Genomic DNA, 54,460 nt, shown 5'->3' on the forward strand with positions numbered 1-54,460 from the left:
ATTTAATCTACATATTTTTATTATATTCATCAAAGAGATCATTTTAGTATGCTGTATTCATTATCCAGCATTTAATTTCTTAGCTTGAATACAGCAGTTATCTTCTAATTCCGAGGTTTAGACAACTTAAAAATCGCATTGAGGTTTCAATATACTAATAATTTATATTATTAATGTGAATTGAAATTGCTCTTTCTATGGTAGCTTGTGCTCCACAATAATATTGATTAGAGTTCTAATGTTAATTATTTGTGTACTCTTGTAGCAGCTGAACATGGATTCTAGTTCCAGCGGGCAAAATGATCCAACAAATACAACTGATTCCACTCAAAGTGAACAAGAAACTGCAACAAGTTCAAAATCAAAAGTGAAAAGAAAGCCAGTCATGCCAAGGTCTACAGTTTGGGATCACTTCACCAAGTTTAAAACTGATAATGGTGACACCAAAGGCAAGTGTAATTATTGTAATAAAGAATTTTGTTGTGATCCTAAGAGAAATGGAACCACTGCACTTAGGAATCATATGAATACTTGCAAAAAGCATCCACATGCCATTGAGACTAGGCAAGCACTATTGGATTTGCAACCAAATTCAAACAATGTAGAGGGTGAAGTAGGCACACTTACTACTTGGAAATATGATGAAAATGCAATTAGGGAGGCTCTTGTTTCCATGATTATCATTGATGAGTTGACATTTAAATTTGTAGAAGGTGAGGGATTTCGAAAATTTATGAGAGCTATATGTCCCAACTTTAAGATTCCCTCTCGTTGGACTATTTCACGATATTGTTATTTAGTGTATGTTGAGGAGAGGTCAAAATTGAAGTCTTATTTGAAGAGAAATTGTCAAAGGGTGAGTCTTACTACGGATACATGGACATCATTACAACGAATTAATTATATGTGTATCACTGCTCATTTCATTGATAATGATTGGAAGTTACATAAGAAAATCATTAATTTTTGTCCTATTACAAGTCATAAAGGTGATGCAATTGGTAGAGCTATTGAAACTTGTTTGCTAGAGTGGGGGCTAGATAAGATATTCACCATTACAGTTGACAATGCTAGTTCAAATGATATAGCCATGTCTTAGTTGAAAAAAAAGCTTGCAAATTGGGGTGTCACTGTTTCTAATTCTGATTACCTTCATATGAGGTGTATGGCACACATAGTTAATTTGGTTGTCATGGATGGCTTAAAAGATGTTGGTGAGTCAGTGCTGAAAGTAAGGAATGCAGTGAGATACATTAGGAGTTCTCCAGCTAGGTTGAAAAAGTTTAAGGAGTGTGTTGAATATGAAAAAATTGATGGCAAGTCTTCTTTGTGTTTAGATGTGCCAACTAGGTGGAATTCAACTTACTTGATGTTGAATATAGCTCAAAAATATGAAAGGGCGTTCGAGAGGTATGAGTCACAAGAACCTATGTTTAGGCTTGAATTGGGAGAGAATGGAGTGCCTGATTTTCATGATTGGTCTGAATGTAGGAAAATGGCTGAAATGTTATCTCATTTTTATGAGCTTACTTTGCGTATTTCTGGTTCTCGATATATCACATCTAACATGTTTTTTGGTGAGATAAGTGACTTGGCTTTTATTTTAAATCAATGGGTGGATAGTACTAATGTTGAGGTGAAAAATATGGGGGACAGAATGAAGAAAAAATTTGACAAGTACTGGGGGGATATAGATAAAATGAATAAATTGATTTATTTTGCTACTGTTCTTGACCCTCGTGATAAGTTTGAATATATGGAGTTTCAATTTTGCCAAATGCATGGTGAAGAAAAGGGTGAGCAGTTGTTCCAGAAGGTGAAGTCATCTTTGATTGACTTATTTAATGAGTATAAGAAAAATATCAAAAGCGATTGTGAGCAAATAAGTGATAACACTAGCTCACAGCTCTCAAGTGGTAGTGGTAGTATAATAAGTCTAAAGCCCAAATTGTACTTGAAGCATCACTACAAGAAGCAAAAGTTAGAAAAAAATGGAGGTTTAGATTCAAAAACAGAGTTGGAAGTGTATCTCAATGAGGCAATTCAAGAGGACAAGGAAGATTTTGATCTCTTAAAATGGTGGAAAATCAATTCTGAGAGATTTCCCATCCTTGGAAAAATGGCAAGAGATATATTGGCAGTCCCAGTTTCAACTGTTGCATCAGAGAATGCTTTTAGTACTGGTGGGAGAGTACTAGATCCCTTTAGGAGTTCTTTAACTCCCAGAATTGTGGAAGCTTTGATATGTGCACAAGATTGGACACGTTCCTCAAATTGTCCAATAAATGTTGAGGAAGATTTAGAGGAACTTGAAAAGTTTGAAGAGGGTATGTAATAAATACATGTATTTAGATAATTTTTATCTTTTAATATTTTTATTTCAATATGGATTGATTTTTTTTTCCCCTTATATAATTCAATTTTCAGTACTGCCAAGTGTTGGCCTAACTCAATTAGGGGGATCAAGTTGTTCAACCCCTACCCTTAACTCTTAGATGTAAGTTTGATTGTTTAAAGTTTTACATTATTTTATGCTTTCATTAATTATTATATATCAATTGTCTTTTTTTTTTATTATTTTGTTTGTGTAGGTTCCCAAAGCTATTGACTGTTGCCTCTTCATTTGAGCATGTTTTTGGATTTGGTTGGACTGCTCAAAATCAAATTATTGGAGATTTGATGGATTTTAATATTATGTTTAATTCTGCTGTTATTTGATTGATTTTAATATGGACTGTATTTAGCTTTTATCTTGTTGGAGATTTGGTATTTTATTATTATGTTGTTTTATGGATTTTAATAATAACTGAACTGGATTGTATTTAGAGTATGGTTGTGGTTATTTTAGCTTTTATTTCAATTATGTTTTGTTTTATGGTTTGGCATTTGATGCTTGGATTATTATTTGGTTTAGTGGTTTTATACTTTTATTTATTTTATGGTTTATTTGGCATAGTGACATTTTATTAAATTGATTGTTTATTTGATGCTACACAATTGATTTTATATGAATTGTATACCATGAATTGTGAACAAATGCAAATGTGCAATTTACAGGTCAAGCAGGTCTGTTTGGCATTTGAAAAAAAATTGAAATTTCGGTTTTTCATTAACCGAACCGAACCGAACCGATAATAATTGGTTCAGTTCGGTTCGGTTTTTCTCCAATAAACGGTTTGGTTCGGTTTACAATTTATGGAATTTTCGGTTATCGGTTATTTCGGTTCGGTTCGGTTCGGAACCGAACCGACCGAATGCTCACCCCTACTTCTAAGTCCCTAAATCCCAACTGCCCTTCATTTTTGCTTCACACACATGTTTCCAAGCAACCAATTTAATTTTCGTACTACCTATTCCTAGCCCTACCAGAAATTAGACATGATAATGTTGATAGTCTGGCATACTGAATGGGGAAGATCGAAACATGCCATGGCATGGTTTGGGATAGTTGTGCCATTGCTTTTAAGAGAACCTCCTTGCCACCTGTTGATAAGAGCAGCTCCTTCCACCCCACAATTAGTGCTGGATGACATCTTTAATTTGAAGGAAAATTTGCTTTTTGGACCAAGGGATTTCATCTGGCAGACCCAAGAACTTATCCTGCCCCTTCATATTATTGATTTGGAGTGCCGAAAAGGTGCTCAAACGGGTAAAGATTTAGCATAAATGGACATTTGTTCCTCAAATCAATTCAAAATGAATCAAAAGTTTATTTAGATAAGAGACAAAATATGGCCAGCAATGAGCACTCACTTTGCCTAAATTTGTTAACCATGTAGATTAATTCAATTATAATTTAATTTACCAAAAAAGATAAATCAAATCAAATCAAAATTTGTAGATAAAACTCGTCCAAGCATAAATCAAATTAACAGTCATTTCGTCCTTATGATATCAGGGAAAGCAACAGTCAATGGACAATGCATCCATCATTAGCTTCATGGAACTTCATAAAGTAGCCTATGCTACCTAATTTTCCAATAAAATCCTCTCGTCCTGAAGGCAAAGAACTATTAGTAATATAAAGAGGGGGACAAAGAGTAAAAAACAAACGATACTAAGAAGAAAAAGGGCAGAGTAAAAATTCCAAGCAGCAAAACAGTATTATTATCAAGGTTGCAAATGCATGGTTCTCTACTACTAAACTTCTTCTTCCCTGTTGATAAAAATCCAGCACTATATTATACAATAGCAACTCATTACTTAGATGAAACAGCTGAAAGGTCAGCCATGGGAATGAAATTAATGACATCAGAAACCAAGTCCAAGGTACCCTGCTAAGCCTTCATAAAATTGGAAGTCAAACCTACGAATTTGTTTCCTTTGCTTAAGTAGACCTTTTGTGCACCAACTTTTTTTATGAGAAAGTAGACCTTTCCAATATAGTTCATCACTAGCTAAATATGAGCATAAAAAGAAGAAAAGAATTACTACAAAGTGCATTTTTTTTTTTCAACGGAAATATGATCATTCATAATTCATGAATCAGCATGAAACAAGGCCCCGAAAGCCCACAAACATAAAGAACTTGCTACAAAACCTCTTAACCCAACCCAGTAAATAAGGCCCCAAACCATCCTTATGGTTATCAGATCCCTAGGACCAAGAGGATTGAGACCGGATCCTCATCTGAGCTGCCCTAGTAGAAGCGAGCCACCCACCGCAGCAGATGATGGCCGGCAGCCCAATTTAGATCTGCATAAAACAAAGCTTAAATCATGCAAAGAACTCGACAGCAGCAAGGGGAGAAACAAGCGCCCCCTCCCCAGCAATCGATTTGCCCAGAGCTACAACATTCTTCCCAGACAAATGCTTTACAGCAATCACAATATCACCTAAGGCTAAGGACCGATGTCGGAATGAACGAGGAAAAGCTTGGTATAGTCACAGGCATTCTCGTGTAGCCCAGACGGAAATGGAGTCGGTGACCAAGCGGTACCTCCACTGCCATTGAAGCTAGCCGAAGGGAAGGACCCCCTGAAATAGAGACTGAAGCGATTATGCTGGTCTACAGTTGAAGCCCAGAGACAAGTAGACAAACAAAACCAAAACTATACAACCCACCGAAGATGGGTGGATGAACCATCCCCCCTCCCCCCTACAGTTGAAGCCCAGAGACAAGTAGACAAACAAAACCAAAACGCACCCCCACCCCCACCCCCCCAACAACCAGAAACGAAGACTCTTAGAGAGAATGGGAGGAAATCCTCTCACTAAAAAGAGAGACTTGCTCTCACTCTTTGCACTGCATAAAAGTGTATGGTTCATGAATCTAATGTTGAACCAATAACCAATGATATATATGACAGCAGCATATCAGAAGGGTCTGTGTTGGACAGCTCCATTCATAATTTTGAATGTTTAGGCAAAAAGATGGAGGCAACTTTCCTAGTATTATCATCATATAAAGCTTCTAGTATTATATAAATCTCCACATATCGATCCACTGATTGAGAGGTCAGAGAATTTTAATCTGGCATACAGATAGTTCAATGACGAAAATCAAGCATATAAGAAATTTGCAGAGTTACAATATCAAGTACCATTGAGTTAATAGATATAAATTTTCTAATTTAGAATCGTTAATCAGTTAGGTGCTTCAAAAAATTTTCACCAATGCTATAAAACCTGCATTTAAATGAATGCCCTTAAATTTCAAATATTGCAGCGCATTACTCAGACGAAATGGTGGCAGTGACCACAACCAACATAGTAGCGGCAGCAGTTGGCACTGGTTAAAGTTGAAAAATGTAACTAATATTAAATTGATTAAGTGCTCATACATTATGTTTTGTGTAGCCAAAGATAGGAATGGAAGCTACTATTAATGTAACCAATCACAACCACATTGCATTGCTCCCTTCAATTTACCAAATATCTAACAAGAAACAAGAAAAAGAAACCACACAAATTATGCTTAAAAAAATATGCCGATGACAATAATAAGAAATATATGCTTCTCACTTACATTGGCCGCCAAATATTCCAGTTTACAACTTTGCAGCTCCAAGTGAGGGACTGGTTGAACTCAAAAACCACAAGCCAAAATTACAAACTTGAGGTTGTAGAACTAAAAACCTTAATGTAAGAAATTTGACAAGGGAAGAGGAAAAAACACAAGAGCTAGTTAGAGCCAAGGATCATGAAGTGGGAAAACAGAGAGCAAATCCACAATTTATAAGCCATAAAGCAACAAAAAGAAACAATAAAGAAACTGATTAGTGGAAACATAACACGCTTGTGTTGTATAACAGTCTTACATGCCAGTGTTTCTTTGCTTTTTATCTCTCGCCAAAATTACCGTACGAATACAGCCTCAAAATTGCACTATCTAATAACCTATAACTCATAAAGACCAAAAGTAGACACAACTCATTGTGCCCATGATGTACATATTTACTACTACACTTGCATGTGAATGGAACTATGGCAGACTTGAACCAATTTAGATCGCAAAACATCTCAAGCAGTCAGTTTCTGTGAAGAATTAACAGCACCCAAATGCTTGAGGTGTAATGTGGCCAACAAGCCTTGCCAAGTTTCTCCAGGTGCACCTGCCACTTGAAAGTCAACCAGTTTCGTTTGTTTCCTATAGTAATCTTCCAATGCCTTACCCTGAAGAGAAGAAAAAAAATCACACCAGCAAAATTTCAAATTTCATTCACCCTTTTTCATTAACTCGTGAGCTTCAATTTTTATCATAAAAGGCAGCAGACATGATACAGTCGTTATTGAACCACAGAGAAGGGGGAAAACGAGGAAGTAGCTGAAGTGGCTATCCTTTCAAATGACATAATTCATCTCACCTACAATCTTAATCCAAGAAAAATAACTAACAAGTAACAAGGAACTCAGGGATGTCACAGACAAGCATTTGAAAGTTAACACCCACTAAGTCACATGAGTTAGATCAGGAAAATCTCCGAAGAATATAAAATACAAGATCTTTAAAATCTGTAAAAATACATCATTATAAAGCAATTTTCTATTACAGGTGGAAAATACAACAATTATATATAAAGAGAAGGATGCCATAGTTTACAATATTAACAAGCATTTCTGCAACAAGATACTCGGAACAATTTGATAATAACATATCAATCATCATACCTCGGGTTTTAAATTATACTATAAAACAAGATAATATATAATACCTGTTCTGCATATATACGGAACTTTTCCTTCAAGGCACTTCCAGCATCAGTCACAGAGGACATAGAGTCAAAGGTAAGAAAATCCCTCTTCACCAAGTTGTCTTTAGTACATTTAAAATTCACAACTAGATCAATATCAGCAATTTGATCAAGAATTTCCTGCAAAAGGGGGGAAAAAATCCACGAATGTTAATAATGTACAGAAAACATAAGTACAATGCAACTACTGAGCTTTACTACTGTTCCAATTGTAATGATCAAAACATACAAATCTATAATCACGAAGAGGAACAATAAATGCATATGCATTAACATTGAGACATACAGCTTGAATTCTTGTTCGAGGAATGCCATCCAAAATGAAGCCAGTTTCGCCTCTGCAGTAACCTTCTTCAAGCCTCTTGGACAGCAACCCAAAAATTATTTCTTCTGGTACCAGATTGCCTCCATTCACAGCATTTGCAATCTAAATTTGGGCAAATAAAATAAAATTCAATATAGATCAACATTATTTGATATTAATTTGCCTAAATTTAAACTAGTATTGAACCATAAGAATCTTTTCGGCACCCAATTCAAATGTTCAAACTTCATCGATTAAGCAACATAAAATTCATAACTTGAAGCGCAAACAATAACCCAAAAGAGGCACCTGTTTGTAGAGAGAAGAGCTAGGGTTAAGCTCTTGCCGAAGGAGGGTACCCATGGAAATGTGAGGAACTTGTAGAAGCTTCGAAAGCTTTTCTGCGTACACGTGTTTTTGAGCTCCTGGGTCCCCTATCAACACCCACTGCACTCCTCGCCCCCAGTCCGACGACGCCGCGGAGTCTAGCCTCGGCTCCGGCACGCACGAATCCCGATTCAGCTTTCTGCTTCCTACTTCCACCGAATGATCGTCGTCGAAGTCGTAATCATAGTCGTATTGAACCGCAGCAGCCGATCCATAAGCACGGGTGCTAGCAAGCATTCCGAGGCGGTGGAGAGCAGGGGACGCTGTGGCTAATCCCAGTCGGCTCAGTCCAGCCATGGTGGCGGCAGCAAAAGAAGAGAATGGCTTAGTGATGGAAAGAGGAGCTGTAGCCTCTAGGAGAAAGGCAAAAAGTGAGGTTTTAAGAGATGGGACGAGCATGATCTGTAAATCCCACTGGTTAAGCTTCAAATTACGCTAATACCACTGTTTTTGAATGTCGCCAAGTGGCGGGTCCTAGCCGGCTTTCAAAGAGTTTGATTGGTTGTCACATCTGTTAGGAATGTGTTAATTTGTACGTTAGCGAACGATATCATAGACCTCGTTCCATGTGATTACCGCTCTTTGTCAAATCAAAAGGGAAAAAACCATTTTTTTAAGTACTCAAGCCGTCCACAAGACGCGGGTGGTTGGTCGGTTAGAAACATGACACGTGGATTTGAGAATTTCGGTCAAAGCTTTTTTTGAATTTTCTCGACAACGTTAACCACATAAGCCACACTCTTTACGTAAAATCTGCGTAACATTTTGCCACGTCCTTTAGACTAATGCTGTAATAGCTGTCCAATGAGCCGATGCCACATGGCATTTCGTGGATTATAAACGGTGAATCGTGACCACCAGAAGTCTGCGGCTTAATTTCACCTGTATCCCTTATCGTTCCATTGTCATTCCATTTCTGAAAACCCTATTTTTATTTATTTATTTTAAATTTAATAATTTTGTTTTATCGGAATATATATATATTTCACTAATTGAAACATGATTTCAAGACGCAAACCCATTTAAAATATGGATTGCTACATAAAAATAACCCGAATCTTGGATAAAATCTAAGAAATACTAAACTAAAGAGGAACCCAATCATATAATCTCAGACTCTACATTATCTTCAAGCTTGAATCTCAACCATGCAAGGAAGAAACCTCAACTTGCTCAATACTTGCAAGCCTATGGAAACCGAGGATAAGCAGCAACATTAGAAGAAAATTAGGACTAAAGCCATGCTGGATGAACTGGGAAGAGCTTGACAAAGGTGATCAGAAACAAGACCCGCCTCTAATTGCTAGTTAAATGCTTCAACATGCAGAGCTACCCATTGATACCCAACAAAAGCTCATCTCAAGGAAAGACATTAACACTCCAAAACTAGACATTAAGAAAAACTAAGAAACTTTTAAAATTATTTAGAGGGTGTTTGGTTTACCTGTTGGAGTGCGGTGATAGGTGATGACACCAAACAATAAATTGTAGTGTTTGTGAGTTTAAAAAATAGAAATGATAGGCGATGGGCGATATGATAATCCATCAATTGCGTTTGTATCAGCTCTATTTTTAGAGCTGTTTCTCATCAGCTGATAGCTAATCTGGTTTTATTTTTTATTTTGACCATATTATCCTTTTTTATTTAACTTGAAAATTAATATTATTAATATTTTTATTTTTTTATTTATAATTTTAATATTTTAATTAACGTATTTCAACTTTATTAAAATATTTTTTATTAATAACATAAAATATAAAATATTTATTTATATCCAAAAACTTAAAATTAATTATAAAATTTTCTATTAACAATAATAATTATTTTATTATTTTATTTATATTTTTAAAATTATTTAACTATCTTAAAAAATAATTATTTTCTTATTTCAATAATAAAATAAATGATATAATATAAAAGATTAATAATTATATTTATTTAAATAATATAATATATTAATTTAATAATTATATATTTAATTTAATAATAAAATAAATAATATAATGTAATAAATTTATAATTTTATATTTATTTAAATAATAAAATAAATTATATGATATATACCCTTATTAGTCATTTCACATATTAACAGCAACAACTAAATATAATTTTACCAAACACTTAATATAAAACAGCTATCATCAGTTATCAATTATCAACTATCAACTATCAGCTAATAGCTATCAGTTGTATTCAACAGTTAATTCAAACAGACTCTTAATATAAAACAGCTATCAGTTATCGGCTATCGGCTAACAGTTATAACAGTAACAGCTATCAGCTAATAGCTATCTGTTGTATTCAACAGTTAATCCAAACAGGCCCTTAATCAATTTCTCAAAATATATGCTGAGTGGTATTTTAATTGAAAATCTTAATTTATTTTAATAAAAATAAATTTATATTAATATTTTTTCATTTTATTCTCTATCATCTCTTTTATTTATCTTTTTTACAATGAACGCTAATTTTATATATTCCACTAAGAAAATTCTATAATCTTCCCTCAGACACCTTTGTGATAGCCATCAAACCAACATGTCATTGGCTAGCTAAATAAGTTCAACGACAACTGATAAAATTAAGCCTAAATCTAATGATGGCCGAATGGAATCCTTCTGGAACACAAGAAGCCCACAAAAGTACATGCAAGATAAGTTAATTTGTTTGGGAAAAAGAAAAGTAGGGAGGGGGATGAAAATGAGAGGATTGAGATTGAGAGAATATTAACATATTGGAGGATTGCAATTGAGAGGAAAGGAAAATGTTGAAATATTATTATAATCTTATTTCCTTCTTAATGTTTGGATGAGGTGAAAATGAGACGAGGAAGGAAAAAAAATGGTTTCGGAAAGGCAAAAACTTGAAGAAAAGAAAAGTAGAAATGCAAATTATTAGATTAATTATCTAAATCGTAATATCTTCTATATTTACTTTTATTATTAAATTAAACTATAATAGTTATTAATAAAATAAATGTTACTTAATGAAAAATAAAATTAACCTGCAAAGTTTCCAGTGCTATCAGAAATGGCTCTGCTGCTCCAGCCACATGCTTCAATTTCTTCTATCTCATCTTCTTCTTCAACTTTCTTCGCGCAACGCTCGAAGTTCTTGGCCCCAAAACCTCAAAAAATTCTCTTCAAAAGAGTCACCAGCGACTCTTCATCACCCTGCAAAGCATCATGGCAAGAGGTATTTTCAATTATATTTTTCTCGTCTATGTCTCTGGAGTTGTTGATTACTTACAACTTTATATTTTAATTTCATGCTGGAAGCTTGCTGGAGTTCTTGTGTTCTCGGCGATTCCTTTCACGGCGGTGAAAGCCATTGCCAATAGCCCCCTGGGTGAGTCGCTTCAGCGTCGAATGGAGGAGAAGAAGAAAGTTGCAATCCAGGAATCTTCCAATTTCCAGGCTTTAGCCGCAAAAGCCCGTAAAGAGAGGTAATTTTGGGGTAGCATTTTGCTTTTGTTTTGATTTCTGCAGTTATGAAACTGCAAAGTTGGTTTTTGCACGATTGCAATTAGATGATAGGATGATCAAAAGAATTGTTCAAATTTATTGGAAGATGAATGGTTTAAGCTGTTGTCATTACTTGTTAGTAGTTACTTCCAGTTTCATAATTCGGAGGGCATTTTTGCCACTTCATACAGAATCCATTTGAATATAAGCAAACCCAGCTGACAACATAGGTTTTCCTTTCTCAAAGATGAAATTCCAATTTTTCTATTTGGATTCCATGTAATGGAGATTGTACTTCCTGGAGGGAATTAACTGACCAATCTTGCATGTAAAGTTCAGTCACCTGCTCAAAAGATTGCTTAAGCCTTGAGCCCTTTGGTAGTTTGTTGTGCTGGGTTAAGCTTTATATGCAAATGTAAGCATGATAAGCACCAAGTTTTTTCTTTTTCTCCAATAAAAAAAGGGGCTGAACTATTTAGATTTTGACAATCTGTAATTTCAGTTCATAATACACTTTACGGAAAGTTGTGCTTGTGTTGCGAAAGTTATATCTCTCTTGTATCTTTTCTTAGATGTATTCTATAGTTGCTTTGTTATAGAAAATTAGATGATTTAACAAAATTTTGCAATTCATATCGTGTGATTTTTGTAAATTGATACATTTTTAAGGTTGTTAATTATGAAATATTTATTAGGTTAACGGAAAAAATAATGGTTACAAAGACTGTATGTAACATGATTAATTATTTTAGTTTAATGCAATTTGCTATAATGAATGGGTAATTTGTTTTAATAATTTTTTAATAGGATTTGTTACATATAATTTATCTATTGGATTTTTAAGAAAGTATTATATGTATTTTTTTTTTTTTATGTTAAGAAACTCTATTTTTTCCGTTAAGTTAATAAATTTTTTGTAATTAATAATTTTACAAAAAAAAAAAAGTATCAGTTTACAAAAATCACATGAGATGAACTGCAAAATTTTGTTAAATCATATTATTTTCCGTTGCAAAGTAATTTAATTTGTAATAAAATCATGTAACCATAGAGCATACCCTTTTCTTATGATCACCAATGGTTTAGTAACTATTTTAAAGGATATCATGCAGAAATTTTTGAGTGCTATTAATTGATACATGTTTATCTTTTTTTCTTTTGGGAAAAAAAATCTCTATTTATGAGCAGTATAAAGAATCAATGACTAAGTGTATACCTACCTAATTCTTTCATAGGAGTCTCAGTCTGTATCCACCTTCAAATTTGATACGCAACTAGTGTTGTTGAATTCGACATTCAACTAAATTAACCCACTACATCTTTGAGAACAGACAGATGTCACAGTTATATATTGTTGCTTATTACTTTTTCATATCTGTATGTGATATAAGAATTCTCTAAATTTGTAGCTTGTGGTATGGAGAAGAGCGTCCTCGCTGGCTTGGTCCTATTCCATATGACTACCCTGCATATCTTACTGGAGAACTACCTGGGGATTATGGCTTTGATGTTGCAGGTCTGAGCAAGGATTCTGTGGCTTTTCAGAGATACTTTAAGTATGTTTAAAACTTTGTTTCTTCTTTATTTATGCATGCTTAGCATGATCTTCCCAGCCAATGTCAATAATACAAAGGAAGTTAAAATTTGTAACATGATAATGGTAAGACATCATGAAGTGTGGTGGTATTCTGAATAGTAATAACTTGATTACCTTGATCAATCATTGAAATATTGCTATCTGCAATGTTATAAATGTTTTAATGATGTGGCTTTGTTTCTATTCCTTGTTGCTGAACTCTTTGCTGAAACCTATCAAGGCTTAAATGTCTTCTAAGTGTTTTTACAGTGTCCAGGATGACTTGAGTTGGCACAATGCAGTGCCAAGTCGATCATATCATTTGAGGATTTATAATAACATTAAATGAGATTTTTTTTTCTCAATGATTGAATTATGGATCCTGAATTTGATCTCCATTTTCTGTAGTTTTGAAATACTTCATGCTCGTTGGGCTATGCTTGCTGCCCTTGGTGCTCTGGTTCCAGAATTACTGGATATATCAGGCGCCTTTCACTTCATTGAACCTGTCTGGTGGCGAGTTGGCTATTCAAAGCTTAAGGCTAGTATCTTTAGTCTCAGTAAATTAATAATTCTCCATGCATATTTGGGTTATGGATTTTCCTAATTTGCCATATCCTGACTCTACTCAATTTTTGTGCTGGAAGTTTTGGACACCATAGCCTTCTAATTCTTGCATTCTATTTTGTAGCATGGATTTGCCTAGTTTAAGAACAGTATCACTTATTGAACTCTTTTCTTCTTGTTTCTTCAATTTGTTATCAGGGAGATACATTGGACTACCTTGGCATCCCTGGACTCCACTTAGCTGGAAGCCAAGGAGTGTTTGTCATTGCTATTTGCCAAGCCCTCTTAATGGTAACACCTCTATCCTGCTTTTCTATTTTCTGGCCACCTATAAATTTTACATCCATGTAGTTCTTGCCTTTTACTTTCTACGTTATATGATTCTGTTTACCATTCAGAGATTTTATCTAAAAGAATTTGGACCATGCACAAGCTCTACCATGCTTAAATGAGCTTGGTCATGTTTATTTGGCTGAACGAAGGGCTCACTCATAGGCCTTGTTCCTTTTGTCCACTTCCTTGAATTCATTTGGCTTACAGTATCCAATCCATCCCTCACCATCCCCTGATCCCCCTCCCCACAATCCTTGATGAAAGAGGATACTGGCGTATCCATCAGTAGTTCATATAATGGAGTTTATAGCTAGCATTCAATTTTTCTCATACAGATTTTCATCCTGCATATTACAGTTGTGCTCTTTTTGTCCCTCCCTCCCTTCCTCTCTCTTCTCTCTCTCCATTTGTTTGTTAATGTATTCAAAGAGTACTCAGTCCTTTCTCATCCCTTGCAGATATTTATAATAATTGCAAATTGACTTTGCACAAAAACTTTTAATTTTTGGCCTTCATTTAAAAGATACGAGACCAAGTTGCCTATGAGTAACTTGGCGACTAGCAGTGCTTTCTGGATGTGAAGTCTGGTGAGACAGAAACTTGAAACAAAGCATATGCCTATTGACAGTTAATTTACTGGTAAAATATGATGTATAATCAATTAGGAACGAGATATCATATGCCCTTTTGTAACTGTATATAGTTATGATCTTAGAAGCCCAGCGTTTTATAAACAGGTTGGACCAGAATATGCAAGATATTGCGGGATTCAGGCATTGGAGCCTTTGGGAATTTACTTGCCAGGTGATATCAATTATCCAGGAGGGGCACTTTTTGATCCCTTGAGCCTCTCCAGCGATCCAGTAGCTTTTGAGGAGCTGAAGGTGAAAGAAATTAAAAATGGGCGCTTAGCAATGGTTGCATGGTTAGGCTTTTATGCGCAAGCAGCTTTGACTGGTAAAGGTCCAGTTCAGAATCTTCTCGAGCACATATCAGATCCATTTCACAACAATCTGTTTTCTGTGCTCAAGTTGATGTAAGATGTTCTTTCTTTTTGTCTTTTTGGTTATATGTAAGATGATTTTTTTGAGTGTACAGTGATATATTTTAAAAGAGTTCTCAATATAGTTGAACGTGACATGTGACATGGCATTTGAAGTTGCCTTAAGTTCGTTCACATGCTAGGTTTCCAAAAAGCAAGTTCCATGCAAGGAAAGAACAAACCTAATTAGCTGTAATCCACAGAAGAAATAGTGACCTTTTCTGCTACTCGTAGCACTGTTAGCCTTCCTAGTTGATGTGAAAATGGCTGCTTGTTCAAGTGGTGATTCTTATTCTAACCAAGAATGTGAGTTGGAGGTTTCTGATGGGAATTAGATTAATCATTATATAGTGTTTTGAAGTGAAATTCATTCCTAGCTAACAAGTACATGTTTACGTGGTTCTCTTATTAAAATGCGAAAAAATATTTTATTTGAAACACAGGAGTCCTAGTTTTCTTCTTTCAAAGGAAAAGGATATATGATTAAGAAATTGAAAACAAAGAGCTTCTCCTGATTAAACAATTGAATAAAAAGAAGCACAGGGCTTGAATTCATTCTCTCTTTTTTCTGCTAGAAAGGAGCAAGCAAGGGATAAATTCTCGTGAAATCTGTTCCAAACAAAGAGAGAAATGCAACCAAAGGAAAGAATATGATATTTAACAAAAACGATGATTTATTACTCATCAGATTGTACTTATATATTGAACTTCGATGCCATGTCCCATTGCATTGCATTATAGGTGTGGGACAACCAATAGCCATTTTTGCAGTGAAGCAAGCTTTCCTTTAAGGCTTCCCTCCAAAGAGGAATTGTTTGATGTCTAATAAAAATTAATTTTATTGCTTGGTACGTGTGCTCTCTTCAAACTTTCTCTATTACTTGCCACAAGGGCCTCAACTAGCTGTTTTCTGCCGCATACTTTGCTTCCTCTTCTATGCAGAATGAATAGTTTGTAGTTGTTAATGATGAGCTAGGGCTTTGGATAAAGCGACAAGAACCTGCAATTGCAAGTTAGATAATGTAACGAAGGTAATGCTCCATATTTTTACCTAGACAGGATTGGTTATATATATATATATATTGCCACAAGGGCCTCAACTAGCTGTTTTCTGCCGCATACTTTGCTTCCTCTTCTATGCAGAATGAATAGTTTGTAGTTGTTAATGATGAGCTAGGGCTTTGGATAAAGCGACAAGAACCTGCAATTGCAAGTTAGATAATGTAACGAAGGTAATGCTCCATATTTTTACCTAGACAGGATTGGTTATATATATATATATATATATATATATATATATCGAGATTAACATAAGTGAGACTTGTATATTTGTGCCAATAAAAGTCTTGAATTCATTAGGTAAAGTTTTCATGTTATTCATATTAAAACCCATTCTTATTTATAGGTTGAACCAATAAGCTTTCGATTAAGCCCATTTTTAACAAATAAGATATCTCTATCTTGTGCTCTATCATTCTTTTCCTTCTCAACAGGTTTGATGGGAGAGGGTGGAAAATATCATAATACAGCTTCCTCTTCAACAGGAGGAAATCACATTACAATTAATATTGATTCATTGGCCTCTTCCTTTAAAGAGATGATGTCCCAAAATTTAACAATGTCTGATAAGTGCTGCATCTTCAGAATCCCCCACATACTCCAAAGGCACAATGAGAAGGCATATGTTCCCAATGCATTTTCAATCGGGCCCTGGAACCATTACAAACCAAAGCTGAAACCCACAGAGAAAGTTAAGCTCAAGTATCTACATGGCCTCCTCTCCAAAGCACCATGCAGTGAGACGATGTTGAAGGAGTTCGTCAGAGCCATCTGGGAAATTGAGAAAGATGCTCGTGCCTGTTATGCCGGACCTGTAGATGTCAAACCTGATGAGTTCGTCAAGATTTTGGTACTCGACGGTTGCTTCATCATTGAACTGTTCCGAAAGGATGACGATGAGATGCGTAGGGAAGATGATGACCCAATTTTTAATATGTCTTGTATGCTTCAGTTTCTGCACCATGACTTGATCTTGCTAGAAAACCAAATACCTTGGCTTGTGCTTGAAAAATTGTTCAACATGACCAAGGAACCTGGAAGCAAGTCCCTTACTCAGCTTGCCCTTAAATTCTTCCACAACATTTTTTCATTCACACCACCTCCAATAGTTCAACCTTTCCATGAACAACAGCATATACTTGATCTCCTAAGAAATTGGTTGGTTTTGTCCTCTGGAAAAGCAGAAGATGGAAAGCTCGGATGGCAACCTATTCCTTCTGCAACAAATCTTGTAGAAGCTGGCATCAAGTTCAGAATGGGAAAGGCAAAAAGCATCCTGGATATAAAATTCACCGACGGTGTCCTGGAAATCCCATCGCTGCTAATTCAGGAGACAACAGAAGTTATCATTCGAAACCTGATTAGCTATGAGCAGTGTTGTCCTAAATGCTCAACAAGAATCACCTCATATGCCATACTCCTAGACAACCTCATCAACACAGCCAAAGACATGGATATTCTCACAGATAATGGGATTATCGATAATTGGTTGAATCCAGAGGATGCAACCCAGTTCTTCAACAAGCTTTACCATGATGCCTATGTGAAGAAGTACTACTACTTGGATCTCTGCGAGAAAGTGAATGAGTATTGCCATCGGAGGTGGCCCAGATGGCGAGCTATGTTTATGAGGAACTATTTTGGGACCCCATGGGCTATTGCTTCTCAAATTGTGGCTGCCACCTTCCTGATTCTCACCGTTTTGCAGACCTTATTTACCATAATTAAGTAGCATCTTTTTATGGCGACCGAAAACTTCCATTGTAAATAATTATAATAGTAATTGATCATATGACTCATAATGTTGGAAGTGAGAAATTCAAATCACCAAGTGAATCCCTTCTGTGAATTTTTGAAGTACAAAAAATAAAAAATAAAAAATTTAATATATTCTAAATTATTGATAAAAAATTTTATTTGTTAATATTTTTAATTTAATAATATTAAAATTATTTTTAAAATTATAATTTCCGTATTTGAATCCAATGAATAAAAAGGATCTGAGACTGCGAGGCTGATCACTGTACAGCAAAAATCAGCAAAATAGGATCTGAAACTGCGAGGCGTTTCGTGAGCTGAGCATGAGGTATGTCCATTACTTGCCCAACCCAATTAATGGAAACTTGAGTTCAATTTGCTTAATCTAAGACGTTATCTGCTTTAACACGCCAATCTATAGGTTTTTTCTTGTCTCTTCTTCTTCGCTAATGAGTCTCCTAGGGATTTTTCTCTCTCAACAAATTTAGAATTGCTTCTCTGTCTTTGTTTAGGGGATCAATTTATTATTTATGGTTTAAGGGGTTTAATTTACTGCCTCAATAGTCTATCTCTGCTCACAATGAAGTATTCGAGTGTACATTTTTTTGGATGCTGATCCTTTGATCGTTGACTCCTTATTCTACTGTAAAAGGTCCAAAAAAGGTCCTTTCTTCGTTGATTCCTTCCTTCTGCATGCCCCATCCATGATGTAAAAGCCTGGAAGCTTCCCATCTATTATTTGCGAAATAACCTCCCTCCTTCGCCACTGCTTGGTCAAGTCACAACACGCTGCTTCACACGTTCTGCATATCCATCAACCTATTTATACCTCTTTTTGCGATGCTCTTCATGCACCCAATTAACCCAAAATCTTCTTTCTCTTTTCTTTAGGGAGGTTCATCAATGCTTCAGATCGAAGTCCATCAATAGCTTTTGTATCCATCAATAGCTTTAGTACTTGCAAATTTATGGTTTGCAACTTGTTTCTGCAATGGGTGTTGTTTATGAAATAAAAATTTTCATCTCTGTTCAAAATTACATTTAACAGCTTTAAATTATTAATTTTTATTGCAGACTTGAAGTCATATCTACCTAGGCTTGACCACCAAAATCAGAAGTTGTAAGCATAGTTGCATTTTTTTTTTTACTTCTCTCTCTAGAATTTACAGTTACATTTGTGGCTGTTAGTTAAAAAATTTGAAATGCTTGATATGAAAAGAAAATTTTCTCTATGTATCTACTTACATGTTTTTCTACTTGATTTGCGATATTTGTTTCTTTCAAAATTTTGATCTTGATGGTCATTACTGATTAGTTTAAGAAAAAGGACCAACTCAAAGAAAAATTAGAGTGTACATTCGGATTAGGGATAGGAATTGGGAAATTGATTGTCGTTTATTTCACACTTTTTAGGTTTTATAATTATTATCTTTTAATTGTTTTTAAACAATTGTGCTTATATGGAAATTACAATTGACAACACGTATCGAAATCGCATCTTGCGCTTGGTCAACACTGATGTGAACTCCAGGGATATTGAAAATTTCATGAGCCTAGATTTGTCAACATCAATGACAGGATGCATCTTCAAAATCCCTGACATTCCTCGTAGCCAAAATGAAAACTCCTATGTTCCCATAACATTCTCAATTGGGCCCTGGCATTACAGCAATCCAAAACTGCGTGCCTATGATAAATTGAAAACACGGTATCTGCGAGACCTCATTTCTAAAGACAGGAACCCACTGGCTACATGGAAGCAGTTGGAGTTGTCTAAAGCTGAATTGTTCTCAGTTAAGGTTAATGGGAAGAAGGTTCAGGAGTGTTATTCCAGCCATGTGGATCAGGGTTATGATGGTTGTGATCTTTTACTTGATGGTTGCTTTATCATCGAATTGCTCCTTAAGTTCCAGGATCAGAACCGTAGGGATCCTGATGACCCGGTTTTCTCTTATATGCTCCATTTTCTATACCATGACTTGATATTGCTAGAAAACCAAATACCTTGGTTTGTGCTTGAAGATATTTTTGTTAGGACATGTGGGAACAATGGAAAGCCACTTATTTGGCATGTTAGTGCACTTCTTAAACGAATTTTCCCAAGTGCATTTGTGCCAACTGGGGGAAATCCACCCAGCCAACAGCCCAAGCATATTCTTGATCTCTTAAGGTTATGGCTGGTTTTTCCAATTGAAGAAGCAAAAGGGCAAAATACAGTTGTGCAAGTAGATGACATAGAAACAAATGGGGGATGGAAACCCATTCCTCCTGCAACAGTTCTTCGGAAAGCTGGAGTCAAAATCAAAAGAAAATTAGAGGCTAAGAGCATTTTGCAGGTAACATTTCAAAATGGCTATTTGGAAATCCCATGTCTTGAATTTCGACAAGGGACCGAAGATATCTTTCGGAATTTAGTCTGCTTGGAGCAGTGTTTGACCAACTGCCCCCATGGAATCACTTCTTATGTGACACTTATGGGATGCCTCATCAACACTGCCATGGACTTCAATTTACTCCGTGAGGCTGGAATCTTTGATAACTGGATGAATCCTGAGGATGTCACCAATTTCTTCAATAAGGCAATCTACCCTGGTGCTTATGTCAAGGATTACTACTATCTTGAGCTTAGCGAGCAAGTGAATGAGTATTGCAAACGCAGCTGGCCTAGGTTGCGGGCAATTTATCGCAATGAATTCACCACTCCATGGGCGATCATCTCACAGGTTGTTGCAGGCTTCCTCTTCATTTTGGCCCTGCTGCAGACATTGTTTACCATCATGAAATAAATAGGCATGTGTAGACCTCATTCCTTCTCCCTTTTGATTATATATCTGTGTAGAGGGGCATATTTGGATAATGTTGTCGAGAGAGATATAATTAATATAAGTTTTTGCAATCCTAGCTCCTGAAGCTGCTTTTTTGTTCTTCTAAATAAAAAGGTAAATGATGGTTATCCACTATCCATGATGCCTATGTGAAGAAGACCTGAAGGTGAGTGAATATTGCCACTGACAATGGATGAGATGGCGATACCTTGTTGATTGATTCTCAAGTTGTGGCTGATACCTTCTTGATTCTCACTGTTTGCAGGCCTTATTTATCATAATTAAGTAGGATTTCTACTATGGAAAGAATTGTCCCTCTATCTAGTCCTGCTGTATATTATTGCTGAAAGATGAAAATGCAAGGTTAATGTAATCTAGAGAAGAATGTGATGGTTATCTTCTTCGAAGCCTTCCTTATTGGAGAAACTTTAGTTCTTTTTATTTTTATTTTTATTTGTTTTATTTTACAGGAAAAGTAAAAATGTTCAATGATACCATGATCATATTTTTCTTTTCTTTTTTTTTTTCCCACATATTTTTTAACTGATAATGAAGATACTTGGTCGTTATGTAACCATCCCATCAAACACAGAGCTAGGTTTTTTGTGTATACCAGTAGGAAGTTAATATTGTTTGGGGCATCTGATATAACGTTGGAGATCAATTGACATCCGAAGCAACGGATGAAGTGTTGCAGAGAACTTGCTTTTATTCATTCTTGTCGATAAGTCAATTTTGCCATAAAGCTTTATTGGGTGCTGAGCACTTCTTTATATTCTCTATATAAGCCAAGCCATTATGCTCCAAGAGAAGGGCAACTGGAGTGGGAATAAAGGTCTCCAGAACCAGAACCCTTTTTTCAGTCAGGTATTGTAAATTATCTTTAAATTCTATTTATTAATTGAAAAAATCAATTTAGAGTGTGATTGCTAAAATTTAGAATTACAATGAACCAATCGTGTACTTAATCTCTTTAATTCTCTTAATACAAGGGACTATTTGCAATTGTAGATATTTTTGATCTGTCTTTTTAACGATCAGTGAGATGAGGGATGACTGGTTGAAAATGGTTGATAATAATTGAATGTCATTCTTATTATGTGATTATTAATGTCAAATAAATATTATAAATTATATTCTACAAATAAAAAAAGAATAAAAATAAAATAATAAACTTATTGTTAACCTTCTCTACATATTTATTGTAAATAATTAGTTTCTTTTGAGAATAAATATGAACATTATAGCTGACCTAGCATTATTTATTGTTAATAATATATAGATAGCTTTATCACATAATAAATTTATTTTTAAAAAATTTACCATTGATTAATTTTATTATGATAAAAGCTGCTCACTTTGCTGTTGATGCACGCTACTTAACAAAAGATGCCTACACCATGACAAGAAGGCAGAATAAAGTAAACCTCAAAATTCAAGCAACCTTCGAGTTTTTGGATTCGCATCTTGTTAAATTTGTTGTCAAGCTTACCATTTGTAGATGTATGACTGCTTTGCCTAGTAATCCAAAAGAATTGCAGTGAGCACTCTTTCCTGCTACCTTCAGCTTGGATACATCATCCCCTTGGTCTTCTACTGCAACAGACCTTGCCAAGTAAGTGAATTTTGTTTCTTCTGAAATGGGTTAATTTCATTGTTTTTGAAATGACATTGGATTTACAGTATCAGTTCTATTAAATGATCATGCTCTCCACCATTCAACAATATCACATTTGATTTTTAGATCTTCATTATCTCACAAACAGCATTAGAGCAAGTTCTTGAATTTCTTTTGCACATTTTATGTAGTTATCTTATACCTTTTCCCACTTCTATGAATAGAACTGAGCCTGTAAGATTGATTAAAGACAAAAGCAAGGAAGATTAAACAGAGGTGTAAGGTATTATCATGGCAGAGAATGTAGCAATTAATATAGAAGAAATAGCAGCTTTCTTAGAAAATGTAGTTTCTGATGATTTATACATGTCTCCTAATTGTTGCATCTTCGAAACGCCTAAAATACTCTCCAGGCATAATACAAAAGCTTACGTTCCCAATGCGTTTGCCATTGGGCCATTACACCATGGCCAAGAAAATCTTAAACGTACTGAGAAAATTAAATTCAAGTATTTGCGAGGCCTCATCTCTAGAGCACAAAATCCGGAGAAAAGAATGAGGGAATTCATCGGAGAAATCATGAAAATTGAAGACAAGGTTCGTCTGTGTTATGCTGGACAAGTAACTTATAAACGGGAAGAATTTGTGAAAATGTTGGTTGTTGATGGTTGCTTCCTTATTGAGCTCTTTCGTAAAGATGGCGGAATGGTGCATCGAGACCAAGATGACCCAATATTCAACATGTCTTGCTTGCTTCAATTTCTGTATCATGACTTGATTTTGCTAGAAAATCAAATACCTTGGTTAGTGCTTGATTGCTTGTTCGACATGACCAGCGATGATAATGATACAAAGCCCCTGGTTCAACTTGCAATCGAATTCTTTGCCAATATGTTCTCATCTACTCCATCTCCTGTAGATCCAAACCAGCTCGCCGAAAGTAAGCATATCCTTGACCTTTTAAGGAACTGGTTAGTTGCACCAATTATTCAGTGCAAGGACAGCTTAGAATCTTCAGAATGGCAAACCTTTCCTTCTGCAACTGAAATCGCAGAATCTGGAATCAAATTCAAGAAGCTGGAAGGTGCTACAAGCATCTTGGACATTAGATTTACAAACGGCGTTCTTGAAATCCCAAATTTGTTGATTCAGGAGACAACAGAAACTATCTTCAGGAACCTCATCAGCTACGAGCAGTGTTCCCCAGAATGCTCTCCTATCATCACTTGTTACGCCATTGTTCTTGATAACCTCATCAACACTACAAAAGATGTTCAAATTCTCTGCAAAAAAGAGACCATAGATAGTTGGCTGAATCCGGAGGATGCAACCCAGTTCTTCAGCAAGCTCTACCTAGATGCTTATGTGAAAAAGTTTTACTATCTGGGGCTCTGTAAAGAAGTGCATAAATATCGCCAACGCAGATGGCCTAGATGGCGTACTGCTTATATGCACAACTATTTTGGTACTGCTTGGGCAATTGCTTCTCAGATTGTTGCTGCAATAATTTTGATTCTCACTTTCTTGCAGACCTTGTTTTCCATCATTAAATAATAGGAACACTCTGTCTATCCATTAGTGATCTTCTCATTTGTCCTAATACAACTGTATGACTGTTTAGAATTTTTTTTTTCTTTTTTTTATGATAAATAAGAGTATTCTCGAATTAGTTTAGGGTTATTTTATCAGCTAATACTACTATATATGTGAGCAATAATCTTTTACACAGTAGTGGTGGCAAGCCGAATGAAAGTTTTTAGATCTGTATTTGGGCAATTCGGATTGATTTGGGTATTCATTATAAAATTTGTTCTTGTGCTCAAATGTTGAATTTTATTATTTGTTTTTCTATTTTATTCAATATCAGAAATTTCCTTTCTCGAATGGATTATTGATTCTTTCAAGTTCATCAAATGGGTTAAAGAGCAAATGGGAAAGAAGCAGAGAGAGAATGGAGACAGGAAGAGGCGAAGAGAGAGAGAACTAGACAATGAGAGAGAGCCAAGGGAAAGAGAAACACAAATAAAATTTTGTGATGGTGAGAAATTTTTGAAAGAGTAATGGAAGGAGAGAGAAAAAAATAATTAGAAAAATTTTAAATATAAATTATTTTATAATATTTTATTTATTTGATGTAAAAAATTGTGTCAAGTCAGTTTTTATAACTTAGGTAAGATAGACTTTTATATTATTGAAATTAATATTCATAAAATTTTATATTATAAATTAAAATTTTAAATAAAACATTATTTTAACACCCTAGATTATGAGATCACCGAAAATATATATAGATTTTCAGTAAGTGGAAAGAAAAATTTTATTCAATAGTCATGCGATTGGTCATATTATATGGTAGTGAGTGTTTGACATTGAAAGAGTCATATGTGTTTAAAATAAGAGTTGCGGAGATGAGAATATTAAGGTGGATGAGTGACTATATTAGACTAGATAAAGTCCGTAATGAGAGTATTAGAGAAAAGATAGGAGTAGTGCAAATTGAGAATAAGTTGAAAAAAAGAGAGATTAACGTGATTTGATCATGTGAAGTGTAAGCATACGGAGGTTCAAATTAGACAAGTAGAGCACATTAGGTTAGAAGATAGAAAGAAAAGAAGGGGTAAACTTAAACTAACTTGGAGGATAGTAGTACAATGACCTATAAGCATTACATATTTTCGAGAATTTAACCCAAAATTGTTTAGAGTAGAGAAAGAGAATCCATATATATATATAAATTTTTAGAATAAATATATATATATATATATATATATATATATATATATATATATATATATATATATATATAAAGTAAAGAGGTATTTCAAAGAAATGATGCGTGACACTTTATTTGAAAAGTTTACTATGTGTCACATTTCATAAATACTCTCATTTATATTAATTATTATTTAATATTTTTCTCTTTTAATTATTATTATTATTTACAATACTACCTTAACATTTATTATTTAAATTATTATTTTCTTTAAAATTTAATTTTTAAAAATTAAGACATTTTATAATTAAATGTAATATTTAAAAATTATTTATATTATTTTATAAATACTAATTATTATTTACTTTTTTTTATATTTTTTTAATTATTATTATTATTATACTTTAATATTTATAATTTAAATTATTATTTTTTTAAAATTTAATTTTTAAAAAATTAAGACATTTTACAATTAAAAGTAACATTTAAAAATTTTTTATATTTTTTTATAAATTTATTTATATAAAAATATTATTTACCATATGTTACTCTTAATAATAATAATAATAATAATAATAATAATAATAATAATAATAATAATAATAATAATAATAATAAATCATTGAAAACCATTATTTAAAAGAAAATTGACTATTAATTTGTGATTTAATAATCAACTATCATATAATTTAATCAATTTTAAATTATTTTATATCTTTAATAAATATTTTTATTACATTGTTATATTTTCTATTATTTTTATTATGAAATCTTTATCAAAAAATTTGAGAGACAAAATGTGTAGTTTACATAAAAAATTATAAAAATAAAACATAAAAATTTGACTTATTTATAATTAGATGTATTATTTTTTATGTTAATAATTTAATATTCTTTTTATTTCACTTATTATTATTATTATTATTATTATTATTATAGACAACTTATGATGATTTAATTGAAATGACTAAGTAAGTAAAAAATATTTTACTCTTATAAAAATTGAATTTGAATGTTTCTTATTGTTTTTTAATTAAATAATATTTAATTATAAATTAATTTTTTATTTAAATAGTTTTCTTTTATTTGTCTATATATAGTATGTCATATGAGATATTTAATACATATCAAATGCTATTTTTTCACCAAATATTTTCATTTCATCTAAATGCTTTAAATTTTTTTTTATTTACACTATTATTTTATTATTTTTTTCAAAAGTTATTAGTTATCATTCTCAAAATTAATTAATTTATTTAAATATATTTATTATTTATTTAATTATAAATATTTTATAAATTTCTTATTTAATATTTTTTAAACTTTTGAATTTATTTCATTATAATTAAATATCGAATGTAATGATAACTAATATTTTGATTATCCATATTTTATTATCATTAATTTTCAATAAAATTTTTTGAAAATTTTAATTAAATATTTATATTTTTATGCATAAATTATCTCTCAACTATATTTTTTATATAAAAGTAGAATTTCAAATGTAAATTACAAATATGATTAAATAAAAAATTTAGCTATAAATAAAGAGAATTAAAAATAATTAAAATTACAATGTTGAAATTATAGAATCTATTTTTTAAAAAATAGTATGTAATTTTCATATTTATTATATTAATAAAAAGATAATATTTTAAAATTTTAATTTTTATGAAATATATTTATTTTATACTATAAATTTATATAAAGTGATAATAATTTTTGTCAAAGAATTATTTTATAAAAATATATCAGATTAATAAAAAAAATTTACACTTATAACGTTTTTAAAAAATAATATAATATAATATTAGTTTAATTAATAATAATGTTATATATTTTTATCATTATTAAAATTAATTCATTATTAGTAATTTAATTTTTTTTATTATATTAATAACAAAAAATATTATATTTATATATTTTTAAAGTAATATTATTTTCTTATTAATTTAATGTATTTTTTTATAATTTGTAAAAATTAAATATTAATTTACATAAATTATATGATAAAATATAAAAAATTTATAAAATTTAAATTATTTTTTGAATAAAGTATTTTTATTATATTTTAAATGAAATAATAATGAAAACTATTTAAAAAATTAAATAGATATTTTAATTAATTATATCATAAATTAATTAAAATTTTATTATTATAATAAATAAAAATTTATTTAAATTAAATAAAAAATTTTTAATTTAAAATTAATTTAATAATAATTTATTTTATTTAAAATATAATTAATTAACAGGCATGCGCAGCTCGCCCAACATTGTGAGATTGAGAGGATCTAACCACGAGGAGGCCACGAAGCTGTACCAGTCTGTGGCCCGGCGCACGCACGGGCACACGTAATTAAAACCTCAATTAGCAAACGCAACAGGCTGGAGCAAAGCATTTGAAGCCTGTCCTTTTGATTTGTTAGTTCACCTTGCTTGTAGTCTCAAAAAGCCGGAAACCATTATTTCGGGTCCATCTCCTACTGAAATAAAAAAAAATGATGGGATGGAAGAAACTTGAGCTCTCCTCGACTAGTAAGGTTGAACCAGTCATTAAAACTTCCAGAGAAGTGAGAAGAAAATTGCAGGGAAATGAAACTGAGTATGAAGGAGAACAAGCAAATGAGAGATCTTCAATCTATTTGCAATCTGGCTCGATTACTAATGCCATAAGGAAGTGGAAACGCAGAGCTAGAGAATCCAAGTCAGATAGAACTAAAGATAAGGCTGGGAAGGAAATTCTTCAAACAGATGCTTCTCCTCTTATCCAGGGACAAGATAGGGTATTCAAGTAGAAAGGATTGCTGAGAATAGATTGAATCATAATTCTGAGGTTTCGGTGGCTAGCCTAAAGCCACCAAGATCGCCATGAGCATCATATCCTGGAACTGCCAGGGGTGTGGGCAGCCCCAGGTGGTTCGAGCTCTGAGGGAGCTCAATAAAAAACATAGCCCCTCCATTCTGTACCTTATGGAGACTAAAAATAAGAAACGGTACATGGAAACTATAAGAAGAAAATTGGGATTTACTGCAGCTTATTATGTTGAGCCGCTGGGTAAAGCTGGTGGATTAGCGTTGTGGTGGACAGATGAGGTAAAAATATTAATCAATGACAGTTCTACTCATTTTATAGATGCCGAAGTTTCTTTTATGAACAGAAATTTACAATGGCATACAACTTTTATCTATGGCTGCCCAAATCGTGGAGATAGAGGTGATCTATGGAGGATTATTAAAAACTTACAGGGCCACTTTTCAGATCCTTGGCTCTGTATTGGCGACCTCAATGCCATTCTGCATCCAGACGAAAAAGAAGGTGGCAGTCAAGTCTGAAGTTCTCAAACTCGAGATTTCCAGGACTTCATTGCCAGCTGTGCTTTGCTGGAAATTGAGAGTAAAGGGCCTAGGTTCACATGGTTCAATAAACAGTTTGGTGCAACTGCAATTCAAGAAAAGATTGATAGGGCACTTGCTACTGTTGAATGGAGAGAGACAATGCCAAATGTTGTAATTATCCATGAAGCTCTTTTTGCCTCTGATCACAGGCCATTAGTTTTGTGTCTTGAACCTTCGTTCTGTAAGAAGATTTTTTTTGTTCAGATTTGAATCCAAATGGCTCCATCATCATGAGTTCACCTCCATAGTTGAGAAAGTGTGGAATCAGCAAGTTAGGGGATCTGCTTTGCATTCTATGGTGCAAAAACTAGCATTTTGTAGACAGGCGCTATCTCGCTAGAATAGAAGTCAATTCGTTGGGAATCAGAATGAGATGAAAATTCTGCAGAAACAACTTGAAGATATCTACAAAGATGTTAACAACCCGGACAACAAAGAAACAGAATTTCAAATACTCAACCATCTTCAGGAACTGGGGTTGAGAGACGAGGCTCACTGGCACCAAAGATCTCGAGTTTGTTGGCTTCAAGCAGGTGATCGTAACTCTAGATTCTTTCACTTGTCTACAATCCAACGAAGACATAGAAACTCCATTTCAAGACTGCAGAAAAGTGACGGGACCTGGATTGAAGCGGAGCTGGGAATCAGAGAGGAGATCTTATCTCATTTTAAGCAGATTTACTCTAGCAACAATACTTCCAGAGCTGATGAGTGTCCAGCTTATTGCCCACCATTGTTACACAACAAATGAATGACCATCTCATGTCCCCTGTGTCTGATGATGAAATTAAGCAAGCAACTTTTGATTTAGGAGGGAGTAAAGCACCAGGCCCTGATGGTCTTTCAGGTCTCTTTTATCATAGTAGCTGGCATATAATTTGGCAGGATGTATGTAAGGCTGTCAAGAGTTTTTTTGAGAGGGGATTTATGGCTACAGAGATAAATAGAACTAATGTTGTGTTGATTCCCAAATGTAAACATCTTATTTCTGTTAATCAATATAGGCCCATAAGCCTATGCAATTTCATCTACAAAGTGATCTCAAAAACTATGGTTAACAGGCTCAAACCTCTTATGAATTGTCTTATATCTCAAGATCAAGCAGCTTTTGTTCTAGGCAGAGCTATACAAGATAATATCATTGTGGCTCATGAAATGTTTCATCATATCATAACATCAAAAAGCAAGCAGCACACTATGGCAATTAAACTAGATATTTACAAAGCATATGATCAAGTTGATTGGGTTTTCCTTCACAAAGTTCTTACTAAATATGGTTTTAATGCTCATTGGATTCATCTAATAATGCAATGTGTTACCTCGGTCAGCTACTCCATTATCATAAATGGAAACCCCTCACCCCCTTTTCAGCCATCAAGAGGGCTTCGCCAAGGGGATCCCCTCTCCCCTTACTTATTTTTGCTAGTCTCACAAGCTTTATCTTGTTTGATTTCAAAGGAGTTATCTGATGGACAGTTAAAAGGGATTAAGGTCTCTAGACACTCTCCAGCTGTTGCGAATGTTCCTTTTGCAAATGACACCTTACTTTTTGGAAGAGCTACAAGAGCAGAAGTTGCTTGCATCAAGTCTATTATTGCTCAGTATTCGGAAGCTTCAGGTCAGTAAGTGAATTATCACAAATCTAGTATCTCCTTTAGCAAGAATAGCCCTGTAATTCTCAAGCAGGATATACTCTCCCTCTTTGAAATGAAGGAAATGAGTTGCTCTGAAAAATATCTAGGCCTACCTTTTTTCTGGGGAAAATCCAAGTCAAAAGCTTTAGAGTTTATCAAATCTCGGGTTGCAGCTAAACTCCAAATGTGGAAACAGAAATTACTCTCCCAAGCTGGAAGAGAAGTTCTTGCTAAAGCAGTCATTAATGCAATTCCGGCTTAAATTTCCAAAGGGAGTGTGTCATCAACTAAACAAGCTAGCTTCATCCTTTTGGTGGGGAAAGAAAGAAGATGAGAAAAAGGTTTATTGGGTTAGTTGGCAACGAACCTCACAACCTAAGAATATGGGAGGAATGGGTTTTTGGGATTTCACAAAATTTAATGTTGCTTGTTTAGCGAAGCAGGGATGGCGTCTGTTATCAAATCCTCAAAGCCTCTGGGCTAGACTAGTGAAGGGCATTTACTTTCCTAACTCTAATTTCTGGGAAGCAAAGAAAACTTGGAGAAGCTCGTGGATTTGGAATAGCCTATTGGCAGGTAGAGAACTGTTGAAAGAAGGTATCCGCCATAACATAGGGCATGGGAACGATACCTTCTTATGGGAAGATCCTTGGCTCCCGACTTCTGCTACCTTCCGTATATCAAAACCACCTGGTTACCCTTCTAATGTGAACAGGGTTGCTGATTTAATTGATCATAATTCTATGAGCTGGAAAGAAGACTTGGTTTATGATTTATTTGATAGTAATCAAGCTAAAAGTATCTTATTTGTTCCTGTTGCTCCCATAGGATGTGAAGATACAATAGTGTGGCATCATGAAAAAAATGGTAATTACTTAGTTCAGTCTGGTTACAGAATACTTATGAGTTAATTGAATGATAGTCAAAACTCCAGACCAAGTCACTCTCAAACAGTGCCTCCTCTTATCTGGAAGAAAACTTGGAAGCTACCTGTGATGCCTAAGTTAAAAGTCTTCATGTGGCGTACGCTTCTTAACTCCTTACCTGTGAAGGAAAACTTGCACAAACGAGGTGTAACACGCATATAGCCTGTTATATTTCATTATTTTAGTGATCGATATTGATTCGGATAATTAAAGAGATTAGAATCACATCTAAGACACTTAGATAAACCCTGAATATAAATAATTACTAATTGCCAGATAGTTAAGCATAAATAAGAAAAACAAAACACAAAAAGTTAAATTAGTCGGGAGTCACAGTGATGGGTGACCTTCCTGAAAAATGACTGCGAGATTAGTCTTAACCTAAATTTTGAATAGGAAAATGTGACGTCGCGGTCCTAAGGGCTATTGCGAACATAGTGAAAAAAAGAAAATCACAGAAAAGAATTGTTAAGTAGGTCAAATAATTAGGTCAGAGATCCGGAAAAAATATTGAATAACTAACAAACCAGATCAAACCGGCGAGGGGCAATTTGGTCAATTCACCCCTAGAGCTTACTCTTGACTTAACTGTCCAATAAAATCGGAGAAACGAAAATTTCAGAGTCAAGAATTAAATTAAAGAACTATTAAAAAATTAAAAAAAAAAAGGAAAAGTAAGGAAAAATCACTATATTACATCACCTTACCTCATGTATATGACATCATAAATCAATTTAAATTTCCTACAATTTTTGACTAAGTCAAATTGACTTAATAAAATACAAATACATAAGAATTAAAAGCAAATCACTCATTTTCTCTCCCATACAATTTCGGCAGCCCCATCTCTCATAGCCCTCCATGTGCAACCCTCTATAAAAGCTTGCACTAAGCTTCAAATCCCCCATTAAACCCTAATTTCTCCCATAATTAGTTTATAAAACCTTATTTTCTTCCCTTGAGAAGGTGATTTAGCAAGAAAGAAAGAAGAAAAGAGGAGAAAAATTGAAGATTGAACTTCAAAGTTTGAGGTTAGTGTTTAACTTACAATTTTTAGTTTAAATTATGTGTTTATGATTATATATACTTAGGAGTTAGAGAAAATAAAAACAAAAACAATTGTCGGGGGACCAAAGGGAAATTCGGCCAGCCTTAGGTGGAGGTTGAATTGAATGATTTTGATGGAGTTAAAGTGGTAATTAGGTGGAATTAAGCATGTAAACAATGAATATACACTTTAATTGCATTAGACCTCATAATTGTGAAATTAGGGTTCTTAACCCTCTTGAAAATTTGGGAAAAATTAAGAAAATGGTCAATTGGTTCAAATGACCCTAATTGAAGTGAGAAATAGTCAATTGAGACCATTTGTGGTATGTTTGAATTAGTAAAAACCAAGTGCAATTCGGATTGGTTAGGGTCACTATTCTGGCAGCTTGACCTAGGTCTCTTTCAGGGACTAAAACTAAAAATTTACCAACCCAATTGGTGTGAGGCTAATTGAGAATGAAAATAGACACATAATGGCACATTTTTCATTTAGGAACCATGCCCATAAAATGACATTAACATAGTGAACAATTAGGTCAAACCCGGGTGTAGTGTACTGCCACTGTACCAAAATGACCAAATGAATAGTATTTGTTCATTTGGCCATAACTTAGGTTATACAGGTCCAAATAACCTGATTTTTATGGCATTGGAAAGGTATGACAGAGCACTACAACTTTCATGAAGAACACCAACTCAAATTCTACCAATAACTAAGTCATTTGCCACCCAAATTTAGAGATTCAAAACTGTCAGAACCAAAGTAGTTGCCCAGAAATCTGGGTTAGACCAATCCGGCCAGCCATGTTCAAATGGCCATATCTTGGGCTAAAAAACTCAAAATGGAGTGATTCAAAAAGGGAATTAAAGATAAGACAATAAGGAACAACTTTTATAAAGAATACTTAGTCAAATTCTCACAGCAACATGACCAATGGAACAGTGCAAAACAAGACATCAAAACTGAAAATTTGAAATTGTGCCTAGGAGACCTAAAAATTGAAGGGGCAACCAAAATCAACAAATTAAGCAACCAAAATGTGGTATGTGGGTGAAATTGAAATTCTCATACCTATTAAGCATAAGAAAGTTAATAATAGCGTCGTGAATAGCGTCGTGAATAGCGTCGTGAATAGTAACTCTGAAATACAAAATTAAAAGAACATTAAATTAAGCATATTAAAGCTAGACATAAGCAATTGTGAATTTATGATTGAATTTATTATACGTTATGATACTGAAATACAGTAAAATTGTGTGTTTCAGTTGAAAAAAATACAGGGAAAGAACCTGAGATATCGAGTCAAGGCCTAGAGGCGACTCGCACGAGGTTTATCCACAACATAAAATTTTTCTGTAAATTCTCTTGATAATTTATTTTGATGAATAAATTATGATTTATCTTTATTGTAAATTTGTGACTGAAATAAATGTTATGCTTTTGACCTAAATTGTTGAAAATTCAATTGTATGTGTTTGAATTGTCAATAAATATTTAGTAAAATGTTAAGATAGTTTTGAAATCACAGTGTCATGACCATATATCTGAATGCCTCACTAGCATGCCTAGTAGGAGAAATTAGTTTTGAATTTTGATTCCCTCTCTGGCTGAAGTGTTGAGGTATGTGTCAGTAGAGGAAGAAATTGAATGGGTACCCATAGATTGAGTTAGCTACCCTTGAGATTCCTCATAAGCCTCTGGCTATTGAGATGAACATTGTACTGATGGCATGATATAACTGTGTGTTTTTATGAAATTGTTTTGTGACTTCCGAAATGAGAATGTTTGACTAAAAGTATAAATTGTGTTTTGTATCTGCTTTTCCTTTTCAGTACCATAATTGAATAAATGTGATTTGATTTACATATAAAATTGTATTTCTGTTATGTTATGCACCACTGAGTCATTGTACTTAGCGATAGCTTTTCATTGCTGTCGCAGATAGAGAGACTAGTAGAGCAGCGGAGTGAGCTGCTGAGGATTTCAGAGCTACTTCTGGACCTTTTGTTAGGTATAATCTTATACTCTGGTTGCATATGTTTATTTTGATGTAATTAACTGTATGTATATTTGTAAATTGGTCATGAGCAGTTGTACAGATTTTGTAATAATATTATTTTGGATTTTCTGATGTAAATTTTGAACTGATAAATATAAATTAATTTTTCTTTAATGCAATATGTATGAAACTAATTATCTCTATTTTCAAAAATATTTGAATTGAAATTCTTGAGTTGTAAAATTTTGATTTGAATTATGGGAGTTGAGCTAATTTGTGTTGATTTGAGTTGAAATGGTGGTTGCGATTGATGAAGTATTACATTGGAAGTGTTTTCTATAAGTAAAATTTTTCGGTTTTCTCAAATACAGCCGGCACTCTGCCGAAATTTTTTCAAAATTTGCGGAAAAATAAAAATGGACAAAAATTTTAACTAGTTTTTAAACTTCAAGTAAATGTTTTTAGTACTTACTATAAAAGCTCACCACTTTCAAAAAGTAAAAAAATTGTTTTAAAATCTCTTATAGTGTATTTAATGGGTTATGGGTAGAAGGAGTCGGTAATTCATTAGATATACTATGGGATCATGTTATGCCTTACAGAGGTGTAAGGTGTGACACGAGAAATCCATGCTGATCCTCTATGCCCAATCTGTCAAACAGAAGTCAAATCTGTCGAACATGCCCTTTTCTGGTGCTATCATGCCAGAGCAACGTGGTTTGCTAACCCCTATGCCTATAAGCTGAATCCAATTGGATTCTCTTCTTTCTCTGATTGGTGGCAATTAAGGATTGTTGATGACATTGTTGAGGGAAGTCCACATTTCTATTCTGTCTTGGTGATTGTTTGTTGGCAAATTTGGAAGGAACGTAATCAAGCAGTATTTGAATATTGTACTCCCAATCCCATGAGTACTCTGCACAGGATTTCTATTTCGATTAGGGAGCTGGAATTCTTAGCAAATTCTGCCAATATGTTATCTAATGGCCGTCCTCACCCCATCCAAGTTAGATGGTCTCCTCCCATGCCAGGTCAATTGAAACTGAATTGTGATGTTGTGTGGAAAGAAAATGTTCCTACAGCTGCCATTGGAATTGTTGTTCGTAACCAAGAAGGAACCTTAATTGATGGTGTTGCTAAAAACCTTCAGTGCTCCTCTCCTACTGCTGGTGAAGCTAAGGCAATTTTGAAAGCTGTTTTACTAGCCAAGTCTCGAGGTTTCAGTTCAATTATTGTGGAATCAGATTCTGAGATCTGTATTCAAGCTATCACCAAGTCCAATCAATTGATCAATTGGGATATTCGAGTAATAGTTTTGGCAATCCAGGCTTTAAGAACTTCTTTGTTCTCTATATCTTTTACTCATGCAAAGAGGTCAGACAATAATGTAGCTCACTATTTAGCCAAACTTTAGTTTCAGAATTTACTTCCTTGTAATTGGCTAAATACAGCTCTACATACTCTGATGAATCTTTGTCTATCTGATGCCCCTTAGGGGCTTGTTATGCCATCAGCATTTCAAAAAAAAAAAAAAAAAAAAAAAAAGCTGGAGCAAAGCGAAGCGAATTTTGAATTTCTTTTCCCCCTAGTCGGCATTTATTGTTTGGAGGGCAGGTGGCACGGCTGTACGCGTTCCTTTTTTATTGAACACTGTTTATTAATATTAATGAAAAAAATATTTAACATTATATAATGAATAATATTTTGTAAAAAAAAAACTATAATAATAAAATAATCAAACACATAATATTTTTTAATTCAATGAATAAATTTTGATAATTAATTATAATAAGATAAAAATTATCATAATTAATTATTATAATAAAATTGTTATATATAGAACAGTATAAATTGTGTGAGTTTAACTGAAATAATTTTGAATTGCTTAACTTAATTATTCATGAATTTAATAATGTATAAAAATTTGCAATCTAATATTAAATATTTAACTTATTAATATTTTAAAAAAATAAAAAAAAATACTTGTAAAATAATATAATTTTTTAACTTATCATATAATTTATAAATTTAATAAATTTTAATAAAAAATAAAAAAATAATAATAAAGTTCTAATATAATAAATAATTAAATTTATATTTATTAATTTATCATTTTCTAGTAATATAATTTATAAATTAATGAGTTAAAATAATTAATGAATAATAAAGCATGTTATAAACATATCAAATTAAATTAACGAATCAGTTAAACAATAAATAGTGAAAGTTTCAACATATTTATGGTCTGCTTTTGGGTACGTCTAACTTGATTTTAGCAAATAGCTACAAAAGAAAATTTTGAGTTGGGTTTCTCCACTATACCAACTTAAAAACTGTTAATTAGATACGTCTACCCACTTATTTATTTATTTTATTTTATTATTTTTGTATTCACTGTGCATGTGGGGACTTAGCTAGTCAATAATGCAAAAAAAAAAAAAAAGGAACTTTAGATATTTGTGGACGAAGAACCTTCGACGGCTATCAAGTTCCTTTTATCTAGACATTGATTAAGTTAAAGTCGGTTTTGTCTTGTGCCTTCTTTCTTCCTTATTCTACTGTTAAAGGTCTAAATAAGGTCCTTTCTTCGTTGATTCCTCTATAGCTAGTAATTCAATTTCTGCATGCCCCATCCATGACGTAAAAAGCCTTGAATCTTCCCTCTTATTTACGAAATAACCTCTCTTCTTCATTAATGGTTAGTCAAGTCGCAAAACGCGGCTTGGCTTCACACGTTCTGCATATCAATCAGCCTATTTATACCTCTTCACTCTGCAACGTTCTTCATGCACACCCATCTGATCCTGCAAATTAATTAACCCTAAATAACGTCTTCCATTGATGATGAACAGCAAATTCCAGGAATATGAGCGTGTGTTTAGCCACTTCGATGAGAATGGAGATGGGAAGATTTCCCCTTGGGAGTTGCAGCGATGTGTTGGTGCTATAGGCGGGGAGCTGTCCCAGGCGGAGGCGGAGGCGGCAGTTGAGTACTCGGATTCCGATGGAGATGGGTTGTTGGGTTTTGAAGACTTTGTTAGGTTTGTTGATGGAGGTGAAGAAGAAGAGAAGGTGAAGGATTTGAAGGAGGCTTTTAAGATGTATGAGATGGAAGAAAGTGGATGTATTACTCCTAAGAGTTTGAAAAGGATGCTTAGTAGATTAGGTCAGTCTACCACCATTGAAGCATGCAAGACTATGATTGCTCAGTTTGATCTTAATGGTGATGGAGTTCTTAATTTTGATGAGTTTAAGGTTATGATGTTATGATGATGATCATGATGAGGAGGTGGAGGCTCTCTATATATTTATTGATTCATTTCTTGTACATAACATTATTTATTATTGATTTAGCTTCAAATAAATGTCTCTCTTGCATAAAATATTATAACTCATCTCAATTCGAGAGATTATAAAATATAACCGTTATATTTACAATAATTTTATTATAGTTATGAATTATAATAAATTTTACATAAATTCTATTATAATTCATGTTCAAAATCTATGTACGATTATATAGAATAATTTAATTTTTTTATATAAATTTTTGTCAGGTTTATATTAATAATTGTTTTTTCTTCCTCCACAAAAAAATAATAATAATAATAATAATTGTCTTTTCTTTTTCTTCGGTGTTTAATTTTATTTCATTTTTAGTCTAAAAATTTAGCCAAATGGCCAAATTAATAATTATCCTGTAATACCAAAAGTTAATAATTAATAATTCTTTTTTCTAAAATTTACTGATGTACTGAAAAAGTGGTTGGTAATGTAATAGTTTTAGGTAAATCTGAAAAGCTTTTCTAATTAATTCTTTGAATTAATGATTAAATTCATACTATTTTGTTATGTAATTGATGTTGTACCATAAACTTGTTTTTAATTATTTACTTAATATATAGATTGTGATTGACTCGTCCCAAAATTGAGAAACCAAACCTAAATTTAAATCAATAGATGGTTGATATTCAGAATGTACAAGAAACATCAACATGAAACAAAAAAGTACGTATTAATTAATTTATGTTGGATTACTCATCTTCATATACATCATAATTATGCATGCCAACATCATAATTATATTAAAAAAAATTAATTTTAGGGTAAAGCTAGCTGATCAAATTACAATTCAATTCATTTTAATTAAGACTTAATTATATAAGTGATTAGGTTGCTTTAGACTAGTCAAAACAATATTGTAATCTAATAACTTATATTTATCCTTTCATTTTTATACTTTTTCGATATGTGATTTATAATTCTAATATTATTCATTCAATTAATATAAAAAAAAGAAAATTTTTATTTAAATTCAGTCTATCGTGGACCCAAAAAAAATATATGGAATTCATATATTTAATAAGTGAATCCCACCATATATTTTATGTTTTGGGTCCATAATTAATTAGGTATAGGCAAGAAAAATCTAAATTCCTAGATTTTTTGCAAAATAATTAATATAAGACATGAAAATTACCTCATTGTTTTTTGTTTTTCCTTTGAAGTGTTTACTTAAAAATAAAGAACATAATAATGTAAAGAATCAAAAAAATGCTAAAATATAAAAATAATAAAAGTTTTAAATATAATATTCTAATTATTATTTTTTTACATATGTAAATATATTGACAAAAATGCTTTTTTTTCCCCTTTATTTGGTTTCCCTAGCCATTTCTTACTGATCTTAATTGGAGATAATTAAGCAAATTGTATCTCACATTGATTTGTTAATTCAAAATTTACATGTTTTTACCTTTTAAAATTAAATATTAATTAATTAATTACGCTATTGACAAATTAGTTAATTATTTTATATTTGCAAAAGGTACATGTAATAATGTTGTATTTTTATTTTTATATTATCTTAAAAAATAAGTCGTATTATTTATTTAATTAGTAAATAAACCATGTTAACAAGGTCATATATGATTATGTCACATGAAGTAATAAAAAAAACTTTGAATTTTCAGAAATTAAAAATTTTTAAAGAAGAATGGACCAACAGAGTTTAGAATCTTGAGTTCTTTTAACTCCCTGGTCTATAATTAAATTACAATATATAGTCTAATGATATTGATTAATAGATTGAATACTAAATATTTCTTACATGTCAATCCAAATAGAATTAGCATATTATAATATACCATATTCAAGTCTTAACAAACTAATTAAAAAAATTGACTAAATTAGATCATAAATTCAAATTTGGTGTGTAGAAATTACACAGCATTGATCAATCCCATGTTTTTGGAAACTTGAGTCAAGCAATAGTTAGTTGAAAGGAATAAACAACAAAGATATACTTCCAACGGTCAAAATTTTGAAGGAAAAATATTAAAACCTATTTTAAGACTTTGATTTTTCTCATGTTGTTTGTCAACTAAATATCGTGTCGAAAAGAGTTCATTTTTTTTTTCCTTTAATACTTTTCAAAAGTGAGGAGAATATTAATAGCATTTCAGCTAAAGTAGCTTTATGTTTTATCTATACAGATATAAATCACCTAAGCCTATCCAGATTATTAGGTATTTTCGGTATACGTATATTTTTTCTTATAATTATGTGGGTTTATTTTACGTGTTATAAGAAGGATTCACATTTTTGTAAAAGAGAAAGTCTATATTTTTATATGCTTTGGGAGAATAATATTACAATATTCCTGTAAAATTATTGATTAGTTATGAGAGGAAATTTTAAAAGTTAACCAATTGTGGAGTGGATTTGCTGCTCATTTTGTTAACTAAGATTTCAATCTTGGATTATAACATAAATGATAGGCCAAACACATCTTTAAATGCTTGTATTGTTCAGTTTTTGCCTGTCGCACACCTTAACTAAATTCTTTTGCTAATAGACATCTAAACTTGAAAAAAAAAAAAAAAAAAATGAAACCCTTAACTTTTTAGCACAAAATTGCACATTCATTAGGTAAAGTGAGATCACACATGAAGCAACACGCGAATGAGATTTATCATGCTTATGTGGCATATCTAATTGCTAGCTAGTGATGCTCACACTTGTCGTTATTCTTCTTTCATATAGCCTCCCTTTCTTCTTCACCTTCTTTCAAATTTCTTCTTTCAATCTTACTTGATTTGTTTGCATCTTTTCATCAAGCAGAATATAAGCTATTTTATTTGCTTTTGGTGGTTCCAAATTCGAAGGATTAATAAGAACCCTAAGTCTGTGAAATTGGGAAAAGTGTGAAATCAGCTAATCAAATGGAATCAAACCCAATTAATTTCGTGTATTTGGCTTGCCATTGTAGAGAAACAATGACATTTAAGGTTTTTTAGACAATGATGAATACTGGAAGAAGGTTCTTTGGTTACAGGCATTATGGAGTAAGTTAAACATTGTCAATGTTTGAAGTTTTTTCCAATTTTGTGTTGTACTATGATAATGTGTTTTTTGATCTTCTGTTACGAGATCAAGACTTCTGTTGCATGTGGATTTTTCTGTGGGTATGATCCTTATGTTCCTGAACATTTGAAGAATGTCATTTTAGGTTGCAGTCAAAGGTCAAAACGAATGATGCAGAAAGGAAGAGAGGTTTCAAAACATTCAAAGCTATTGGAAAATTATTGATTTGTGTTGTAGTAATTTTGGTGGTAGTTGTAGCTTGAGTCTTATGTTAATGTTTAATTTAGGTAAATTTTGTTGTGTGCTTTGATTATTTGGGCACACCTTTTGTCGGTAGAAGATAAAATTTACACCCTATAAGTAAAGCAAAATTTAGCAAGAAATATTTAGACTTGCTTTTGTAATACTGGGATCATAGATATGGGTAGTTTTTGTAATATATAATGAGGTTTAAATTAATGAAGAGTAGCTTTTCTTTTTGTAATACTGGATTAGTTGTGTACTGCATAATTGGGTGATAAATTAGTGTAAGCCACAATCTGCAAATAAAGAAAAAATGTCATAATCTGCATAAAAAATGTAGTGCCATTGCATGTTGCTGTTAAATTAGAAAGCTATAGATAACATATTTAACCAACCAATATATGCATGACTATAATCTAAATGAAGTCAATTGCATATTTGTAAAATAATAAGAGTGGACAACAGTTGCTAAATTTCATTCATTTGAATAAACATGTACACAGTCTATCACAATAACATATTATGGCCTGTAGTTTTGTCCAATAACCACATACAAGTGCAATCAATTTACAAACCAAAAAGCATTTACATATTCCTGCAAACATAATTCAACTTATATAACCAAAATCACTTAAAATGACATAATTTGTCCAAAAGCCAACAAACACACCCCAACATGATAGAAAAAGTCATAACTTATCTAAAATCCACAAAAACAATTCCCCATCAAAAAATGACATAAATTGACCAAATCCTAACATGACATAACTTCTTCATTTTGCTAAAATATTGCCCTCTAATTGCTAGCTTTTTCTTCTTTTTTTTTTCCCCTCTTGGTCTAGTGTTGTTGGCTGCTTCCCCTCCTTGTCATAACCTTCCCCTCCTCATCATAACCTTCCAAACCTCTTCTGTTGCAATTGTGCTAAAGTAAGAGCTTGATTGTCTTTCCATCTAAGACTTGTTAGTTTGAATTCAAGGTCACTAGTTACCTCATCTACTCTTTTCACTTGGGGTTATTGGGTTTGATAGCTGACAAACTTGTTGAATGGTAAGCCAGGCTGCACAATCAAAATGAAAAAGCATTACTAATAGTAAACAAATTTAAGAGTACTACTAAAAGCATATATTCATTATAGATACTGACATTTTGAAATGAGAAACTTCTATTTTCATCAACAAAATATTGATAAATATGACGGGTGTGGATTATTGACAAAACCCTATCAAAGTGTCACCTCACAGTAAGATCCGTACCACAAATTACAATAAGAAAGGAAATAATTCAATAATGAATATACTAAAAGACTACTGAAAATGATAGATTCAAGCAAGTAAAGATAATTTCAAGGGAAATCACAGGAATCATTGACAAGTAATTACCTAAAAATCACATGTAATAACACTCATACACTCATTTTCAATAGTCAATTCTCTATTATCTGCTAATAAAGTAATCAACAAAGGTAGCCTAAATAAATATCCAACTTTTACACTATAATAATCAAATTACCCATTCTTTCTCATTGTTACCATGCATGCAAACACATAAAATTACAAATAAAAAACAAATATACTCACATTTCGCAATAAAGTTTGTTGGATTTCCTTCCTCAATGCTGAACTTAAGGTTCTTTCCCAATGCATTGTCGTGAATTTATAAATTCTTTAAGAATAAACCCAATTTTGAAAGAATGAGTATATTTAGAGATTTTATCTCCCAAAGTTATTTTGTTGGACCCAAAAACATTTCCCTTAGTTTATTTGCCACCTCAGATCTTTTTTTTTTTGTCCATTTGACAGCCACTTGCCATGTTAGCTGCTTGTGTTGCTCGCTTTCAAGGCACTATGCAAAATTGGATTTAAGTGTTTAAGTTTTTTTTTAAGTTTGGGTGTGTGATACATAAAAATGTTAGTTTAAATGTGTGTTAGGCAAAAATGTAACAGTACAAATGTCTGGGGTATATTTGGCCATAAATGATACGTTTTCTCTCCTTGCATAAGTGGATGGTCTATATTCATTTACATCATAAGATAGATCCAGTACAAAGTAAAGAAAAATGATAATAATAATTTAAAAAATTTTAAAATAAATAAGAAAATATGGGTTTTAAAAGTTTTTGAATTTAGAAAAAATAAAAAATCCACCTAACCTTTTGGCAACAGGATATTTTAAGTTTTGGCAGCAAGTTTAATGGCTGATTTGGTGACTGATACAGTCAAAGCAGCGAGCACATGCTCCAAAGAAGAATTAGAATAGCAACAAAAGAAAAATGCCACAACATGAATCAAATAATAAAAACCAAACAAAAGTAGGTGGCTTTTCAATCTTTATGATATTCCTGAATTATAAAATACAATATATGTGGTTCTATTATTTTTCAGCAGCAGAAACAGATTACAGAGTAGTGTAGAGAGTTGCTTGCTTTGTTCACTCTTTTTCTTGATTAAATATTTACAATATTTATCCCACTCATCAAGAGTCTAAAACGAACCAAGAACTGGAATTCCTTACTGGTGCCTGCTGCTTTTGGATCCTTTGAACTTGTTATTATTCACAGACTGGTTGCTGCTGCCGTTACTAGAGGTTTTGATGAGCTTTCGCTGATTAAAATTTGCTCTCCTTCCGGTGATTCTTCCACTAGCCTTGATAACTTCTCCACAATTTCTCCTGCTTTTGGTCTTGAACAAGGCTCTTCATTCACACATGATCGTGCAAGATTGGCCAGTGTCACAGCTGTATCGAACGAATAATTTTCTCCCAATGAATTGTCCATCCATTCCCTGAGCTCATCTGCATTTTCTGATGACAGTATGGGCTTGATTTTCTCTGAGAGCCAAATACTTCCTTCCCCCTTGTTGTCAGGTCTTGTTATTGGTGATTTCCCTGATATCACCTCCAGCAAGACTACCCCGAAAGCAAATATGTCCATGCTTGGAGAAACTATGCCTTGATGAATATACTCTGGAGCCAAGTACCCCAGACTCCATGAGGCAGGATTAGTAGAATGGAATTCTTGGTCCTCTGCATCGTCATCAACACACCTTCCCATGCCGAAATTCCCAATCTTTGCATTAAATTCTTCATCTAAGAAGATGTTCCGACTCTTTACATTTCTATGAACATAGCTTGGGTTCATGACATGATGCATGTACTGTAAGGCCACTGCTATGTCAAGGCATATCTTCAGCCTCTGATTCCATGTCAAGAAACAATAGCAGGAGGCTATGAACTGGTTCTTCATGGCCAATCCACCGTGAAGCCAATCCTTCAAAGACCCATTTTTAGCATATTCAAACACTAAAAATGAATCAGGTCCATCACTTAAGCATGTCCCCAACAGCCTAATTATGTTCAGATGATGGCGTGTGGCATTGTGGAGAAGCCCGAACTCAATCTTCAATATAGATTCTGAATTCGTGCGCTTTATTGCCAAGTTCTTCCCATTTAGACGACCATGGTATACAGAGCCATCAATAAGATTGCTTGAACTGAAGTCTTCAGTTGCTTTTCTTAGCTCCTCTACAGAATAAGTCTCCACAAGCACCCTACGGGGTGTGGTATCAATGATCTGACCTTCCTGGGATCCATCAAATGAGACTTTCTTCTCGCTCGTGGTTCTTACACTTAAACTAAGCTGTTGAAGCTCCGGATCTCCATCCTTGTTCGAATTCTGCTTCTTCTTCTTCAGTTGGATAACCAAGAAGGCTGCTGCAATGGCAATGCTCGCTCCAACTACAACCCCAGAAACAGCAATATAAATTCCTACTATCCACATCTTGGACTTTTTCTTATGTGGATTAATTACTGGGATGCTTCTTTCAGGAAAACGTGGATTGGGTTCCCGTGGTTTTGCAAGGGGACCAAGGGCAGGCTCACTGTTAAGTGGTATCAAAAGAGATGCAGGAGGTGCAAGGCTTCCAGGTTTAAAGTTTGCTAATGATCTATTATTCGCAGATATAATAGCTTCTGGTGTAATATTGAACTTAATGGCTAGATTTGAGATTGTATCACCTTCACTTACAGGATAAGAGAGCAAGATTCTTGTTGCTAGACCAACTCCAGATGACGATGGACAGGCACATCTAAGTGGTACCAATAATCGAGTTTTATCACCAAGATTCCAAGGTGAGATGCCCAGATTCTTCTCTTGGATAGCTCTGCAGGTCGTCAAGCCCTCCAGGGACTCAGCAATGCCATAAAAACTCTCCCCCTTGATGGTTGTTTTGGTCACTTCAGCCTGAAAGAAACTACCATTGCATTTACAAACGATTGGTATCAACAGAGGCTGATCTTTTGGAAGAAACTCTGTGTCAGCAGAGAAACCATTTGCTGCAGCAATTGCAAACCGATTTAAACCCAAATAAAAACTCAAATTGGAGAGAGAAGAGAAGTAAGGATTAGTGGAAACAACGGCAAATGTCTTGCACCGATCCTGCGATCCATAAACATTACAACGGTAGCCAGAAGCATCAGAAGACGTAGTTTCACAGCTCAACAAGTTCTGCCCAAGTGCAAGGACAAGCGAACAGAACAATAAGAACAAAGCACTAAAGCAGAAGTTGCTGATAAGAGTAGCCATGCCTATAACCCTTCACTCATACAAAGAAGGCCTATTAAAATAAGAATTTTCTCACCCTTTGAGGATGAATATCTTGGATCAATACACAAATGGTGTCAAAATAGAGTATCTTTTTCAAAGCTGTTCATGGACAAGATTCTGGGGGGTGGCAAAGTTATATTTTTAAGTCTGATTCCAGCTGTATGGTTAACCATCTAACCTTGGACTTGATTCCATTGGCTAAGGGGTGGCTATCTATCCCAAAGTTTTCAGTTGCTCGGTGATCATAGCCACCACTCTTGAGATAGCTTCTTGGGTTTCAACCTGCTTTTATATGCAACAATGTACACATAAATCCACTATCCACGTGCCAGTGCAAGAAATTCTTCTTTGTAGCTTGAAACACAAAATACGGGTATTGTACAAGCATCCGTGTAAAGATACTAAGGAGATTCATTCTGAAGAGTGTTTCAATGCACGAGATAAGAAGGATAAGATCTAGGCAATCTTCAATTAACCAATTAACGTTGTATGTAAGTTTGGAAGAATTTTCACAAAATAAAGGGAAAAAAAAGTACATACGGAGACACAAGCATGGCAGACATTTCTCCCTACATGAGATATGCTTGAATTAGTGGCAACTTGCCCTTCATATCACATCAGAGATATACTCAGAAAGCATATAGGGGAGGCTATAGACTGTTCCTTCAAGTAAATTATGATGTTAACGACCGAAAATGCCTTCATCATCCACAGAACTTCCAGACAGACCACGTGAATTTCATCTTTCCAATTCTGTCTCATATGCAGAGGTGGGAGGCACTAAAAAAGAATAAGAAATTCAAGAGGATTCTTGTTCATGAACCATGAAGTATGCATAATAAGACCAAGTTATTAAACCCTCAAAATATCAATACAAGTACGTATAAAATCATGAATATCGTCCATAGCATTAAGACGTACGCAAGCTCTGTTTTGTCAAAGCAGCATGAATAAAAAATCATATGGGTTTTTGACAAATAAGAAAATCGAAAATATATGAATATACAATGAAAAGACGGTGTGCATGGTAAAGCTAAGGCATAAAAGTGAGGAGAAGATGGTGATTGATAGGTCGACATGGACATGAATATATATACCGAGTTGACTAGTACCAATAATGTCCCAAAAAGTACTGGATATGGTGAGTTTTCCTCGCATCTCTCTCCACTGGAGTATCCACTCCAATGATAACTTATATGAACAAATTAAAGGGGTGCACTTAGCATCTAACTAGCTTATGAGTTATGAAATCTAAAACTATAAAAAGGCAGAGTTTTCCCTAACAATAACCATGAGAGCTAATTATTAGATGCACCCGGAGGATTAAAAAATAGTGTTTCCTCTCTCACAGAAAAAGTGAACCATTCCCTACAATACAAAGAGTGAGTCCCATATTATTGTGAGAGATGGTGCATGTACACCGGTGTGCACCTAATAATTTCTCAATGATGAGATCTACAAAGTTCATATGTGCTAAAAGCAGATGATTCTAAATGAAATACAATTAAATTAAACCTTATGTTTGTAACTTTCATGCATGTGAATTATCTAAAGACATTTAGTGGGCTGCCACTATGACAATCAGAAAAAGTCTGCCAAAAGTTGCAAATAAAACAGGATGGCACCATGTTTAGTTGATGTTAAACGATGCCTTTAACCGTTAGAAGCTTATTAATCCCCTGCCATAATTGCATTTGTCACTTTTAGCCCAATTACCAGAAATTCTTCCCCTTCCTATTTCTTTTGTTTGTAGTTGTGGAATGGTTCTTTGTTTTCAACTTTAACTAGGTCGTCATTAAATATTCATTCATATTTGTCTGCTGCAACATTCCAAGGAAAGGAAGATAGACTGCATTGTCCCTGACAAACAACCCTTGGCTCCAAAAGTTAAATGAATGCTTGGAAAGGAGAGGGCTTGAGCATGCACGTTGTGACACGTGCTGGCCACTAGTTCGTTATTAGTATATGGGATATATAATTCTGGGTTATGCCTTGGCTGAGAGCCTGACACATGATTATGAAGAGAATAAAATTTATTGAGTCGAGGATACATTCAACAATGTCTCTCACGTGCACCAAAAAAAGTGAAATGCTTAAGATGTAGGAGCAACCAATCAATACGATCGACCGGATTCGTAGCAGATAATTATTTCAAGGGAATATATTGTTTCCAAGCCAAGGAGAAAGACCAGAGATAAAACCCCAGGTAGGGACTGAGTAATGGTACAAGGAAAAGAATAAAAGTAACAAAAAAGCAAAAGCAGGGGCTAAAGGTCTCACTCTCATATATAGACCTGCTCCCCTGCTTCCGCTATGCATATGTCCTGTAAGTTAGCCATTAAGGATTGGAACTACTATCCCCAGATATGACTGACTATTTCTTTTTCACTTTGGATACACTAGAAATGGATGTCTAGCAGAATATACTGGAGCATAATGAAAAATAATAGAATGAACTTTCAGTTGTTTGTTGTATTAAATTTTTCCTTGATTATATTCTATTACATTCAACCATGTTATATCAAACATGCATCAAATGTTATACAGATGACGCAAGGAGCACTTGAGTTCGGAAGCCTGCATATTGGATAGCTCAATTCAGAATTTTCTAAATTCTAAGACCAAAAAGTTGTAATTGAGCATAAAGGATAGATTTTATTGGAGGATATTTGATCAGACAGTTACACAGGGCACATGTATCAATTTAACTCAGACCTTCATGAAGGTCTTATGCGAGTCTCATTGTCACTAAAAGTTGCATACAATTCTGAGCGAGAAGATGAGTAATAAAAGAGTGAAAACAAAGTAAAAGCAATTTTAAATTCTAACAACAAAAGAAAATGTAGTCTTTAGGCATATTTTGCTGAATTCCGGTCATGATGTATCTTGCTGTATGGACATCAATTGTTTTTCTGACATTCCTCAACACTCCTTCTCATAAGTGATATTATATGGGATGGCTCAGGGGCACCAAACACTGAACTTCCTGCAACAATGCAGTTTGCACCAGCTGAAGCTGCCATGTCAATTGTTGAAGGCCCTAAACCACCATCCACCTGCAAAAAAGTTTCACATTTTAACAAGTGATCATGCAGGCAAGCATGAAGAAATTATCTTTCTCAATTTCTGTGACATGCATGTGCACACGCACAAGGGATGCAAAAACAGCGACCAAAGTAGTCTGAAAGAGCAGAGAAGTCAAAGAAGCATGAGGAAACCCATTTGTTGCAAACAATAAGATAACAATGTATCGGTGTTACAACAATGCCTAGGCAAAATACCTAAATGTTTTCAGAAGTTCAAAAGATTTGAGTTACTTTAAATTCTTCAAATCACAATACGAAAAAGGTTTTTCTTCTAACAATAACCAAATTGGAGCATCTAATAAGCAAGCTAAAGCATGCCTGTCTAAAATAAAGCTCAGGAATCAGAACTTTAATTTCAGAAGTGCCAGAAAGACAAAGATAATAAAATAGAAATGGACTCACCTCTATATCAAGGGATGGATACTTCTTCCTCAATGTCTTTACCTAATAGCAAGAAATAAAACCAAGATAAGGCAATCACAAAGGCATGTTAACTAGAGAACTTGGAAGAGAGAAAGAGAAATGTCATGAAACCTTATCCATCATATCTGGCATGAACTTTTGTCCTCCAAATCCAGGTTCCACGGTCAAGACAAGGACCATTTCCACAGGATTTTCAGACTCAACCTGTGAAACAACATATGCTATGTATCCCAGGGCATCAAATCTACCAAAATTGCAAACACAAAAACTGGAAAATTCTTTTATTTTATGAAAGTGGGGAGAAAAAATTTATACCAAAGGATAAACTTCTTCGATAGGAGTTCCAGGCTTTAAAGCTACACCAGGCCTCATGCCTTTTGACTTGATTCTCTGGATTAGTTCTCTCCAATTTTCTGCAAAATGCACCATCAGTCCATAAGAACTTCCCATAAGAAAAAGAAAAAAAAAGAAAAAAAAAAAAGAGGGGTTTGTCTTTAAATTTTAGGCTGCAAAAGAATATCACAAACCTCTGGATGCTTCAACGTGAAATGTAAATCCAGAAGCACCAGCTTTGCCCAAAGGCTCAACATAATCAAGAGGATTGGTGACCATAAGGTGGCAATCCAAATATGCCCTACAACAGAATAACCACACAACATAGTGCCATAGGCTGTAAGTAGTTAGAACTTCGAAAAGTTGCAAATGCAAAAAGGATCAATCGAGTAAGATAATAAGGATGCAAGACATTACTTTGTGTGTTTTCTCAAACTCTCAATGACTGGAGCACCAATGGTTAGATTTGGGACAAAGTGCCTAAACGAAAATGAAAATGAATGTTAACCCATTCACTAAGAAAAAAGAACAGTTGGATCATTGATGGACAAAGCAAATACTTTGTTAAATCTTAGCAAGGACATAACAAGTCAACATTAACAACAATAGCTAGTAGTAAGCATGTTTTGAAACTCTAAAAATCACATGAAACTCTGTATCACATCACACCATAAAAGTCGTTTACTGCAAAGAAAACAAGACATTCTACTCTAGTCTTATGTTAACTATTACTTATCTAAATATTCTCTCATTTTATTTCTACAAAATATAATATTTCTTGAACCAAAACATTCATTCAAGAGTTCCCATCTTCTATTTTGTACTAAACTAATTTAACTCCTACAGTTTCCTAATAGATAACCTAGGCCTCAAACATTATTTCCATTTCCTATTTTTAGCGCCTTTAGAGCAGCTAGATGTTAAAGATTCCTGCTTTAAAGCTGAGCCTGCAGCAAATCAAAAATTAATTCTCACAGCAATATAAAAAGCTCAATCTCACAACTGACAATTATATTGAAAAATAAAATTGCTTAATCCATCAACATGAAAGAAAAATTGGGTAGCGGAAAAGAACCATAATTTCAAAAATCCAAGTTTTATCAACTCAATTTCAAGGCCAGAATAATTTGCTACGTGCAAGAGAATCTAGCATACCCATCCTGCACAGAATCAGAGAAAACTCACATTACTGTTTCGCAAAATTAGTTACCCAAATAAATGTGATCAAAATTAGAATCCAAATCACCAAGAAAGAGAGGGAAAAGGAAGAGACGAGAAAGTACCATGATGTCCATGTGTAGCCAATCAGCGCCGCAATTAAGCATGCGTTCCGCCTCCGATGCCAAATTAGCGAAATCGGATGAAAGCATTGATGATGCAATTTTCGGCGTCACGCCCATATTGCCTATTATTGACCCGATTCCTCTGTTACGGATCCGGTTTCTGAAGAGGGACTTAAGGCAGGGTTAGTTGGATTAACCTGGAATGCGAGAGAGATTAGGGAGGGTATTTTGCGTTGCAGGGACTAAAACGGAGTCGTTCATAAGAGAATTTTGATTTGGCTGTGTTGATAGGGGTGTGCAAACGGTCGGTTCGGTTTCGAACCGAACCGAACCGATAAAATCGAAAATTTAAAATAAAAAATTTTAAAAACCGAACCAAACCGATTGATAAGAGAAAATCGAATCGAATCGAACCGATAAAAAATATCGGTTCGATTCGGTTTTAAACCGATCAAACCAAAATTTATAAAATTTCATATTTTTAACATTAAATCTAAATAATAAAAACATAAAAACAAAAAAAACTAAAAATCAAAACTCAAAAATCTTAAGGTTCGGTTCAGTTTTCTTTGATTTCGATTCGGTTCGATTCAATTTTTTTGATTTCCTACATATATTAATAATTTCGGTTCGGTTCGATTTTTTAATTTTTTTTTATGAAAATAACCGAACTAAACCGATTAACAGAAATTATCAAAATTATAAACCAAACTGAATCAATTGAATTTTAAAACTAAACCGATTGAACTAAATTCAATCAGTTCGATTCGATTTTTCAATTTAAACCGAAAACCACTCTCCCTAGTGTTGAGATTCTGGAACTATTACTAAGAAAATGAAGCAACTATTGTTATTATTTTTTTTAAAGCTAGTAAAAGGATTAATCTCCGTTGTAAATTTTTAGTCACAGTGCTGTAAATTTATCATTAGATTTTACATATTTTTTTTGTGGGATAAAATTGTTGATTATGATTGTTAGATTTCTTTTTCCCTTTTATCATATTTAGCTGTGTTCTTCATTTAATTTGATATTTATATTAATTTAGAAGATTTTCAGGTGGATTGATAAAAATATAAAAATTTAATGAGTGTTAATTAATAAATATATGTTAGCTCAATTAATATATTTTGGATTCTATCATATTATTATATTTATTCTTTTTAATGAATTCATAATCTTTTCTTTTGAACACGAATAAGGTATTGACGTACAAAGCTTTAAAAAAATATATATTTTTTAAGAAAAGTTTTATTTATTTAACTATTTAAAGTTATTATAATTAAAATATATTAAATTTAATTTATAATATATATATATATATATAAATGAGGAATGAAGTTGTAAATAGATAAAAATATCTCTATAAATATTAATTAATAATATAAATTAAAATTTTAATATACGACAAATTTTATTAAAATATTAATTTTTTTATTGATAAATAAGATATATATATATATACATAAATTTTTATTTTTATATGATTCATGCACGTTAATTAAGAGGTGAAATTAAGTCATAAAGATAACTAATGGTTAAATTGAAAACTTAGCAATTTGGGTTATCTTTTTCTATTTAAAAATATTAATAATTAAAATAAATAAATATTAAAAATAAAAATTAATTAAATAATATATACAAATGCATATGATTTTTAAGAAATATAAATGATTAAAATTAAAATAAATACATGAAAGTTTAAAAACTAATTAAATAACATATAAAAATAAACATGATTTTTAAGAGATTGTAGAAATTGAAATTCTAATTTTAATACATTAATGCTCAGTTAAATGTCTTTTTTTATAAAAAAAATTATAGATATATTATTTTTTGGTAAATATTTAAAAAAGCATAAAAATTTGAATAAATTTTATCATATTTAATTTATTTAAGCAATTTAAACTATTTTTTAAAATTAATATTATATGAATAACTCAATCTTTTATGATAAACTAAAATAACAACAATGCTTATAACATTATAAATAACAAATAAAAACATTAAAAACACTATAAATTATAAAAAAAAAATTAAAATAAAATAAATAATCTAAAGCAACCATAAATAAATATTAATTTTAAAAACTCGCAAAAAATAAAATTAAAAGTAATTTTATTTAACTTCTCCTACACATCTATATTATAATTTTAATATTACATTTCATTTATTTAATTACGCAAGGGAAGGTGGCAGTGGCCTAACAAAGACAACGCGATTATTCTGTGATTACTGATTAGAGCAGAGACTGTGAAACCACTTAATTATGATAAGTTCTCTTGGAACTTTCTAGGATGTTAACAATTAATTGCAGCCCCCACGCGGCCCATCGCTAATACTGCCAACTGCCAAGTTCTATCAACTTTATTCTTTTCCCACTTGCTAATGGTCCATTGTCCTGATGCTAAATAATAAGTAGAGGTGTGCAAACAGCAAATTGATAAAACTGAAAATTAAAAATAAAAAATTTTAAAAATCAAACCAAATTGATTGATAAGAGAAAATCGAATCAAATCGAATTGATAACTATTAATTCGGTTCAGTTTAAATCGATCAAACCGAAATTTATAAAATTTAATATTTTTAACATTAAATCTAAATAATAAAAACATAAAAACAAAAAAAAATAGAAATCAAAACTAAAAAATCTTAAGGTTCGGTTCGGTTTTCTTTGATTTTGGTTCGGTTCGATTCGGTTCAATTCAATTTGGTTTGATTTTTTTGATTTCCTATATATATTAATAATTTTGGTTCGGTTCGATTTTTTTGATTTTTTATAAAAATAATCAAACCGAACCGATTAATCAAAATTATTAAAATTATAAACCGAACCGAACCTAACCGATTGAATTTTAAAACTGAACCGATTGAACCGAATTCAATCGGCTAGATTCGATTTTTCGGTTTAAACCGAAAACTGCTCTCCTCTAATAATAAGGTTGGGTAAGGAGAGATTTCAAACCTTAGTAAATTTTTTTGGGATTATGCTGTCCCTCTTTTCATCTATGAATTTGCCTTGAAAATCATTAGGAAAGAAGAAGGGAGACATTCTCCTCATAAATCGATATCTTCTCTTCCTCTTGCACCATCTTTGATGTAGCCTTGTATGATGTTCTCTCCTACCTCTTATGAAACAGATTTTTTCTTATTAACTTAATAAACAGACTGAAAATGTATTATTTGATATGAAGTTTTATAATTTATTATTTAATTTTCATAATTTTTAGATTATTATAAAAATTAAAGAATAATTAATTTGATTGATTAACGGTCGAGATACCTCACTCTCACAATTTTAGTTCTTAGCTCCATTGAATTCAAGTAGTCATAATTAGCTAGCAAGTAAATTAACTTGATAAAAAGGAAGATTGGTGCTAAAAATTTTTCTAAGATAAGATGAGAAGTGAATTATGACTTTAGAGAAGGATTATATGATATAGTTGATCAAAGGCTTTAATTAGATATTGTTCACTGCACACATGATGATAATTGGTGGACCATCTTCCACTTGCCAAAATATCCAACCAGAAAAAGGATAATCTTCCCGCACTTATCACTAAAAACAACCATGACTGTGACTTGAACACAGACCTTTCATTTGCTGCCAACCACACCATTTATTAAATTTCCTTTTACATTGTTCATAAAAGTTGAAACATATCCAACCAATAAGTGGTTGGACGAGCCTGTAAGTTTAAGAATTTAAATCTTAGAGTCAATTTAATAAATAGTGTTAAGTTTTAATGAATTCTATCTGTAAGTTTAAGAGTTTAAATTTTAGAGTTATATTTATTTAAAAGATTTTATCTTAATATTATTTTCAGTCTGAGTGTATATTAATCTTAATTATATGTAGCAGTAAAGATATCCATATATTGTAATTGCTTATGAGTTGAAAAGATTTGTGGGATCATTAAAAAAAAAAAGCTATGACTATGTCAACATTTAAATTTTTGGGAAAAATACAAAAAAATATTCTGTGATTTTATGTGTTAACACATGAGAAATTATGGTTTAATTTTTATCAATTTGATATTCTGTATTTTTTAATAAATTTGATTAAACTGTTAGTTATCATTAAATGAGATTGACGTGGCGAACACGTGACACTGATATGATGATATATCAGTGTCACCTCTATGATGTGTCGTCACATTAACGTCACGTATTTTCTATATCAACTTTATTTAATAGTAACTAAAAGTTTTGATTATATTTATTAATAAAAAAAAACACATAATATTTTATTGATAAAAATTAAACTACGGCCCCTTA

General features: G+C 32.9%; 8 protein-coding genes across 13 annotated transcripts; 5 read left to right on the forward strand and 3 right to left on the reverse strand.

Annotated features, from left to right (window-relative positions):
- Window positions 1-6,199: 6,199 nt before the first annotated feature.
- On the reverse strand, window positions 6,200-8,264 carry LOC110658501 (probable adenylate kinase 7, mitochondrial). The gene is made up of 4 exons (XM_021816141.2): window positions 7,807-8,264; window positions 7,480-7,620; window positions 7,155-7,313; window positions 6,200-6,615 (listed from the first exon to the last, which is right to left on the reverse strand). Exons 1-4 carry the CDS (start codon window positions 8,179-8,181, stop codon window positions 6,463-6,465), a joined length of 828 nt encoding a protein of 275 aa, XP_021671833.2. The 5' UTR covers window positions 8,182-8,264; the 3' UTR covers window positions 6,200-6,462.
- A 2,201-nt stretch (window positions 8,265-10,465) lies between these two features.
- LOC110658503 (chlorophyll a-b binding protein 7, chloroplastic) lies at window positions 10,466-14,977 on the forward strand. The gene is made up of 6 exons (XM_021816147.2): window positions 10,466-11,080; window positions 11,164-11,330; window positions 12,759-12,905; window positions 13,334-13,466; window positions 13,691-13,783; window positions 14,563-14,977. Exons 1-6 carry the CDS (start codon window positions 10,916-10,918, stop codon window positions 14,863-14,865), a joined length of 1,008 nt encoding a protein of 335 aa, XP_021671839.2. The 5' UTR covers window positions 10,466-10,915; the 3' UTR covers window positions 14,866-14,977.
- On the forward strand, window positions 14,715-17,757 carry LOC110658502 (UPF0481 protein At3g47200). 2 transcript variants are annotated; one of them, XM_058140744.1, is made up of 2 exons: window positions 14,715-14,861; window positions 16,361-17,757. In XM_058140744.1, exon 2 carries the CDS (start codon window positions 16,366-16,368, stop codon window positions 17,656-17,658), a length of 1,293 nt encoding a protein of 430 aa, XP_057996727.1. In that variant the 5' UTR covers window positions 14,715-14,861; window positions 16,361-16,365; the 3' UTR covers window positions 17,659-17,757. The 2 variants fall into 2 exon arrangements, with proteins under 2 accessions (XP_057996727.1, XP_057996726.1); XM_058140743.1 differs by lacking the exon at window positions 14,715-14,861 and adding an exon at window positions 15,956-16,099.
- Window positions 17,758-17,896: 139 nt separating this feature from the next.
- Window positions 17,897-20,916, forward strand: LOC110658505 (UPF0481 protein At3g47200). Of its 4 annotated transcripts, XM_021816151.2 has the most exons (3): window positions 17,919-18,012; window positions 18,759-18,804; window positions 19,216-20,585. In XM_021816151.2, the coding sequence occupies exon 3, from the start codon at window positions 19,232-19,234 to the stop codon at window positions 20,468-20,470; it is 1,239 nt and encodes a 412-aa protein (XP_021671843.2). In that variant the 5' UTR covers window positions 17,919-18,012; window positions 18,759-18,804; window positions 19,216-19,231; the 3' UTR covers window positions 20,471-20,585. The 4 variants fall into 4 exon arrangements, with proteins under 4 accessions (XP_021671842.2, XP_021671840.2, XP_021671843.2 ...); XM_021816150.2 differs by lacking the exon at window positions 18,759-18,804 and having other exon boundaries at window positions 17,897-18,012; XM_021816148.2 differs by having other exon boundaries at window positions 17,899-18,012; window positions 18,759-20,585.
- A 664-nt stretch (window positions 20,917-21,580) lies between these two features.
- On the forward strand, window positions 21,581-23,951 carry LOC110658506 (UPF0481 protein At3g47200). The gene is made up of 2 exons (XM_021816153.2): window positions 21,581-22,124; window positions 22,352-23,951. The coding sequence occupies exon 2, from the start codon at window positions 22,419-22,421 to the stop codon at window positions 23,679-23,681; it is 1,263 nt and encodes a 420-aa protein (XP_021671845.2). The 5' UTR covers window positions 21,581-22,124; window positions 22,352-22,418; the 3' UTR covers window positions 23,682-23,951.
- Window positions 23,952-36,626: 12,675 nt separating this feature from the next.
- Window positions 36,627-37,232, forward strand: LOC110658481 (calcium-binding protein CML38). The gene has a single exon (XM_021816106.2). It carries the CDS (start codon window positions 36,691-36,693, stop codon window positions 37,117-37,119), a length of 429 nt encoding a protein of 142 aa, XP_021671798.1. The 5' UTR covers window positions 36,627-36,690; the 3' UTR covers window positions 37,120-37,232.
- A 5,542-nt stretch (window positions 37,233-42,774) lies between these two features.
- Window positions 42,775-45,823, reverse strand: LOC110658508 (protein LYK2). Its single transcript, XM_021816157.2, has one exon. It carries the CDS (start codon window positions 45,036-45,038, stop codon window positions 43,011-43,013), a length of 2,028 nt encoding a protein of 675 aa, XP_021671849.2. The 5' UTR covers window positions 45,039-45,823; the 3' UTR covers window positions 42,775-43,010.
- A 1,871-nt stretch (window positions 45,824-47,694) lies between these two features.
- LOC110658509 (ribulose-phosphate 3-epimerase, cytoplasmic isoform) lies at window positions 47,695-50,409 on the reverse strand. 2 transcript variants are annotated; one of them, XM_021816162.2, is made up of 8 exons: window positions 50,185-50,409; window positions 50,057-50,061; window positions 49,319-49,381; window positions 49,096-49,202; window positions 48,884-48,981; window positions 48,680-48,772; window positions 48,548-48,589; window positions 47,695-48,115 (listed from the first exon to the last, which is right to left on the reverse strand). In XM_021816162.2, exons 1-8 carry the CDS (start codon window positions 50,299-50,301, stop codon window positions 47,960-47,962), a joined length of 681 nt encoding a protein of 226 aa, XP_021671854.2. In that variant the 5' UTR covers window positions 50,302-50,409; the 3' UTR covers window positions 47,695-47,959. The 2 variants fall into 2 exon arrangements, with proteins under 2 accessions (XP_021671854.2, XP_057996912.1); XM_058140929.1 differs by lacking the exons at window positions 50,057-50,061; window positions 50,185-50,409 and adding an exon at window positions 50,087-50,104.
- Window positions 50,410-54,460: the final 4,051 nt, after the last annotated feature.

The sequence above is a fragment of the Hevea brasiliensis genome, chromosome 18 (assembly GCF_030052815.1).
Source record: "Hevea brasiliensis isolate MT/VB/25A 57/8 chromosome 18, ASM3005281v1, whole genome shotgun sequence".
Lineage (NCBI taxonomy): Eukaryota > Viridiplantae > Streptophyta > Magnoliopsida > Malpighiales > Euphorbiaceae > Hevea > Hevea brasiliensis.

Bases quoted from the DNA above. Each gene is read 5' to 3' on its own strand.
- LOC110658501 (XM_021816141.2), bottom strand. From the start codon at position 8,181: ATGGCTGGACTGAGCCGACTGGGATTAGCCACAGCGTCCCCTGCTCTC. The intron at 7,621-7,806 runs GTGCCTCTTTTG...GCCCAAATTTAG, and splicing joins GCTCTTCTCTCTACAAACAG to ATTGCAAATGCTGTGAATGG. The intron at 6,616-7,154 runs GTATTATATATT...TCTTCTCTTCAG, and splicing joins TCCGTATATATGCAGAACAG to GGTAAGGCATTGGAAGATTA.
- LOC110658503 (XM_021816147.2), top strand. From the start codon at position 10,916: ATGGCTCTGCTGCTCCAGCCACATGCTTCAATTTCTTCTATCTCATCT. The intron at 11,331-12,758 runs GTAATTTTGGGG...CTAAATTTGTAG, and splicing joins GCAAAAGCCCGTAAAGAGAG to CTTGTGGTATGGAGAAGAGC. The intron at 12,906-13,333 runs GTATGTTTAAAA...CATTTTCTGTAG, and splicing joins GCTTTTCAGAGATACTTTAA to TTTTGAAATACTTCATGCTC.
- LOC110658502 (XM_058140744.1), top strand. From the start codon at position 16,366: ATGGGAGAGGGTGGAAAATATCATAATACAGCTTCCTCTTCAACAGGA.
- LOC110658505 (XM_021816148.2), top strand. From the start codon at position 19,145: ATGGAAATTACAATTGACAACACGTATCGAAATCGCATCTTGCGCTTG.
- LOC110658506 (XM_021816153.2), top strand. From the start codon at position 22,419: ATGGCAGAGAATGTAGCAATTAATATAGAAGAAATAGCAGCTTTCTTA.
- LOC110658481 (XM_021816106.2), top strand. From the start codon at position 36,691: ATGATGAACAGCAAATTCCAGGAATATGAGCGTGTGTTTAGCCACTTC.
- LOC110658508 (XM_021816157.2), bottom strand. From the start codon at position 45,038: ATGGCTACTCTTATCAGCAACTTCTGCTTTAGTGCTTTGTTCTTATTG.
- LOC110658509 (XM_021816162.2), bottom strand. From the start codon at position 50,301: ATGGGCGTGACGCCGAAAATTGCATCATCAATGCTTTCATCCGATTTC. The intron at 49,203-49,318 runs GTAATGTCTTGC...ATTCTGTTGTAG, and splicing joins AGTTTGAGAAAACACACAAA to GGCATATTTGGATTGCCACC. The intron at 48,590-48,679 runs GTTTCATGACAT...TCTTGCTATTAG, and splicing joins TGCCAGATATGATGGATAAG to GTAAAGACATTGAGGAAGAA.